This window comes from Somniosus microcephalus, chromosome 4 (assembly GCF_052327205.1).
Source record: "Somniosus microcephalus isolate GS21.2 chromosome 4, FLI_Smic_1.0, whole genome shotgun sequence".
NCBI lineage: Eukaryota > Metazoa > Chordata > Chondrichthyes > Squaliformes > Somniosidae > Somniosus > Somniosus microcephalus.
In genome coordinates this window covers 346,638,487-346,696,411 of record NC_140990.1, presented here as the reverse complement: position 1 = coordinate 346,696,411, position 57,925 = coordinate 346,638,487, and the positions used below count along the sequence as shown (strand labels likewise).

General features: G+C 50.1%; 1 protein-coding gene across 1 annotated transcript; it reads left to right on the top strand.

Annotated features, from left to right (window-relative positions):
- The first annotated feature begins 17,477 nt into the window (after nt 1–17,477).
- LOC147120751 (beta-galactosidase-like) lies at nt 17,478–55,590 on the top strand. Its single transcript, XM_085986992.1, has 6 exons — nt 17,478–17,739; nt 23,418–23,587; nt 36,614–36,764; nt 37,312–37,372; nt 51,224–51,318; nt 54,382–55,590. The coding sequence occupies exons 1-6, from the start codon at nt 17,692–17,694 to the stop codon at nt 54,403–54,405; spliced, it is 549 nt and encodes a 182-aa protein (XP_085843118.1). The 5' UTR covers nt 17,478–17,691; the 3' UTR covers nt 54,406–55,590.
- Nucleotides 55,591–57,925: the final 2,335 nt, after the last annotated feature.

Below are 57,925 nucleotides of genomic sequence, written 5' to 3'. Positions count from 1 at the left end.
GGGTGTCCCCGGTGGCCTCCTGGGTCTCTGCCGGGGGTGCCGCCAGGGTTGTTGAAGGGGTAGTTGGTGGGGGTGCCGTTGGTCGATGTTCTTCCGGGGGTGATGAAAGAGTAGTGGGTGGGTAAGAGTTGCTGTGATCGTTGTTGCTGCTATTGTCGTGGTTGTTGTCGTTACCGGCTGGGGCGACGTCTTTTATGGACACGGTGTCCTCCCTTCCGTCGGCGTGCCGGACATACGCGTATTGGGGGTTGGCGTGGAGTAGGTGCACTGGCTCCACGAGAGGGTCCGTCTTGTGGCCCCTCACATGCCTTCGCACGAATACCGGACCTGGGGTGGAGAGCCATGACGGCATGGATACGCCTGAGGTGGATTTCCAGGGAAAGACAAACATTCGTTCATGAGGCGTGGCATTAGTGGCAGTACACAATAGCGACCGTATCGAATGGAGCACATCTGGGAGGACTTCCTGCCAGCGGGAGATAGGGAGGCCCTTGGTCCTTAGAGCTAGAGTGACTGCTTTCCATACTGTCCCGTTCTCTCGCTCCACTTGACCGTTACCCCGGGGGTTGTAGCTGGTGGTACGGCTCGTGGCGATCGCCCTGGACAGCATGTACTGGCGTAGCTCTTCACTCATGAAGGACGCCCCCCTATCCGTATGGATGTAGCTCGGCATACCGAACAGGCAGAACAGGCTGTTGAGGCATTTAATGACCGTGGTGCTGGTCATGTCTGGGCAGGGGAAGGCGAATGGGAACCGGGAGTATTCGTCCACAATGTTCAGGAAGTAAACATTGCGGTCGACGGACGGGAGGGGGCCCTTGAAATCTAAGCTGAGCCGCTCAAAGGGCCGTGTAGCTTTGATTAAGTGGGCTCTATCTGGGCGGTAGAACCGAGGCTTGCACTCAGCGCAAGTGCGGCAGTTCCTGGTCAGAGACCGAACTTCCTCAATCGAGTAGGGTAAGTTGCGGGACTTTATGAAGTGGAACAGCTGCGTGACCCCTGGGTGGCAGAGGTCGTTGTGGAGGGTCTGTAGCCGATCCCCGGTGGCGCTGGCACACATCCCTCGTGAGAGGGCGTCAGGGGATTCGTTAAGGGCCCCTGGCTGGTAAATGATGTCATACTCGAAGGTGGAGAGCTCGATCCGCCACCTAAGAATCTTATCATTTTTGATCTTCCCCCTCTGTTTATTATTGAACATAAACGCTACCGACCGCTGGTTGGTAAGTAGGGTGAAGCGTTTGCCGGCTAGGTAGTGGCGCCAGTGGCGCACTGCCTCCACGATGGCTTGGGCCTCCTTTTCCACGGAGGAGTGTCTGATCTCGGGCCCTTGGAGGGTCCTCGAGAAGAAAGCTACGGGCCGCCCTGCCTGGTTGAGGGTGGCCGCCAAGGCAAAGTCAGACGCATCACTTTCCACTTGAAATGGAGTGTTCTCGTCCACTGCCTGTAGCGTGGCCCGCTCAATATCCTGCTTAATGCTTTTGAAGGCGGCGTGGGCCTCAGCAGAGAGCGGAAAAGAGGATGCTTTCAAGAGGGGGCGGGCTTTGTCGGAGTAGTTGGGGACCCATTGGGAATAATAAGAAAATAACCCCAGGCACCTTTTCAGGGCTTTGGGAGTGTTGGGCAGGGGCAGCTCCCGTAGGGGGCGCAATCGGTCGGGGTCTGGTCCGATTTCCCCATTCTCCACCACGCTGCCTAGTATGCAGAGGCGCGTGGTGTTGAAAACGCACTTGTCCTCGTTGTAGGTGAGGTTGAGTTTTTGTGCGGTTTTCAGGAACCTCTCGAGGTTCGAGTCGTGATCCTGCTGGTTGTGACCGCAGATGGTGACGTTGTCGAGGTAGGGGAAGGTTGCCTGCAAGTGGTGGTCATCGACCATGCAGTCCATCTCCCTCTGGAAGACCGAGACCCCATTCGTCACCCCAAAGGGGACTCTGAGGAATTGGTAGAGGCGTCCGTTCGCCTCGAAGGCGGTGTACGGGCGGTCCTCTGGTCTGATAGGGAGCTGGTGGTACGCTGACTTGAGGTCGATGGTGGAGAACACCCGGTATTGGGCGATTTGGTTCACCATTTCTGATATGCGGGGTAGCGGGTAGGCGTCTAGTTTGGTGTACCTGTTGATCGTTTGGCTATAGTCGATCACCATCCGTTTCTTCTCGCTACCCCTTACCACTACCACTTGGGCGCGCCACGGGCTGTTGCTGCGTTCAATAATGCGCTCTTTCAGGAGCCTATCTACCTCGGTCGCGATAAACCGCCTGTCCTCCCAGCTGTACCTCCTGCTTTTGGTCGCTATTGGCTGGCAGTTAGGGGTAAGGTTCGCGAATAGCGAAGGCGGCTTTACCTTCAGGGTAGCCAGACCGCACACTATGAGGGGCGGCTGGGACCCACCGTACTTGAGCGTGATGCTTTGGTGGTTGCACTGGAAATCCAGGCCCAAGATCACGCTCGCACATAGATTCTTCATGATTAATACTTTAAAATGATCGTATACAGTTCCGTTAACGGACAATTGTACCGTGCAGTAACCCATAATGGTCGATGTCTGGGTTTTATCAGCCATAGCGATGGTACCCCGAGTCGGGACCACCTTTAGGGAGAGTTGTTGTGCCAGTTCAGGGTGGATAAAACTCTCCGTGCTTCCACTGTCAATTAGACATTTAACCCTGCACCCGTTTACCTCGATGTCCACCATTGATTTGGATAGCGGGTGCGGCCTGGTCTGGTCCACTGTGACCGATGCCACTGTAGGGCCCTGATCGAGACAAGATGGCATCCACGCTGTCTGCTCATAAGATGGCGGACCCCACGAGGTCGGGCAAGATGGCGTCCAAGATGGCCGCTTCCACGGCGCACACGCGGCGGTGGCGGGTTTTCCGGCGGGGTTCCCTCTGCACACCTTCCCGAAGTGCCCCTTCTTACCGCACTTAAAGCAGGTGGTGCCTTTCACCGGGCACAGGTTTCTGGTGTGCTTCGGCTGCCCGCAGAAGTAGCAGTTGGGTCCCCGACGCGTCGCGGCTGTCGTAGGGCTTCTGGGGGGAGAGCGGGGCCCCGACGGTGTCGGGCTGCCGGGCGGGGAAGATGCCTTCCAAGATGGCGGCGCCCTTGGTGCGCACGTGGCGGCGTGGGCTGAAGAGTAGGCGTCCGAGTTTCTCTGGGCCACATCCAGGGATCGCGCTGTGTCCGCAGCCTGTTTCAGGTCCAATCCTGTTTTTTCCAGCAGTCTCTGCCGGATGTAAGTGGAGCTGAGGCCTGTGATAAAGGCATCGCGAACAAGCTCGTCAGTGTACACTGCGACTTTTACATCTTGGCACTTGCAGTCTTTGCCAAGCGTTTTCAGGGTGCCTAGGAACTCCTCCACCGATTCCCCAGGTCGCTGTGCGCGAGTAGCGAGCAGATGCCTAGCATACACCTCATTCGTAGGCTGCTGGTAATGCGCCTTTAAGATGTCGCAGGCGGCCGGGTACGTGTCGGCGTCTTGGATGAGGGGGTAAACCCGGTGGCTTACCCAATTCCGCAGAATTCCGAGTTTCATACTCGCAGCGTCCGTAGCGCCTTTGACGGCTGCGGAATTGTCCAGGAAGAATTCCATACACATAAACCAGTGTCCGAAGCGTGCCGATGCGTCCGAAGCATGCTGGTCCAAATCCAAACGTTCGGGTTTCAAGAGTTGATCCATTGTGTTGAAAATTAAGTCAATAAAATTGATGTGCCTCAATAAATCCGAGACTCGATGTTAGCAAAACAAAACAAGGCTTTTATTGACTTAGAAGGTAACACACAGGAGAGAGGTATCTTCCATCCAGAGCTCTGCTGTACTGGATGTGCTGCAGGCTGGGCCAGCTTACATAGGGGCCAGGTATGGGCGGAGCCCTACACATAGTACAATACAATGGGCCAGGTATGGGTGGAGCCCTACACATAGTACAATACAATGGTGAGGAAACGGAACAGAGGTAAGGGAAATGAAACAAACCAACCACAGTCACAGGCAGTGATGAATGGAATATTTCATCACAGAGCCCACACACACAGAGCAGGAAAGGCCCAGGCTCCAGACCCGGCCTGTGGTACTGAGCCCCACACACAGAGCAGGAAAGGCCCAGGCTCCATCCCTGGCCTGTGGTACTGAGCCCCACACACAGAGCAGGAAAGGCCCAGGCTCCATCCCTGGCCTGTGGTACTGAGCCCCACACACAGAGCAGGAAAGGCCCAGGCTCCATCCCCGGCCTGTGGCACTGAGCCCCATACACAGAGCAGGAAAGGCCCAGGCTCCATCCCCGGCCTGTGGTACTGAGCCCCCCACACAGAGCAGGAAGGCAGCACAAGAGACAGAGCACAGGAGTTAAACACTAATTGGAGGCCAATCACCAGAGCCCCAGGGCCTCGCTGCAGGAGTTCCTCAAGGCAGTGTCTTAGGTCCAACTATCTTCAGCTGCTTCATCAATGACTTTCCCTCTGTCGTAAGCTCTGGAGTTGGGAATGTTCGCTGATGACTGCAAAGTGTTCAGTTCCATTCACAACCCCTCTGATATTAAAGCAGTCCGTGCCCGCATGCAGCACGACTTGGACAACATCCATACTTGGGTTGATAAAAGGCTGGTAACATACGCCAGGCAATGACCATCTCCAACAAGAGAAAGCCCAGCTGCTTCCCTTCGATATTCAATGGCAACACCATCAACATCCTGGGGTCAGCATTCACCAGAAGCTGAACTGGCCCAGTCACATCAACTCCAAGGGCAGGTCAGAGACTGGGCGCTCTGTGACAAGGAGAGGGGTGGTGGCAGTATTGATCAAAGATACTGTTCCAGCACTAGAAAGGGAGATGCATTTGAGGGTTCAAAGACAGAATCTATTTGGTTAGAATTAAGGAACAACAGAGGAGCTGTGACCCTGCTGGGTGTCTATTACAGGCCACCAAATAGTGGGAAGGAGATTGAGGAGCAAATTTGCAGGTAAATTACAGAAAGATGCAAGAACGTTAAAGTAGTGATAATGGGGGACTTCAATTATCCTAATATAGACTGGGATAGTAACAGTGTAAAGGGCAAAGAAGGGGAGGAATCCCTGAAATGTGTACAGGGGAACTTTTTTGATCAGTATGTTTCCAGCCCAACGAGGAAGGAAGCAATGCTGGATCTAGTTCTGGGGAATGAAGTGGCGCGTGTTTCAGTGGAAGAGCATTTGGGGAACAGTGATTATAATATCATCAGGTTTAGAATAGTTACGGAAATTGACAAGGAACAATCAAACGTAAAAATACTTAGCTGGAGGAGGGGCTAATTTCAGTGAGTTGAAATAGGATTTGGCCCAGGTGGATTGGAATCAAAAATTGGTGGGCAAAACAGTAATTGAACAATGGGAGGCCTTCAAAGAGGCGATGGTTCAGGTACGGAGTAGACACAGTTCCATGAGGGGGAAAGGAAGGGCATCCAAAGCTAGAGCTCCCTGGATATCTAAAGATATAGAGGTTAAAATGAAACAGAAAAGGAGGCTTATGACAATTGTAAGGTTCATAATACAGTGGAGAACCAAGCTGAATAGAGAAAGTACAGAGGAGAACTGAAAAAGGCAATAAGGGGCAAAGAGAGAGTATGAGAATAGATTAGCGACTAACATAAAAGGGAACCATGAAGTATTTTATAAACATATAAATAGCAAAAGGATAGTCAAAGGAAGGATGGGGCTGATTAGAGACCAAAAAGGAGATGATCTTGTGGAGGCAGAGGGCGTGGCTGAGGCACTCAATGAGGACTTTGCTTCTGTCTTCACTGGAGAAGAGGGTGCAGCCAATGTAGCAGTAAAGGAGGAGGCGGGAGTGATATTGGAGAGGATAAAAACAGATAAAGAGGAGGTACTTAAAAAGTTGGCCACACTCAAAGAATGTGCCAACATGTAGAAAGTCCAACAAGAGAGGGGGCGGTACTGGACCTAATTCTGGGGAATGTAGCCGGGCAAGTGGTGGAAGTGTCAGTAGGAGAGCATTTTGGCGACAGTGACCATAACTCGGTGAGATTTAAGGTGGTCATGGAAAAAGACAAAGACGGCCCGGAAATAAGGGTTCTAAATTGGGGGAAGGCCGATTTTAATATGATAAGGCAGGATCTGGCCAAAGTGGACTGGGAGCAGCTGCTTATAGGAAAATCCACATCAAAACAGTGGGAGACTTTCAGAAGGGAAATAGAGAGAGTACAACGCCAACATGTTCCTGTAAAGGTCAAGGGTGGGACCAACAAGCAAAGGGAACCTTGGATGACAAGGGATATACAAAAATGCATTAGAAATAAAAGGGGGGCTTTTGGCAGTTACAAAAGACTAAAGACAGAAGAAGCCCTAGAGGAGTATAAAAAGTGCAGGGGCATACTTAAAAAAGAAATTAGGAGGGCGAGGAGGGGCCATGAAATAACATTGGCGAGCAAAATAAAGGAAAATCCTAAGATGTTTTATAAGTATATTAAGGGCAAGAGGATAACCAGGGAAAGGGTAGGGCCCATTAGGGACCAAAGTGGCAATCTGTGTGTAGAGCCAGAGGATGTAGGCGGGGTTTTAAATGAATTTTTTGCATCTGTGTTCACTATGGAGAAAGACGATGCAGACATAGAAATCGGGCAAGGGGACTGTGACATACTTGAACATATTAGCATCGAGAGGGAGGAGGTGCTAGCGGTTTTAGCGGGCCAAAAAGTGGATAAATCCCCAGGCCCGGACGAGATGTATCCCAGGCTGCTGTGGGAGGCAAGGGAGGAGATTGCAGGGGCTCTGACACTAATTTTCAGAACCTCTCTGGCCACAGGGGATGTACCAAAGGACTGGAGAACAGCTAACGTAGTACCATTATTCAAGAAGGGTAGCAGGGATAAACCAGGGAATTACAGGCCAGTGAGTCTAACATCTGTGGTGGGGAAATTATTGGAAAAAATTCTGAGGGACAAAATTAATCTCCACTTGGAGAGGCAAGGATTAATCGGGGATAGTCAGCATGGCTTTGTCAAGGGTAAATCATGTGTAACAAATCTGATCGAATTTTTCGAGGGGGTGACTTGTGGGGTGGATGAGGGAAATGCTGTGGATGTGGTTTACATGGACTTCAGTAAAGCTTTTGACAAAGTCCCGCATAGGAGACTGGTCAAGAAGGTAAGAGCCCATGGGATCCAGGGTGCCTTGGCGCGTTGGATCCTAAACTGGCTGAGTGGCAGGAGGCAGAGGGTGATGGTCGAAGGTTGCTTTTGTGACTGGAAGCCTGTGTCCAGTGGGGTACCTCAGGGATCGGTGCTGGGTCCCTTATTGTTTGTGATCTACATAAATGATTTGGATGAGAATGTAAAAAGTATGATCAGTAAGTTCGCAGATGACACGAAAATTGGTGGGGTGGTAAATTGCGAGGAGGAAAGCCTCCGGCTACAGGACGATATAAACGGGTTGGTCAGATGGGCGGAAAAGTGGCAAATGGAATTTAACCCTGAAAAGTGCGAGGTGATGCATTTTGGACGGACAAATAAGGCAAGGGAATACACAATGAGTGGTAGGACCCTAGGAAGTACAGAGGGTCAGAGGGACCTTGGTGTACATGTACATAGATCCCTGAAGGCAGCGGAGCAGGTAGATAAGGTGGTTAAAAAGGCATATGGGATACTTGCCTTCATTAGCCGAGGCATAGAATATAAGAGCAGGGAGGTTATGATGGAGCTGTACAAAACGCTGGTGAGGCCACAGCTGGAGTACTGTGTGCAGTTCTGGTCGCCTCACTATAGGAAGGATGTGATTGCTTTGGAGAGGGTGCAGAGAAGATTCACCAGGATGTTACCTGGGATGGAGCGCCTCAGCTATGAAGAGAGGCTGGACAGGCTGGAGTTGTTTTCCTTGGAGCAGAGAAGGCTGAGGGGGGACCTGATTGAGGTGTACAAAATAATGAGGGGCATAGATAGGGTAGATAAAGAGGAACTTTTCCCCTTAGTGGGGGGGTCAATAACAAGGGGGCATAGATTCAGGGTAAGGGGCAGGAGATTTAGAGGGGATTTGAGGAGGAACTTTTTCACCCAGAGGGTGGTTGGAATGTGGAACTCACTGCCTGAAAGGGTGGTAGAGGCAGGAACCCTCACAACATTCAAGAAGCATTTGGATGAGCACTTGAAATGCCATTGCATACAAGGCTATGGACCAAATGCTGGAAAATGGGATTAGACTGGACAGGGAGGGATGGGCGGCGCAGACACGATGGGCCGAAGGGCCTCTTTCTGTGCTGTAAAACTCTATGACTCTATGACAAGTCATGTGGTCCACATGAGATGTATCCCAGGTTACTGAGGGAAGTAAGGGTGGAAATTGCAGAGGCTCGGGCCACGATCTTCCAATCCTCCTTGGATATGGGGGTGGTGCCAGGGGACTGGAGGATTGCAAATGTTACATCCTTGCTCAAAAAAGGGGAGGGATAAACCCGGCAATTACAGGCCAGCCAACCTAACGACGGTGATGGAGAAACTTTTAGAGACAATAATCCGGGACAAAATTAATTGGAATTTGGAAAAGTATGTGCTAATAAATGAAAGCACAGATTTGTTAAAGGCACATCATGTTTGACTAATTTGATTGAATTCTCTGATGAAATAACGGAGAGTCATAGAGTCATAGTCATAGAGTTTTACAGCACAGAAAGAGGCCCTTCGGCCCATCGTGTCTGCGCCGCCCATCCATCCCTGTCCAGTCTAATCCCATTTTCCAGCATTTGGTCCATAGCCTTGTATGCAATGGCATTTCAAGTGCTCATCCAAATGCTTCTTGAATGTTGTGAGGGTTCCTGCCTCCACCACCCTTTTAGGCATTGAGTTCCACATTCCAACCACCCTCTGGGTGAAAAAGTTCCTCCTCAAATCCCCTCTAAATCTCCTGCCCCTTACCCTGAATCTATGCCCCCTTGTTATTGACCCCCCTACTAAGGGGAAAAGTTCCTCTTTGTCTACCCTATCTATGCCCCTCATCATTTTGTACACCTCAATCAGGTCCCCCCTCAGCCTTCTTTGCTCCAAGGAAAACAACCCCAGCCTGTTCAGTCTTTCTTCATAGCTGAGGCGCTCCATCCCAGGTAACATCCTGGTGAATCTTCTCTGCACCCTCTCCAAAGCAATCACATCCTTCCTATAGTGAGGTGACCAGAACTGCACACAGTACTCCAGCTGTGGCCTCACCAGCGTTTTGTACAGCTCCATCATAACCTCCCTGCTCTTATATTCTATGCCTCGGCTAATGAAGGCAAGTATCCCATATGCCTTTTTAACCACCTTATCTACCTGCTCCGCTGCCTTCAGGGATCTATGTACATGTACACCAAGGTCCCTCTGACCCTCTGTACTTCCTAGGGTCCTACCACTCATTGTGTATTCCCTTGCCTTATTTGTCCGTCCAAAATGCATCACCTCGCACTTTTCAGGGTTAAATTCCATTTGCCACTTTTCCGCCCATCTGACCAACCCGTTTATATCGTCCTGTAGCCTGAGGCTTTCCTCCTCGCAATTTACCACCCCACCAATTTTCGTGTCATCTGCGAACTTACTGATCATACCTTTTACATTCTCATCCAAATCATTGGATTGATGGGTTGATGTTCTGTATATGGACTTTCAAAAGGCGTTTGATAAAGTTCCACATAATACCAAATAAAAGCCCATGGGATTAAAGGGACAGTGGCAGCATAGATACAAAATTGGATAAGGGACAGAAAGCAGAGAGTAGTGGTGAACGGTTGTTTTTCAGACTGAGGGAAGTGTACAGTGGTGTCCCCAGGGGTCGGTATGAGGACCGCTGCTCTTTTTGATATATTAATGACCTGGACTTGGGTATACAGGGCATAATTTCAAAGTTTGCAGATGACAAAGCTTGGAAATATAGTGAGAAGGATAACAACAGACATCGACAGACTGGTGAAATGGGCAGACACATGGCAGATGGACTTTAACTCAGAGAAGTGATTAATTTTGTTAGGAAGAATGAGGAGAGACAATAAAAACAATTTTAAAGGGGGTGCAGGAAGAGAGAGACCTGGGGGTGAATGTACACAAATCTTTGAAGGTGAGAAGGCTGTTAATAAAGCACACGGCATCCTGGGCTTTACAATCAGAGGAATAGAGAACAAAAGCAAGAAAGTGATGCTGAACCTTAGAAAACACTGGTTCGGCCCCAGCTGGAGAATTGTGTCCAATTCTGGGCACCGCACTTTAGGAAGGATGTCGAGACCTTGGAGAGGGTGCGGAGGAGATTTACTGGAATGGTTCCAGGGATGAGGGACTTCAGTTATGTGGAGAGACTGGAGAAGCTGGGATTGTTCTCCTTAAAGCAGAGAAGGTTAAGAGGAGATTTAATAGAGGTGTTCAAAATCATGAGGGGTTTTGATGGAGTAAATAAGGAGAAACTGTTTCCAGTGACAGGAGGGTCGGTAACCAGAGGACACAGAGTGAAGGGAATCGGCAAAATGCCAAAGGGGAGATGAGAATTTTTTTTACACAGCGAGTTGTTGTGATCTGGAATGCGCTGCCTGAAAGGGCGGTGGGAGCAGATTCAATAGTAACTTTAAAAAGGGAATTGGATAAATACTTGAAGGTGAAAAATTTATAGGGCTCTGGGGAAAGAGCAGGGGGGTGTGGGAGTAATTGGAGAGCTCGACCAAAGAGTCGGCACAGACACGATGGGCCAAATGGCCTCCTTCTGTGCTGTATCATTCTATGATTCTAAGTGTCTCACCTCCTGACCCCTCAAAGCCTCTCCACAATCAACAAGGCTCAAGCCAGGAGTGTAATGGAATACTCTCCACTTGCCTGGATGGTGCAGCTCCCAACAAGAAACCGAACACCAACCAGAGAGAGTGGATCATCACCGGCGCACCGTGGTTGCAGTGTGTACCATCTACGCGATGCACTGCAGCAACTCGCCAAGGCTTCTTCGGCAGCACCTCCCAAACCCGCGACCTCTCCCACCTAGAAGGACAAGGGCAGCAGGCGCATGGGAACATCACCACCTCCAAGTTCCCCTCCAAGTCACACACCATCCTGACTTGGAACTTTATCACCGATCCTTCATCGTCGCTGGGTCAAAATCCTGGAACTCCCTCCCTAACAGCACTGTGGGAGCACCTTCACCACACGGACTGCAGCGGTTCAAGAAGGCGGCTCACCACCTTCTCAAGGGCAACTAGGGATGGGCAATAAATCATGGCCTTGCCAGTGACACATCCCATGAATTAATAAAAAAATCACCTTCTCCCCATACCCCTTGATGCGCTATCAATTACTCATAAAAGACTGAGAGTTAAGAGAGTAACTAAAGGCTTTTATTAACAAAAGAATGAAGGTCTGCCTCGAGTGGTCGACCGGTCCAGAAATACAAAGGGCTGGGGAGCAGTCACCTTTATACTAGGACTTGTGGGAGGAGTCAGCCGAGGCATGTCCAGGCATGTACACAGTGGAATACAAACAGTGGTCTACCACATTCACCCCTTGTTTAAAATTGAGTCCGGCGGGGTGAAGTGTATTAAAAGTTAGTGTATTGGAGTCTCTCCGGAGGTCTTGTCTGCCGCTGTGATCGGCGTGGCGACGGCAGGGGTAGTGGCGCTTCCGGCGTCGAGTCCTGCTAAGGCTGTGGCACAGGCGTGTCGTCCTCGTAGATGTCGAGCGGGTCGCGGGGCCCAGGCCTGCCGTCTGCTGGGGCTGGATATCGGATCGTGGGGGGGGGGTGGTAGTGAGTAGTGGGTTACTGCGGCCCCCGAGGGTGCAAGGTCTCTTATGGAGACTGTGTCCTCCCGCCCGTCCGGGTATGCAATGTAAGCATACTGGGGGTTGGCGTGGAGGAGGTCGACCCTCTCGACCAGGGGGTCCATTTTATGGGTCCTCACGTGCCTTCTCAGTAGGACCGGCCCTGGGGACGTCAGCCATGGCGGTAGCGATGTCCCCGATGTGGACTTCCTTGGGAAGACAAACATTTTCTCATGAGGGGTGGCGTTAGTGGCAGTGCAGAGCAGTGACCGAATAGAGTGGAGCGCATCGGGGAGCACATCCTGCCAGCGGGAGGTTGGAAGGCCCCTAGACTTTAAGGCTAGCAGGGCGGCCTTCCAAACTGTCGCATTTTCTCTTTCCACCTGTCCGTTCCCCCGGGGGTTGTAACTGGTGGTCCTGCTTGTGGCAATACCCCTAGTTAGCAGGTACTGACGGAGTTCATCGCTCATAAACGATGAGCCCCGGTCGCTATGGATATAGCTGGGGAAACCGAACAGGGTGAAGAGGTCATTCAGACATTTAATGACCGTGGCACTGGTCATGTCCGGGCAGGGGATGGCGAACGGGAAACGGGAGTACTCATCAATAATATTGAGGAAGTACACATTGCGGTCGGAGGAGGGGAGAGGCCCTTTAAAATCAACGCTCAGGCGCTCGAAGGGGCGAGTGGCTTTTATCAGGTGGGCCCTGTCTGGTCTATAAAAGTGCGGTTTGCACTCAGCGCAGACTTGGCAGTTCCTGGTCATGGTCCTGACCTCCTCAATAGAGTAAGGCAGGTTGCGGGCCTTGATGAAGTGGAAGAACCTGGTGACGCCCGGGTGGCAGAGGTCATTGTGGAGGGCCCGCAGTCTATCGATCTGCGCGCTGGCGCAGGTGCCACGCGATAGCGCATCCGGGGGTTCATTGAGCTTCCCGGGCCGGTACAGGATCTCGTAATTGTAGGTGGAAAGTTCGATTCTCCACCTCAAGATCTTGTCATTTTTGATTTTGCCCCTCTGCTTGTTGTTAAACATGAAAGCAACTGAACGTTGGTCAGTGAGCAGGGTAAATCGTTTTCCGGCCAGGTAGTGCCTCCAATGACGCACAGCCTCCACAATCGCCTGGGCCTCCTTCTCAACAGCGGAGTGTCTGGTCTCCGGGCCTTGGAGGGTTCGTGAAAAGAAGGCCACGGGTCTCCCCGCCTGATTGAGGGTAGCGGCCAGGGCAAAGTCGGACGCGTCGCTTTCCACCTGGAAGGGGATGGATTCGTCCACTGCGTGCATGGTGGCTTTGGCAATGTCTTCCTTGATACGGTGGAAGGCTAAGCGGGCCTCTGCCGTCAAGGGAAAAGAGGTGGACTTGATCAGCGGATGGGCCTTGTCCGCATAGTAGGGGACCCACTGGGCATAATAGGAGAAAAACCCTAGGCACCTCTTCAGGGCCTTGAGGCAGTGGGAGTTCCATAAGGGGACGCATCCGGTCGGGGTCGGGGCCGATGACTCCGTGTTCCACAACACAGCCAAGGATGGCGAGGCGGTTTGTGCGGAATATGCACTTCTCCTTATATGTCAGGTTCAGGAGTTGGGCGGTGCGGAGGAATTTTTAGAGGTTTGCGTCATGGTCCTGCAAGTCACGGCCGCAGATGGTCACATTGTCCAGATATGGGAAAGTGGCCTGCAACGCATTTTGATCTACCATCCGGTCCATCTCCCTTTGGAAGACGGAGACCCCGTTGGTGACGCCAAAGGGAACCTGAAGGAAGTGGTAGAGGCGGCCGTTTGCCTCAAAGGCAGTATACTGGCGGTCCTCAGGGCGGATAGGGAGCTGGTGGTACGCTGATTTCAGGTCAATGGTCGAGAAGACGCGGTACTGCGCGATCTGGTTGACCATATCAACTATGCGGGGGAGTGGGTAGGCGTCCAGCAGGGTGTAGCGATTTATTGTCTGGCTGTAGTCGATGACCAGGCGCTGCTTCTCGCCGGTCTTAACGACCACAACCTGGGCTCGCCAGGGGCTGGTGCTGCCCTCAATAATCCCTTCCTTCAGGAGCCGCTCCACTTCGGTTTTAATGAAAACCCTGTGTGATGAAATATTCCATTCATCACTGCCTGTGACTGTGGTCGGTTTCAGTGTCATTTCCCTTCCCCCAGTCCTCATTGTATTGTTTATTGGAATGTGCTGGAATGTGCTGTGTGTGTAGGGCTCCGCCCATACCTGGCCCCTTTTGTAAGCTAGCTCAGTCTGGCCTCAGTCTCCAGAAGGAAGATACCTCTCTCTCTTACGTGTTACTTTCTAAGTTAATAAAAGCCTTGTTTTGTTTCGCTAACATCGAGTCTCGGAATTATTGAGGCACATCACCCTGTCCCCGGCACTGTATCGCCTGCTCTTTGTGGCGATGGGCTTACAGTCGGGGGTGAGGTTAGCAAACAGTGGGGGGGGGGTGACTCTGAGTGTGGAGAGGTTGCACCTGGTGCGCGGCGGGCAATTTGGGAGCTGCTGGCTGCGGACTGTGAGTGGGGGTAGGGGTCCACCGTACGCCATCGTAACACTTTTAAGGTGGCACTGAAAATCTAACCCCAGCAGGACGGCAGCGCAGAGGTCAGGCAGGACCAGAAGTTTAAAATGATCGTACACGTCCCGTCTACTACGAGTGTCACCACGCAGTAGCCGCCGATGTCCGCCGACTGGGACTCGGAGGCCATAGAAATCCGCTGTTGCGCAGGCAGGACTGGGAGAGAGCAACGCCGCACCGTGTCGGGGTGGATGAAGCTCTCCGTGCTCCCAGAGTCAAAAAGGCAGATTGTATCGTGACCATTTACCTTAATGTCCATTGTGGAACTGGCCAGCTGGTGCGGTCTCGCTTGGTCCAGTGTAACGGATGCCAGCGTAGGGGTCGGTGTGTCGCTGCGGGTATCAGATGAGGCGGTGTTGGGGGCCTGCTGCGTTCCGGCTGTCGTCCAAGATGGCGGCGTCCATGATCCCCATGTGGCTGGAGGCATCCAAAATGGCTGCTGTACCGGTGGTTCGCACATGGCTGGGGAGGCCCAAGATGGCGGCCCGCGCGGCCCACACGCGGCGCTGCTGGGGTTCGGGGTGGCTTTGGCCCTGCAGACGTTAGCGTAGTGTCCCTTCTTCCGCAGCCCGAGCAGATCGCGTTTTTCGCCGGGCAGCGCGCTCTGGGGTGTTTTGCCTGGCCACAGAAGTAGCATTTCTGGCCTTGGGGCACTGCTGTCTGGCCTTGGGACACTGCTGCGGTAGTTGGGCCGTTGCTGGGGTGTGGCTGGGGTGGCACGGCGCTATGAGGCGGTCCTACCGTGTCCCAGGCTGTCATTCCCCGCGGCATCCACGGTGCAGAGGAGTAGGCATCCATGCCCCGGTAGGCTGCATCCAGTGATAGTGCGAGTTCAGAGGCCTTGTTGAGGTCGAGGTCACTCTGCTCCAACAGTCGCTGTTGGGTGTAATTGGATCTGTGGCCCGCTACAAAAGCGTCCCGGATAAGTTCCTCTGTGTACACGGCGGCCTTTACATCCTTACAACCACAGGCCCGGCCAAGCACAGACAGTGCCTGAAGGTATTCCACGGTCGATTCCCCAGGTTGTTGTTTACGACTCCCCAGAAGGTGCCTGGCGTACACTTCGTTCACTGGGCGCGTGTACTGGTCCTTGAGGAGCTTGATAGCGTCCGCGTACGAGGTCGCGTCTTGGATGACCGAGTACACTCGGTGGTTCACTTTGGAGGTCAGGACATCCAGTTTGTCCTCGTCCGATTTGATTGCTGCGGAGGCGGTCAGGAATTTTTCGAAACACTTAAGCCAGTGAGTAAACTTGGTGGATGAGTCCGCCTCCCGATGATCTAAGTCCAGGCATGCTGGTGTGAGGATCTTCTCCATTATAAAAATTTTGTTAATAAAATTGATGCGCTATCAATTACTCATAAAAGACTGAGAGTTAAGAGAGTAACTAAAGGCTTTTATTAACAAAAGAATGAAGGTCTGCCTCGAGTGGTCGACCGGTCCAGAAATACAAAGGGCTGGGGAGCAGTCACCTTTATACTAGGACTTGTGGGAGGAGTCAGCCGAGGCATGTCCAGGCATGTACACAGTGGAATACAAACAGTGGTTTACCACATTCACCCCTCAAACCCACTGTTGTGGAAAGAAACCACTCGGAGTCACGGGCCGGCTGCGATATGAGAGAAACTTTATTACAAGCAGGCAGGGGAGAGCCTTCAGCGCACCGAAGTCTCTCAAATTTACAATGGTCGTGGCAGTTTATTTATACACAATGAAGCTACTACCGATAATTGCTCAACCGTTAATTACCGGTTACGTAGGCTTTGGCAGATGCTTCCCGCTATCTCAACTGTCCCGGACCCAAGGTCCTTACTTCTGCCTTTCTGTAGTTTTGTTTATCTTATCCGGCCTCCAGTTAAAATTATCTTTGTTCATTGTTCCTGATTCAAGGTTTCGTGGAGAAACTTTATTACAACTACTGCCACTGTTAAATGCTGCCACTGTGCTTTGGTCTGGTTTTGGTCATGCTTCCCATCATGCCTTGCAGTTACAATAACATTTTAATAGCATAGCTTCTAACGCAACTATAATACACATTTAAAGGTTATCCAAACCGACAGGTTACCCTATCCCATGAATAAAAAAAACACCTTCTCCCCCTATCCCTCAACCCCACCTACCCAGCTTCTCCCCCTATCCCTCAACCCCACCTTCTCCCCCTATCCCTCAACCCCACCTACCCACCTTCTCCCCCTATCCCTCAACCCCACCTACCCCCCCTCAACCCCACCTACCCACCTTCTCCCCCTATCCCTCAACCCCACCTACCCACCTTCTCCCCCTATCCCTCAACCCCACCTACCCACCTTCTCCCCCTATCCCTCAACCCCACCTACCCACCTTCTCCCCCTATCCCTCAACCCCACCTTCTCCCCCTATCCCTCAACCCCACCTTCTCCCCCTATCCCTCAACCCCACCTACCCACCTTCTCCCCCCTATCCCTCAACCCCACCTACCCACCTTCTCCCCCTATCCCTCAACCCCACCTACCCACCTTCTCCCCCTATCCCTCAACCCCACCCACCTTCTCCCCAATCCCTCAACCCCACCCACCCACCTTCTCCCCAATCCCTCAACCCCACCCACCCACCTTCTCCCCAATCCCTCAACCCCACCTACCCACCTGCTCCCCTTATCCCTCAACCCCACCCACCCACCTTCTCCCCCTATCCCTCAACCCCACCCACCCACCTTCTCCCCCTATCCCTCAACCCCACCCACCTTCTCCCCAATCCCTCAACCCCACCCACCCACCTTCTCCCCAATCCCTCAACCCCACCCACCCACCTTCTCCCCCATCCCTCAACCCCACCTACCCACCTTCTCCCCCTATCCCTCAACCCCACCTACCCACCTCCTCCCCAATCCCTCAACCCCACCCACCTCCTCCCCCTATCCCTCAACCCCACCTACCCACCTCCTCCCCAATCCCTCAACCCCACCCACCTCCTCCCCATATCCCCTACCCCACCCTCTCCCCATATCCCCAACCCCACCCACTCACCTTCTCCCCAATCCCCCACCCAGAGGCGGGGCTGAAGGATGGAACAGTTCAGATTCTCAATGGGATGATCCGGCAGTGTGGAGAGGGGGGATTAAAGGGCAATTGCCAGAGTTGGGGGAGGGAGGGAAGATGAAGCATGAAGAAACTTGCTGCCTGATGATGTGGTTTTGCTGTTATTTGGCAGTGACTGTCTTTGGCCGACTCTGGCGGCCCTCGCCTTTAAGGGGCGGGGATTCCATTCCACAATGACTTGTTTATATTTAATGCGCCTCAACGGCCGGCAGTCCCGCCCCAACTTCCTGCCCCGAGCCAGGCAGCGCAGAGTCGGCGGATCGCCGCCGGACTGGGCGGAGTGTTGGCGCAGGCTCGGCGGGCCGGTATGGCTCCCGTGCTCTGGCTGCTCCTGCTCCTGTACCGGGAGGTGGCGGTGAGTGAACCGGGGCTCGGCGACTGGCAGCGGGGGGGCGGGAGGGGTTCAACCCAACTTCATCCCCTGTGTAAACTGACCCAGCCCGCTTCAGGGGGACAGTGTAGAGGGAGCTTTACTCTGTGTCTAACCCGTGCTGTACCTGCCCTGGGAGTGTTTGATGGGACAGTGTAGAGGGAGCTTTACTCTGTGTCTAACCCGTGCTGTACCTGCCCTGGGAGTGTTTGATGGGACAGTGTAGAGGGAGCTTTACTGTGTATCTAACCCGTGCTGTACCTGCCCTGGGAGTGTTTGATGGGACAGTGTAGAGGGAGCTTTACTCTGTATCTAACCCGTGCTGTCCCTGCCCTGGGAGTGTTTGATGGGACAGTGTAGAGGGAGCTTTACTCTGTATCTAACCCGTGCTGTCCCTGCCCTGGGAGTGTTTGATGGGACAGTGTAGAGGGAGCTTTACTGTGTATCTAACCCGTGCTGTACCTGCCCTGGGAGTGTTTGATGGGACAGTGTAGAGGGAGCTTTACTCTGTATCTAACCCGTGCTGTCCCTGCCCTGGGAGTGTTTGATGGGACAGTGTAGAGGGAGCTTTACTCTGTATCTAACCCGTGCTGTACCTGCCCTGGGAGTGTTTGATGGGACAGTGTAGAGGGAGCTTTACTCTGTATCTAACCCGTGCTGTACCTGCCCTGGGAGTGTTTGATGGGACAGTGTAGAGGGAGCTTTACTCTGTATCTAACCCGTGCTGTACCTGCCCTGGGAGTGTTTGATGGGACAGTGTAGAGGGAGCTTTACTCTGTATCTAACCCGTGCTGCACCTGCCCTGGGAGTGTTTGATGGGACAGTGTAGAGGGAGCTTTACTCTGTATCTAACCCGTGCTGTACCTGCCCTGGGAGTGTCTGATGGGACAGTGTAGAGGGAGCTTTACTCTGTATCTAACCCGTGCTGTACCTGCTCTGGGAGTGTTTGATGGGACAGTGTAGAGGGGGCTTTACTCTGTATCTAATCCGTGCTGCACCTGCCGTGGGAGTGTTTGATGGGGCAGTGTAGAGGGAGCTTTACTCTGTATCTAACCCTGCTGTACCTGCCCTGGGAGTGTTTCATGGGACAGTGTAGAGGGTGGGAGTGTTTGATGGGACAGTGTAGCGGGAGCATTACTCTGTATCTAACCTGTGCTGTACCTGTCCTGGCAGTGTTTGATGGGACATGGTAGGGGGAGCTTTACTCTGTATCTAACCCCCTGTACCTGCACTGGGGGTGTTTGATGGGACAGCGTAGAGGGAGCATTTTTTTCTGCATCTAACCCATGCTGTACCTGCCCTGGGAGTGTTGAATGGGACAGTGTAGAGGGGGCTTTACTCTGTATCTAACCTGTGCTGTACCAGCCCTGGAAGCGTTTGATGGGACAGTGTAGAGGGAGCTTTACTCTGTATCTAACCCGTGCTGTAGCTGCCCTGGGAGTGTTGGATGGGACAGTGCAGAGGGCGCTTTAGTCTGTATTTAACCCGTGCTGTACCTGCCCCGGGAGTGTTTGATGGGACAGTGTAGAGGGAGCTTTACTCTGTATCTAACCCGTGCTGTACCTGCCCTGGGAGTGATTGATGGGACAGTGCAGAGGGAGGTTTACTCTGTATCTAACCCATGCTGTACCTGCGCTGGGAGTGTTTGATGGGACAGTGTAGAGGGAGCTTTACTCTGTATCTAACCCGTGCTGTACCTGCCCTGGGAGTGGTTCATGGGACAGTGTAGAGGGTGGGAGTGTTTGATGGGACAGTGTAGAGGGAGCTTTACTCTTTATCTAACCCGTGCTGTACCTGCCCTGGGAGTGTTTGATGGGACAGTGTAGAAACATAGAAGCTAGGAGCAGGAGTAGGCCATTCGGCCCCTCGAGCCTGCTCCGCCATTCGATGAGATCATGGCTGATCATCCAAACTCAGTACCCTGCACCTGCCTTCTCCCCATATCCCTTGATACCTTTAGCTCGAAAAAATAGATTTAACTCCTTGAACATATTTCAAGACTTCGCCTCAACTACCTTCTGTGGTAGAGAATTCCACAGGTTCACCACTCTCTGGGTGAAGAAATTCCTCCTCATCTCTGTCCTAAATGGCTTACCCCTTATCCTTAGACTATGACCCCTGGTTCTGGACTCCCTGACCATCGGGAACATCCTTCCTGCATCTAGTTTGTCCAGACCTGGCAGAATTTTATAAGTTTCGATGAGATCCCCTCTCATTCTTCTAAACTCCAGCGACTATTAGCCCAGTTGACCCAATCTCCTCTTATACGCCATTCCTGCCATCCCAGGGATCAGCCTGGTGAATCTTCGCTGAACTCCTTCCATGGCAAGAACATCCTTCCTCAGATAAAGCGACCAAAACTGCACACAATACTCAAGGTGTGGTCTCACCAAGGCCCTGTACAACTGCAGCAAGACATCCTTGTTCCTGTACTCGAATCCTCTCGCTACAAAGGCCAACATACTATTTGCCTTCTTCACCACCTGCTGCACCTGCATGCTTACCTTCAGCGACTGGTGCACAAGGACACCCAGGTCTCGTTGCACTTCCCCTTCTCCCAATCTATTGCCATTCAGATAATCTGCCTTTCTGTTTTTGATACCAAAGTGGATAACCTCACATTTATCCACGTTATATTGCATCTGCCACGCTTCTGCCCAATCACCCAACCTGTCCAAATCATCCTGGAGTTTCTCGGTATCCTCCTCACAGCACACACGCCCACCCAGCTTTGTGTCGTCTGCAAACTTGGAGATATTACATCTAGTTCCCTTATCTAGATCATTAATGTATATTGTGAATAGCTGGGGTCCAAGGACCGATCCCTGCGGTACCCCACTAGTCACTGCCTGCCACTCGGAAAAAGAGCCGTTTATTCCTACTCTCTGCTTTCTGCCTGCCAACCAGTTCTCTATCCAAGTCAATACCTTGCCCCCAATCCCATGTGCCTTAACTTTACACACTAATCTCTTATGCGGGACCTTATCGAAAGCCTTTTGAAAGTCCAGATACACCACATCTACTGGTTCTCCCATATCTATTTTCCCAGTTACATCCTCAAAAAATTCCAGTAGATTAGTCGAGCACGATTTACCTTTTGTAAATCCATGTTGACTTTGTCCGATACTGTCACTGTTTTCCAAGTGCTCTGCTATTACATCTTTTATAATGGACTCTAGCATTTTCCCCACTACCGATGTCAGGCTTACCGGTCTGTAATTCCCCGTTTTCTCTCTACCACCCTTTTTGAATAGTGGGGTAACATTAGCTACCCGCCAATCCATGGGAACTGTTCCAGATTCCAGCGAATTTTGGAAGATGATCAGCAATGCATCTACTGTTTCTAGGGTCACCTCCTTAAGTACCCTAGGATGTAGATTATCAGGCCCTGGGGATTTATCGGCCTTCAATCCCGTCAGTTTCCCTAACACCATTTCCCTACAAATACTGATTTCTTTCAGTTCCTCCCTCTCATCAGGCCCTATGTTCTCCAACATCTCTGGGAGGTTATTTGTGCCCTCCTTTGTGAACACAGAACCAAAATATGCATTTAATTGGGCTGCCATTTTGTTCCCCATTATAACTTCCCCTGCTTCTGACTGCAAGGGACCTACACTTGATTTCACTAATCTTTTTCTCTTCACATATCTATAAAAGCTCTGTCAGTTTTTATGTTCCATGCAAGCTTACTTTCATATTCTATTTTCCCCTTAATTAATCCCTTTGTCCTCCTTTGTTGAATCCTAAACTGCTCCCAATCCTCAGGGTTACCGCTTTTTCTGGCCAGTTTATATGCCCTCTCCTTGGCTCTTATGCTATCCCTAATTTCCCTTGTTAGCCACGGTTGAGTCACCCTTTTTGTTTTATTCTTATCCCAAACTGGGATGAACAACTTCTGTAGTTCATCCATGCGGTCTTTGAATGTTTGCCATTGCCTATCCACTGTCAACCCTTTGAGTGACATTCCCCAATCAATCCTACCCAATTCGCGCCTCATACCATCGTAGTTTCCTTTATTTAAATTCAGGACCCTAGTCTCTGAGTCAACTACTTCACTCTCCATCCTAATGAAGAATTATATCATATTATGATCGCTCTGACCCAAGGGGCCTCGTACAACAAGATTGCTAATTAATCCCCTCTCATTACATAATACCCAGTCTAAGATGGCCTGATCTCTGGTTGGTTCCTCGACATATTGTTCCAGAAAACCATCCCGTAAACATTCTAGGAATTCCTCCTCCACAGTATTTTTACTAATTTGGTTGGCCCAATCTATATGTAAATTAAAGTCACCCGTGATGACTGCTGTGCCCTTATTGCACGCGTCTCTAATTTCCCGTTTAATGCCATCCCCAACCTCCGTATTACTGTTTGGAGGTCTATACACCACTCCCACTAACGTTTTCTGCCCCTTGATATTTCTCAGTTCTACCCATACAGATTCCGCATCATCAGAGTTAATATCCTTCCTTTCAATTGTGTTAATCCCCTCTTTAACCAGCAATGCTACCCCACCTCCTTTTCCTTTTTGCCTATCCTTCCTAAATATTGAATACCCCTGGATGTTGAGTTCCCAGCCTTGGTCACCCTGGAGCCATGTTTCTGTAATCCCAATCATATCATATTCGTTTACCTCTATTTGCGCAGCTAATTCATCCACCTTGTTTCGAATGCTCCTTGCATTAAGACACAAAGCCTTCAGGCTTGTTTTTTTAACGCTCTCAGACCTATATGAATTATTATTTACTGTGACCATGTTTGATTTAAACTGTTGAGTTCTCTGTATCTAACCCGTGCTGTACCTGCCCTGGGAGTGTTTGATGGGACAGTTTAGAGGAAGCTTTACTCTGTATCTAACCCGTGCTGTACCTGCCCTGGGAGTGTTTGATGGGACAGTTTAGAGGAAGCTTTACTCTGTATCTAACCCGTGCTGTATCTGCCCTGGGAGTGTTTGATGGGAAGTGTAGAGGGAGCATTATTCTGTACCTGCCCTGGGAGTTTTTGATGGGACAGTGTAGAGGGAGCTTTACTCTGTATCTAACCCGTGCTATACCTGCCCTGTGAGTGTTTGATGGGACAGTTTAGAGGAAGCTTTATTCTGTATCTAAACCGTGCTGTACCTGCCCTGGGAGTGTTTGATGGGACAGTTTAGAGGAAGCTTTACTCTGTATCTAACCCGTGCTGTACCTGCCCCGGGAGGGTTTGATGGGACAGTGCAGTGGGAGCTTTATTCTGTATCTAACCCGTGCTGTACCTGCCCTGGGAATGTTTGATGGACAGTGCAGAGGGAACTTTACTCTGTATCTAAGCCCCTGTACCTGCCCTGGGAGTGTTTGATGGGACAGCGTGGAGGGAGCTTTACTCTGTATCTAACCCGCGCCGTACCTGCCCTGGGAGTATTTGATGGGACAATGTAGAGGAAGCTTTACACTGTATCTAACCCGTGTTGTACCTGCCCTGGGAGTATTTGATGGGACAGTGTAGAGGGAGCTTTACTCTGTATTTAACCCGTGCTGTACCTGCCCTGGGAGTGTTTGATGGGACAGTGTAGAGGGAGCTTTACTCTGTATCTAACCCGTGCTGTACCTGCCCTGGGAGTGTTTGGTGGGACAGTGCAGAGGGAACTGTACTCTGTATCTAACCCGTGCTATCCTTTTCAGAGTTCGAAATCTGGTACTTTCACCATTGATTACTCGAAGAATTGCTTCAGTAAAGATGGCTCCTGTTTCCGGTACATCTCTGGGAGTATCCACTACTTCCGCGTTCCTCAGATCTACTGGAAGGACAGGCTGCAGAAAATGTACATGGCTGGGCTCAACGCGATTCAGGTGTAAGTGGAACAATTGTCCTTGATGGACAGGAACCCATGGGGTCGGTGGACAGGCCCAGTCCCACTGTACTACATTGTCACAGAGGCAGTACTGAGGGAGTGCTGCCCTGTCGGAGGGACAGTACTGAAGGAGTGCTGCACTGTCGGAGGGTCAGTACTAGGGAGTGCTACATTGTCGGAGGGTCAGTACTGAGGGAGTGCTGCACTGTCGGAGGGGCTGTACTGAGGGAGCGCCGCACTGTCGGAGAGGCAGTACTGAGGGAGTGCTGCACTGTCGGAGGTGCCGTCTTTTGGATGAGGCGTTAAGCTCCGGTCCAGTCTGCCCCCCTCAGGTGGATGTGAAAGATCCCACGGCATTATTGGATGAAGCGCAGGGGAGCTCTCCCTGGTGTTCTGGCCAATATTTGTCCCTCAACCAACACCATTGAACAGATTACTGGTCATTTATTTCATTGCTGTTTTTGCGAGCTTGCTGTGCCTACATATCAAAAAGTACTTCATTGGCTGCAAAGCCCTTTGGGACGCCCTGGGCAGTGGAAGCTGCTGTAGAAATGCTCGTGTTTTTTTCTTTCTTTTGAGGACCTCCCATTGCTCATTGACTGTTTTACCTGATTCCAATCCCCCTGGGCCAGATCCCTTTTCAACTCCGAGATTAGCCTAGTTCAGTATCTTCACATTTGGTTCTTCATTGTCGTTTTCCATAAAGCCAATGGTATTATGATCACTGTTTCCCAAACACTCGCCACTGAAACATCCCACCCCAGCCTGTTATAAGAACATAAGAATTAGGAGCAGGAGTCGGCCATTCGGCCCCTCGAGCCTGCTCCGCCATTCAATAAGATCACGGCTGATCATCGACCTCAACTCCACTGTCCCGCCCGATCTCCATATCGCTCGATTCCCCTAGAGTCCAAAAATCATTGAATATACTCAACGACTGAGCCTCCACAGCCCTCTGGGGCAGAAAATTCCAAAGATTCACCACCCTCTGAGTGAAGAAATTCCTCCTTATCTCAGTCCTAAATGGCCGACCCCTTATCCTGAGACTGTGACCCCTAGTTCTAGACACTCCAGCCTCGGGAAACAACCTCTCGGCATCTACCCCGTCAATCCCCTTCAGAATCTTGTGTTTCAATGAGATCATAGAGTCAGAGGGGGAAAATTGAGTCGCGCCCCTTTGGGTGCTACCTTCGCCCCCGCGGCCGATTTTCCCAGGTAGCGTCCGAGAGGGCGCTGCGAGGCAATATCGTGGGCACTGTGGTAAACCACTGTTTGTATTCCTGTTTGTCCTGTTTGTATTCCACTGGGTACATGCCTGGACATGCCTCGGCTGACTCCTCCCACAGGTCCTAGTATAAAGGTGACTGCTCCCCAGCCCTTGTATCCTGGACCGGTCGACCACTCGAGGCAGACCTCCATTCTGTTGTTAATAAAAGCCTTTGGTTACTCTTCTAACTCTCAGTCTTTTATGAGTAATTGATAGCGCATCAATTTTATTAACAACATTTTTATAATGGAGAAGATCCTCACACCAGCATGCCTGGACTTAGATCATCGGGAGGCGGACTCATCCACCAAGTTTACTCACTGGCTTAAGTGTTTCGAAAAATTCCTGACCGCCTCCGAAGCAATCAAATCGGACGAGGACAAACTGGATGTCCTGACCTCCAAAGTGAACCACCGAGTGTACTCGGTCATCCAAGACGCGACCTCGTACGCGGACGCTATCAAGCTCCTCAAGGACCAGTACACGCGCCCAGTGAACGAAGTGTACGCCAGGCACCTCCTGGGGAGTCGTAAACAACAACCTGGGGAATCGACCGTGGAATACCTTCAGGCACTGTCTGTGCTTGGCCGGGCCTGTGGTTGTAAGGATGTAAAGGCCGCCGTGTACACAGAGGAACTTATCCGGGACGCTTTTGTAGCGGGCCACAGATCCAATTACACCCGACAGCGACTGTTGGAGCAGAGTAACCTCGACCTTAACAAGGCCTCTGAACTCGCACTATCGTTGGATGCAGCCTACCAGGGCATGGATGCCTACTCCTCTGCACCGTGGACGCCGCGGGGAATGACAGCCTGGGACACGGTAGGACCGCCTCATAGCGCCGTGCCACCCCAGCCACACCCCAGCAACGGCCCAACTACCGCAGCAGTGTCCCAAGGCCAGACAGCAGTGCCCCAAGGCCAGAAATGCTACTTCTGTGGCCAGGCAAAACACCCCAGAGCGCGCTGCCCGGCGAAAAACGCGATCTGCTCGGGCTGCGGGAAGAAGGGACACTACGCTAGCGTCTGCAGGGCCAAAGCCACCCCGAACCCCAGCAGCGCCGCGTGTGGGCCATGCGGGCCGCCATCTTGGACCTCCCCGGCCATGTGCGAATCACCGGTACAGCAGCCATTTTGGACGCCTCCAGCCACATGGGGATCATGGACGCCACCATCTTGGACGACAGCCGGGACGCAGCAGGCCCCCGACACCGCCTCATCTGATACCCGCAGCGACACACCGACCCCTACGCTGGCATCCGTTACACTGGACCAAGCGAGACCGCACCAACTGGCCAGTTCCACAATGGACATTAAGGTAAATGGTCACGATACAATCTGCCTTTTTGACTCTGGGAGCACAGAGAGCTTCATCCACCCCGACACGGTGCGGCGTTGCTCTCTCCCAGTCCTGCCTGCGCAACAGCGGATTTCTATGGCCTCCGAGTCCCAGTCGGCAGACATCGGCGGCTACTGCGTGGTGACACTCGTAGTAGACGGGACCGTGTACGATCATTTTAAACTTCTGGTCCTGCCTGACCTCTGCGCTGCCGTCCTGCTGGGGTTAGATTTTCAGTGCCACCTTAAAAGTGTTACGATGGCGTACGGTGGACCCCTACCCCCACTCACAGTCCGCAGCCAGCAGCTTCCAAACTGCCCGCCGCGCACCAGGTGCAACCTCTCCACACTCAGAGTCACCCCCCCCCCCGCAACTGTTTGCTAACCTCACCCCCGACTGTAAGCCCATCGCCACAAAGAGCAGGCGATACAGTGCCGGGGACAGGGTTTTCATTAAAACCGAAGTGGAGCGGCTCCTGAAAGAAGGAATTATTGAGGGCAGCACCAGCCCCTGGCGAGCCCAGGTTGTGGTCGTTAAGACCGGCGAGAAGCAGCGCCTGGTCATCGACTACAGCCAGACAATAAATCGCTACACCCTGCTGGACGCCTACCCACTCCCCCGTATAGCTGATATGGTCAACCAGATCGCGCAGTACCGCGTCTTCTCGACCATTGACCTGAAATCAGCGTACCACCAGCTCCCCATCTGCCCTGAGGACCGCCAGTACACTGCCTTTGAGGCAAACGGCCGCCTCTATCACTTCCTTAGGGTTCCCTTTGGCGTCACCAACGGGGTCTCCGTCTTCCAAAGGGAGATGGACCGGATGGTAGATCAAAATGCGTTGCAGGCCACTTTCCCATATCTGGACAATGTGACCATCTGCGGCCGTGACTTGCAGGACCATGACGCAAACCTCGAAAAATTCCTCCGCACCGCCCAACTCCTAAACCTGACATATAACAAGGAGAAGTGCATATTCCGCACAAACCGCCTCGCCATCCTTGGCTGTGTTGTGGAACACGGAGTCATCGGCCCCGACCCCGACCGGATGCGTCCCCTTATGGAACTTCCACTGCCCCACTGCCTCAAGGCCCTGAAGAGGTGCCTAGGGTTTTTCTCCTATTACGCCCAATGGGTCCCCTACTATGCGGACAAGGCCCGTCCGCTGATCAAGTCCACCTCTTTTCCCTTGACGGCAGAGGCCCGCTTAGCCTTCCACCGTATCAAGGAGGACATTGCCAAAGCCACCATGCACGCAGTGGACGAATCCATCCCCTTCCAGGTGGAAAGCGACGCGTCTGACTTTGCCCTGGCCGCTACCCTCAATCAGGCGGGGAGACCCGTGGCCTTCTTTTCACGAACCCTCCAAGGCCCGGAGACCAGACACTCCGCTGTTGAGAAGGAGGCCCAGGCGATTGTGGAGGCTGTGCGTCATTGGAGGCACTACCTGGCCGGAAAACGATTTACCCTGCTCACTGACCAGCGTTCAGTTGCTTTTATGTTTAACAACAAGCAGAGGGGCAAAATCAAAAATGACAAGATCTTGAGGTGGAGAATCGAACTTTCCACCTACAACTACGAGATCTTGTACCGGCCCGGGAAGCTAAATGAACCCCCGGATGCGCTATCGCGTGGCACCTGCGCCAGCGCGCAGATCGATAGACTGCGGGCCCTCCACAATGACCTCTGCCACCCGGGGGTCACCAGGTTCTTCCACTTCATCAAGGCCCGCAACCTGCCTTTATTGAGGAGGTCAGGACCATGACCAGGAACTGCCAAGTCTGCGCTGAGTGCAAACCGCACTTTTATAGACCAGACAGGGCCCACCTGATAAAAGCCACTCGCCCCTTCGAGCGCCTGAGCGTCGATTTTAAAGGGCCTCTCCCCTCCTCCGACCGCAATGTGTACTTCCTCAATATTATTGATGAGTACTCCCGTTTCCCGTTCGCCTTCCCCTGCCCGGACATGACCAGTGCCACGGTCATTAAATGTCTGAACAACCTCTTCACCCTGTTCGGCTTCCCCAGCTATATCCATAGCGACCGGGGCTCATCGTTTATGAGCGACGAACTCCGTCAGTACCTGCGAACTAGGGGTATTGCCACAAGCAGGACCACCAGTTACAACCCCCGGGGGAACGGACAGGTGGAAAGAGAAAATGCGACAGTTTGGAAGGCCGTCCTGCTAGCCTTAAAGTCTAGGGGCCTTCCAACCTCCCGCTGGCAGGATGTGCTCCCCGATGCGCTCCACTCTATTCGGTCACTGCTCTGCACTGCCACTAACGCCACCCCTCATGAGAAAATGTTTGTCTTCCCAAGGAAGTCCACATCGGGGACATCGCTACCGCCATGGCTGACGTCCCCAGGGCCGGTCCTACTGAGAAGACACGTGAGGACCCATAAAACGGACCCCCTGGTCGAGAGGGTCGACCTCCTCCACGCCAACCCCCAGTATGCTTACATCGCATACCCGGACGGGCGGGAGGACACAGTCTCCATAAGAGACCTTGCACCCTCGGGGACCACAGTAACCCACTACCCACTACCACCCCCCCCCAACGATCCGATATCCAGCCCCAGCAGACGGCAGGCCTGGGCCCCGCGACCCGCTCGACATCTACGAGGACGACACGCCTGTGCCACAGCCTACGCTGGACTCGACGCCGGAAACTTCACTACCCCTGCCGTCGCCACGCCGATCACAGCGGCAGACAAGACCTCCGGAGAGACTCCAATACACTAACTTTTAATACACTTCACCCCGCCGGACTCAATTTTAAACAAGGGGTGAATGTGGTAAACCACTGTTTGTATTCCTGTTTGTCCTGTTTGTATTCCACTGGGTACATGCCTGAACATGCCTCGGCTGACTCCTCCCACAGGTCCTAGTATAAAGGTGACTGCTCCCCAGCCCTTGTATCCTGGACCGGTCGAACACTCGAGGCAGACCTCCATTCTGTTGTTAATAAAAGCCTTTGGTTACTCTTCTAACTCTCAGTCTTTTATGAGTAATTGATAGCGCATCAGGCACGTCGTGCCGCAGTACTGTAGGCCTTCCTCCTGGCACAGCGCGACCTGGGGCCCAGTTCGAGGAGTGCCGGGCTCACAGAGAGCAGCCGGCACCCTGCAGTGGGGGGGTGGCCGGGGGCAGGAGCTGGCAAGCGGCCAGCAACAAAAACGGCCGCCCGCCACCTCCCCTTTACCTAGTGCCACCCCGGCCGCAGGAAGGCCCCCCTGACCCCGGTGGACATAGCGTCCGGCGGTAATTTCGGGGGTGCTACCGAAGATCGCATGCTGGGCGCGAGCGGGGCGCTGTGCACGGCAGTGACGTCATCACCGGCAACGCTAATGGTTAGGGCTGCCACCAACCTCCCGCTGAATTTGGCGGGGCGTGTTAGCGGCGCCGTGCCCAGGTGCTAGTTAGTCATAGAGTCATAGTCATAGAGTTATACAGCACAGAAAGAGGCCCATCGCGTCTGCGCCGGCCATCAAGCCCTGTCTAATCTAATCCCATTTTCCAGCATTTGGTCCGTAGCCTTGTATGCTATGGCATTTCAAGTGCTCATCCAAATGCTTCTTGAATGTTGTGAGGGTTCCTGCCTCTACCACCCTTTCAGGCAGTGAGTTCCAGATTCCAACCACCCTCTGGGTGAAAAAGTTCTTCCTCAAATCCCCTCTAAACCTCCTGCCCCTTACCTTGAATCTATGCCCCCTTGTTATTGACCCCTCTACTAAGGGAAAAAGTTCCTTTCTATCTACCCTATCTATGCCCCTCATAATTTTGTACGCCTCAATCAGGTCCCCCCTCAGCCTTCTCTGCTCCCAGGAAAACAACCCCAGCCTGTCCAGTCTTTCTTCATAGCTGAAGCGCTCCAGCCCAGGTAACATCCTGGTGAATCTCCTCTGCACCCTCTCCAAAGCAATCACATCCTTCCTATAGTGTGGCGACCAGAACTGCACACAGTATTCCAGCTGTGGCCTCACCAGCGTTTTGTACAGCTCCATCATAACCTCCCTGCTCTTATATTCTATGCCTCGGCTAATGAAGGTAAGTATCCCATATGCCTTTTTAACCACCTTAGATCCCTGAAGGCAGCAGAACAGGTAGATATGTACATGCACACCAAGGTCCCTCTGATCCTCTGTCTTTCCTAGGGTCCTACCATTCATTGTGTATTCCCTTGCCTTGTTAGTCCCTCCAAAATGCATCACCTCACACTTTTCAGGGTTAAATTCCATTTGCCACTGTTTCGCCCATCTGACCAACCCATCTATATCGTCCTGTAGCCTGAGGCTTCCCTCCTCGCAATTTACCACTCCACCAATTTTCGTGTCATCTGCGAACTTACTGATCATACCTTTTACATTCACATCCAAATCACTTATGTAGACCACAAACAGCAAGGGACCCAGCACCGATCCCTGCGGTACCCCACTGGACACAGGCTTCCAGTCACAAAAACAACCTTCGACCATCACCCTCTGCCTTTTGCCACTAAGCCAGTTTTGGATCCAACGCGCCAAGGCACCCTGGATCCCATGGGCTCTTACCTTCTTGACCAGTCTCCTATGCAGGACTTTATCGAAAGCCTTACTGAAATCCATGTATACCACATCCACTGCACTACCCTCATGCACACACCTAGTCACCCCCTTGAAAAATTCAATCAAATTGGTCAGACATGATATTCCCTTGACAAAGCCATGCTGACTATCCCTGATTAATCCTTGCCTCTCCAAGTGGAGACTAATTCTGTCCCTCAGAATTTTTTCCAATAATTTCCCTACCACTGATGTTAGGCTCACTGGCCTGTAATTCCCTGGTTTATCCCTACTACCCTTCTTGAATAATGGTACTACATTAGCTGTTCTCCAGTCCTCTGGTACATCCCCTGTGGCCAGAGAGGTTCTGAAAATTTGTCAGAGCCCCTGCAATCTCCTCCTTTGCCTCACACAGCAGCCTGGGATACATCTCGTCTGGGCCTGGGGATTTATCCACTTTTAAGCCTGCTAAAACCGCTAGTACCTCCTCCCTCTCGATGCTAATATGTTCAAGTATATCACAGTCCCCTTGCCCGATTTCTATGTCTACATCGTCCTTCTCCATAGTGAACACAGATGCAAGAAATTCATTTAAAACCCCACCTACATCTTCTGGCTCCACACACAGATTGCCACTTTGGTCCCTAATGGGCCCTACTCTTTCCCTAGTTATCCTCTTGCCCTCAATATACTGTACTTATAAAACACTTTAGGATTTTCCTTTATTTTGCTCGCCAGTGTTATTTCATGGCCCCTCCTCGCTCTCCTAATTTCTTTTTTAAGTATCCCCCTGCACTTTTTATACTCCTCTAGGGCTTCCTCTGTCTTTAGTCCTTTTGTATCTGCCAAAAGCCCCCCTTTTTTTCCTAATCCATTCTCGTATATCCCTTGACATCCAAGGTTCCCTGGGCTTGTTGGTCCCACCCTTGACCTTTACGGGAACATGTTGCCATTGTACTCTCTCAATTTCCTTTCTGAAAGACTTCCATTGCTCCAATGTGAATTTTCCTACAAGTAGCTGATCCCAGTCCACTTTGGCCAGATCCTGCCTTATCATAGTAAAATCGGCCTTCCCCCAATTTAGAACCTTTATTTCCGGTCCAACTCTGTCCTTTTCCATGACTACCTTAAATCTCACCGAATTATGGTCACTGTCACCAAAATGCTCTCCTACTGACACATCCACCACTTGCCCAGCTACATTCCCTAGAATTAAGTCCAGTACCGCCCCCTCTCTTGTAGGACTTTCTACATGCTGGCTCAAAAAGCTCTCCTGGATGCACTTTAAGAATTCCGCACCCTCTATAAGCCTTTCACACTCTGACTATCCCAGTTAATATTGGGGAAGTTGAAATCCCCCACTATTATTACCCTATTATTTCTACACTTCTGAGATTTGCCTACATATCTGTTCCTCTATCTCCCCCCTGACTGTTTGGGGGCCTATAGTACACTCCCAGCAAAGTGCTTGCCCCCTTTTTGTTTTTAAGTTCTACCCATATGGCCTCATTAGAGGAACATGTTAACATACCATCCCTCCTTTGCACCCCCCCATTAGCACCCTCTTAGGGCGCGAATCAACCGAATTTAGCCCCCATAGAGTCATAACAGCACAGAAGGAGGCCATTCGGCCCATCGAGTCCGTGCCAGCTCTCTGTCGAGCAATCCAGTCAGTCCCATTCCCCCGCTCTATCCCCTAGCCCTGCAAGTTTATTCCCCTCAAGTGCCTATCCAGTCTCCCCTTGAAAACATTGCGTGTCTCCGCTTCCACCACTTCCGTCGGCAGCGAGTTCCAGGTCCTCACCACTCGCTGTGTAAAAAAGTTTTCCTCACGTCCCCCCTGTATCTCTTGCCCAAAACCTTAAATCTGTGTCCCCTAGTCCTTGTACCATCAACTAGTGGGAACAGCCTTTCCCCGTCTAGCCTATCCAAACCCGTCATAATCTTGTACACCTCTATCAAATCACCCCGCAACCTCCTTTGCTCTAATGAAAACAAATCCAGCTTCTCCAACCTGTCCTTGTAAGCCAAGATACCCCATTCTTGGAACCATTCTGGTAAATCTCCTCTGCACCCTCTCAAGTGCCTTCACACCCTTCCTAAAGTGTGGTGACCAGAACTGGACGCAATACTCCAGTTGTGGCCTAACCAGCGCTTTATAAAGGTTCAGCATAACTTCTCTACTTCTGTACTTAATACCTCTATTTATGAAGCCCAAGATCCCATATGCTTTGCTAAGCACTCTCTCTCTCTCGTATAAATATAAATTGGCCAGAAAAAGCAGTAAACCTGAGGATTGGGAGCAGTTTAGGATTCAGCAAAGGAGGACAAAGGGATTAATTAAGAGGGGGGAAATAGAATATGAGAGTAAGCTTTCAGGGAACATAAAAACTGACTGTAAAAGCTTTTATAGATATGTGAAGAGAAAAAGATTAGTGAATTCAAGCGTAGGTCCCTTGCAGACAGAATCAGGGGAATTTATAATGGGGAACAAAGAAATGGCAGACCAATTAAATACATACTTTGGTTCTGTCTTCACAAAGGAGGACACAAATAACCTCCCAGAGATGTCGGGGAACACCGCGTCTAATGAGAGGGAGGAACTGAAAGAAATCAGTATTTGTAAGGAAACGGTGTTGGGGAAATTGATGGGATTGAAGGCCGATAAATCCCCAGGGCCTGATAATCTACATCCTAGGGTACTTAAGGAAGTGGCCCTAGAAATAGTAGATGCATTGCTGGTCATCTTCCAGAATTCAATAGACTCTGGAACAGTACCCATGGATTCTTCTTCTTCTTCTTCTTGGAGGGTAGCTAATGTTACTCCACCATTCAAAAAAGGTGGTAGAGCGAAAACAGGGAATTATAGACCGGTAAACCTGACCTCAGTAGTGGGGAAAATGCTAGAGTCCATTATAAAGGATGTAATAGCAGAGCACTTGGAAAACAGTGACCGGATCGGACAAAGTCAACATGGATTTACAAAAGGTAAATCGTGCTTGACCAATCTACTGGAATTTTTTGAGGATGTAACTGGTGAAATAGATAAGGGAGAACCAGTGGATGTGGTGTATTTGGATTTTCAGAAGGCTTTCGATAAGGTCCCGCATAAGAGATTAGCGTGTAAAATTAAGGCACATGAGATTGGGGGCAAGGTATTGACTTGGATAGAGAACTGGTTGGCAGACAGAAAGCAGAGTTGGAATAAACGGGTCTTTCTCTGAGTGGCAGTCTAGTGGGGTACTGCAGGGATCGGTCCTAGGATCTCAGCTATTCACAATATATATTAATGATCTGGACGAGGGAACTAGATGTAATATCTCCAAGTTTGCAGACGACACAAAGCTGGGTGGGCATGTGTGCTGCGAGGAGGATGCCGAGAAACTCCAGTATGATTTGGACAGGTTGGGTGATTGGGCAGAAGCATGGCAGATGCAATATAATGTGGATAAATGCGAGGTTATCCACTTTGGTGTCAAAAACAGGAAGGCAGATTATTATTTGAATGGTAATAGATTGGGAGAAGGGGACGTGCAATGAGACCTGGGTGTCCTTGTGCACCAGTCGCTGAAGGTAAGCATGCAAGTGCAGCAGGCGGTTAAGAAGGCAAATGGTATGTTGGCCTTCGTAGCGAGAGGGTTCGAGTACAGGAACAAGGATGTCTTGCTGCAGTTGTACAGGGCCTTGGTAAGACCACACCTTGAGTATTGTGTGCAGTTTTGGTCGCCTTATCTAAGGAAGGATGTTCTTGCCATGGAGGGAGTGCAGCGAAGATTCACCAGGCTGATACCTGGGATGGCAGGAATGACGTATGAGGAGAGATTGGGTCAATTGGGCTTATACTCACTGGAGTTTAGAAGAATGAGAGGGGATCTCATTGAAACTTATAAAATTCTAACAGGACTAGACAGATTAGATGGAGGAAGGATGTTCCCGATGGCCGGGGAGTCCAGAACCAGGGGTCACAGTCTAAGGATAAGTGGTAAACCACTTAGGACAGAGATGAGGAGGAATTTTTTCACCCAGAGAGTGGTGAACCTGTGGAATTCTCTACCACAGAAGGCAGTAGAGGTCAATTCATTAAATATATTCAAGGAGGAGTTAGATATATTTCTTAAGGCTAAAGGGATCAAGAGATATGGAGAGAAGGCAGGGACAGGGTACTGAATTTGGATGATCAGCCATGATCGCATTGAATGGCGGAGCAGGCACGAGGGGCCGAATGTCCTGCTCCTATCTTCTATGTTTCTATATGTTTCTCTCAATATGTCCTGTCACCTTCAGGGACCTATGCACATTAACTCCCAGGTCCCTCTGTCCCTGCACACTCTTTAAAACTGTGCCATTAAGTGTATATTGCCTCTCCCTGTTCCTTCTGCCAAAATGCATCACCTCACACTTCTCTGTATTAAATTCCATCTGCCACTTGTCTGCCCATTCTGCTAGCCTTTCTGTGTCCTGTTAGTCGATTGGTATCATCCTCACTGTTTGCCACACCCCTAAATTTGATGTCATCGGCAAATTTAGAAATTCTGCTCTGTATTCCACTATCCACGTCATTTATTTATATATCAGTGGCCCCAGCACTGACCCTTGGGGAACACCACTGTCTACCATCCTCCAGTCTGAAAAACAGCCATTTACCACAACTCGCTGTTTTCTGTCCTTAAGCCAATTCCTTATCCAAGCTGCCACTGACCCACCTATTCCATGAGCCTCAATTTTGTTAACCAGCCTTCTATGTGGTACTTTGTCAAACGCCTTCCTAAAATCCATGTAGACAACATCCATTGCATTCCCTTCATCAATCCTCTCTGTTACTTCATCAAAAATTCAATTAGATTAGTCAAACACGATCTGCCTTTTACAAATCCGTGTTGGCTCGCCTTAATTAGCTTAAACCTCTCCAAGTGCCTGTTAATTTTTTCCTTGATTATTGTTTCTAAAACTTTACCCACCACTGATGTTAAACTGACCGGCCTGTAGTTACTAGGATTGTCCTTACACCCTTTCTTGAACGATGGTGTCACATTTGCCACTTTCCAATCCTCAGGCACCTCCCCCGCATCTAGGGAAGATTGGAAAATTATGGCAAGCCCTTCCGCTATCTCCTCCCCCAATTCTCTTAGCAATCTGGGATAAAAGCCATCTGGACCAGGTGACTAATCCACTCTAAGCATACCCATTCTTCTAAACTCCAGAGAGTATCGGCCCATTCTACACAATCTCTCCTCATAGGACAATCCTCTCATCCCAGGAATCAATCCAGTGAACCTTCGCTGAACTGCCTCCAAGGCAAGTATATCCTTCCTCTGATAAGGAGACCAAACCTGTGCACAGTACTCCAGCTGTGGTCTCACCAAGGGCCTGTACAGTTTTAACAATAAAAGCTATTTGCCTTCCGTATTGCTTGCTGTACCTGCACGCTAACTCTCTGTGTTTCCTGAACAAGGACCCCTAAATCTCCCTGAACACCAACATTTCGTAGTTGCTCACCATTTAAAAATATTCTGTTTTTCTATTCTTCCTACCAAAGTGAATAACCTCATTTCCCCACATTATACTCCATCTGCCACCTTACTGCCCACTCACTTAACCTGCCTATATCCCTTTGCAGACTCTGTGTCCTCCTTGCATATAAAACCCCTCGATTAGATTCCAGCCTGTAACTCACTCCCGGGTATCTGTTATTCTATATATAAACCCCCCGAACCCCTCGATTAGATTCCAGTCTGTAACTCACTCCTGGTGGTGAATTAACTGTTGAGTCTGTGGCTGTGAAATTGTTTAGAGGTGAGATACGAGGCGCTGTGAATATTATTTCTCGACGGTAACTGATGCGGAGTCTGATACCCTTTTCCCCCCCTCTCTCCTCCCCAGGTATGTTCCCTGGAATTACCACGAAATGACGCCTGGGAATTTTGACTTCACCAAGTCCCGAGATGTGGAGTATTTCCTGAGTCTTGCCCAGGAGATGGGTCTCTTGGTCATTCTCCGCCCTGGACCATATATCTGTGCCGAGTGGGAACTGGTGAGAACTGTTTAAATACTGTGGACACAGCCTCCCTGGGAGCTGTGGGGACTGAGCCCCGGGGAGCGGGAGGGTGTGGGACTGAGCCCCGGGGAGCCCCGCCCGGTGTGGGACTGAGCCCCGGGGAGCCCCGCCCGGTGTGGGACTGAGCCCCGGGGAGCCCCGCCCGGTGTGGGACTTAGCCCCGGGGAGCCCCGCCCGGTGTGGGACTGAGCCCCGGGGAGCCCAGCCCGGTGTGGGACTGAGCCCCGGGGAGCCCCGCCCGGTGTGGGACTGAGCCCCGGGGAGCCCCGCCCGGTGTGGGACTGAGCCCCGGCCGGTGTGGGACTGAGCCCCGGAGAGCACCGCCCGGTGTGGGACTGAGCCCCGGAGAGCACCGCCCGGTGCGGGACTGACCCTTTCTACGACACTGGGTGAGATCAGCTCACTCAGCATAGCCCGGGGATGGAGCCTGGGCCTTTCCTGCTCAGTGTGTGTGTGGGGCTTAGTCCCACCCTGGATAGCAATTGAATTGCAATTTCATGTTTTATAATTTGTTTGTTTTCAGGGCGGACTCCCAGCCTGGCTGCTTCAGAATTCAACGATGAATTTACGATCATCTGATAAAGGTAAACCAGGGAGTGTCTGCTATAAACTGGGGAACCCAAGGAGAAATAGTTTGGCGTACATAAGAACATCAGAAATTGGAGCAGAAGTCAGCCATTCGGCCCCTCGAGCCTGCCCCCCGATTCAATGAGATCATGGCTGATCTGATCTTGGCCTCAACTCCACTTCCCAGCCCGCTCCCCATAACCCATCACTCCCTTATCGTTCAAAAATCTGTCTGTCTCTCTCCACCTTAAATGTATTTAATGACCCAGCCTCCACGGCTCTCTGGGGCAGAGAATTCCACAGATTTACGGCCCTCTGAGAGAAGAAATTCCTCCTCATCTCAGTTCTAAAAGGGCGACCCTTTATTCTGAAACTATGCCCCCGATTTCTAGATTCCCCCACGAGGGGAAACATCCTCCCGACATCTACCCTGTCGAGCCCCCCCAGTATCTTATATGTTTCAATAAGATCCCCTCTCATTCTTCTAATCTCCAATGAATATAAGCCCAACCTGCTCAACCTTTCTTCATAAGTCAACCCCTTCATCTCTAGAATTAACCTTGTGAACCTTCTCTGAACTGCCTCCAATGCAAGTATATCCTTCCTTAAATAAGGAGACCAAAACTGTACGCAGTACTCCAGGTGTGGTCTCACCAACACCCTGTACAGTTGTAGCAGGACTTCCCTGCTTTTATACTCCAACCCCCTTCCAATAAAGGCCAACATTCCATTTGCCTTTTTGATTACTTGCTGTACTTGCATGCTAACTTTTTGTGTTTCATGCACAAGGACCCCAGGTCCCTCTGAACTGTAGCATTTTGTAATCTCTCTCCATTTAAATAATTTGCTTTTTTATTTTTCTTACCAAAGTGGATAACCTCGCACTTTCCCACATTATACTCCATCTCCCAAATGTTTGCCCACTCACTTAGCCTGTCTATATCCCTCTGCAGATTCTTTGAGTCCTCTGCACAACTTGCTTTCCCACCCATCTTTGTATCATCCGCAAACTTGGCTACATTACACTCGGTCCCTTCAGCCAAGTCATTAATGTAGATTGTAAATAGTTGAGGCCCCAGCACCGATCCCTGTGGCCCCCCACTAGTTACCATTTGCCAACCGGACAGGGTACTGAATTTCAATGATCAGCCATGATCTCATTGAATGGCGGAGCAGGCTCGAAGGGCTGAATGGCCTAATCCTGCTCCTATCTTCTTTGTTTCTATGAAAATGACCCATTTATCCCGACTCTGCTTTCTGTTAATTTGCCAATCCTCTATCCATGCTAATATATTACCCCCAACCCTGTGAGCTCTTATCTTGTGCAGTAAACTATTATGTGGCACCTTATCGAATGCCTTCTGGAAATCCAAATACACCACATCCACTGGCTCACCCTTATCCACCCTGCTCGTTACATCCTCCAAGAACTCCAGCAAATTTGGCAGTGGGAGGGGCACCGGGATGAAGCATTCGAAAGGAGAAACAAGGTGCAGAGAGGACTGGGAGAGGCAAATAGCACTAGAGTAAAGAATAGTTCAGAAATAGGAGGATCAGACAGGGGCAAATGCGAGGAAGACAAAGATGGGCTTGGAGTTTACATGCGTAAATGCACGGAGCCTGGTGAATAAGGTTGGTGAGCTGCAGGCACAAGTCACCACATGGGACTATGATATAGTGGTAATAACAGAGACCTGGCTCAAACAAGGGAGGATTGAGAATTTAATATTCCTGGCTATAAGGTATTCAGGAAAGAAAGGGAAAGAAAAAAGTAGGTGGGTGGTGTGGTAAACCACTGTTTGTATTCCACTGTGTACATGCCTGGACATGCCTCGGCTGACTCCTCCCACAAGTCCTAGTATAAAGGTGACTGCTCCCCAGCCCCCTTTGTATTCTGGACCGGTCGACCACTCGAGGCAGACCTTCATTCTTTTGTTAATAAAAGCCTTTAGTTACTCTCTTAACTCTCAGTCTTTTATGAGTAATTGATAGTGCATCAATTTTATTAACAAATTTTTATAATGGAGAAGATCCTCACACCAGCATGCCTGGACTTAGATCATCGGGAGGCGGACTCATCCACCAAGTTTACTCACTGGCTTAAGTGTTTCGAAAAATTCCTGACCGCCTCCGCAGCAATCAAATCGGACGAGGACAAACTGGATGTCCTGACCTCCAAAGTGAACCACCGAGTGTACTCGGTCATCCAAGACGCGACCTCGTACGCGGACGCTATCAAGCTCCTCAAGGACCAGTACACGCGCCCAGTGAACGAAGTGTACGCCAGGCACCTTCTGGGGAGTCGTAAACAAAAACCTGGGGAATCGACCGTGGAATACCTTCAGGCACTGTCTGTGCTTGGCCGGGCCTGTGGTTGTAAGGATGTAAAGGCCGCCGTGTACACAGAGGAACTTATCCGGGACGCTTTTGTAGCAGGCCACAGATCCAATTACACCCGACAGCGACTGTTGGAGCAGAGTGACCTCGACCTCAACAAGGCCTCTGAACTCGCACTATCACTGGATGCAGCCTACCGGGGCATGGATGCCTACTCCTCTGCACCGTGGACGCCGCGGGGAATGACAGCCTGGGACACGGTAGGACCGCCTCATAGCGCCGTGCCACCCCAGCCACACCCCAGCAACGGCCCAACTACCGCAGCAGTGTCCCAAGGCCAGACAGCAGTGCCCCAAGGCCAGAAATGCTACTTCTGTGGCCAGGCAAAACACCGCAGAGCACGCTGCCCGGCGAAAAACGCGATCTGCTCGGGCTGCGGGAAGAAGGGACACTACGCTAACGTCTGCAGGGCCAAAGCCACCCCGAACCCCAGCAGCGCCGCGTGTGGGCCATGCGGGCCGCCATCTTGGGCCTCCCCGGCCATGTGCGAACCACCGGTACAGCAGCCATTTTGGATGCCTCCAGCCACATGGGGATCATGGACGCCGCCATCTTGGACGACAGCCGGAACGCAGCAGGCCCCCAACACCGCCTCATCTGATACCCGCAGCGACACACCGACCCCTACGCTGGCATCCGTTACACTGGACCAAGCGAGACCGCACCAGCTGGCCAGCTCCACAACGGACATTAAGGTAAATGGTCACGATACAATCTGCCTTTTTGACTCTGGGAGCACGGAGAGCTTCATCCACCCCGACACGGTGCGGCGTTGCTCTCTCCCAGTCCTGCCTGCGCACCAGCGGATTTCTATGGCCTCCGAGTCCCAGTCGGCGGACATCGGCGGCTACTGCGTAGTGACACTCGTAGTAGACGGGACCGTGTACGATCATTTTAAACTTCTGGTCCTGCCCGACCTCTGCGCTGCCGTCCTGCTGGGGTTAGATTTTCAGTGCCACCTTAAAAGTGTTACGATGGCGTACGGTGGACCCCTACCCCCACTCACAGTCCGCAGCCAGCAGCTTCCAAATTGCCCGCCGCGCACCAGGTGCAACCTCTCCACACTCAGAGTCACCCCCCCCCCCCAACTGTTTGCTAACCTCACCCCCGACTGTAAGCCCATCGCCACAAAGAGCAGGCGATACAGTGCCGGGGACAGGGTTTTCATTAAAACCGAAGTGGAGCGGCTCCTGAAGGAAGGGATTATTGAGGGCAGCACCAGCCCCTGGCGAGCCCAGGTTGTGGTCGTTAAGACCGGCGAGAAGCAGCGCCTGGTCATCGACTACAGCCAGACAATAAATCGCTACACACTGCTGGACGCCTACCCACTCCCCCGCATAGCTGATATGGTCAACCAGATCGCACAGTACCGCGTCTTCTCGACCATTGACCTGAAATCAGTGTACCACCAGCTCCCTATCCGCCCTGAGGACCGCCAGTATACTGCCTTTGAGGCAAACGGCCGCCTCTATCACTTCCTTAGGGTTCCCTTTGGCGTCACCAACGGGGTCTCCGTCTTCCAAAGGGAGATGGACCGGATGGTAGATCAAAATGCGTTGCAGGCCACTTTCTCATATCTGGACAATGTGACCATCTGCGGCCGTGACTTGCAGGACCATGACGCAAACCTCGAAAAATTCCTCCGCACCGTCCAACTCCTGAACCTGACATATAACAAGGAGAAGTGCATATTCCGCACAAACCGCCTCGCCATCCTTGGCTGTGTTGTGGAACACTGAGTCATCGGCCCCGACCCCGACCGGATGCGTCCCCTTATGGAACTCCCACTGCCCCACTGCCTCAAGGCCCTGAAGAGGTGCCTAGGGTTTTTCTCCTATTATGCCCAGTGGGTCCCCTACTATGCGGACAAGGCCCATCCGCTGATCAAGTCCACCTCTTTTCCCTTGACGGCAGAGGCCCGCTTAGCCTTCCACCGTATCAAGGAAGACATTGCCAAAGCCACCATGCACGCAGTGGACGAATCCATCCCCTTCCAGGTGGAAAGCGACGCGTCCGACTTTGCCCTGGCCGCTACCCTCAATCAGGCGGGGAGACCCGTGGCCTTCTTTTCACGAACCCTCCGAGGCCCGGAGACCAGACACTCCGCTGTTGAGAAGGAGGCCCAGGCGATTGTGGAGGCTGTGCGTCATTGGAGGCACTACCTGGCCGGAAAACGATTTACCCTGCTCACTGACCAACGTTCAGTTGCTTTCATGTTTAACAACAAGCAGAGGGGCAAAATCAAAAATGACAAGATCTTGAGGTGGAGAATCGAACTTTCCACCTACAATTACGAGATCTTGTACCAGCCCGGGAAGCTCAATGAACCCCCGGATGCGCTATCGCGTGGCACCTGCGCCAGCGCGCAGATCGATAGACTGCGGGCCCTCCACAATGACCTCTGCCACCCGGGCGTCACCAGGTTCTTCCACTTCATCAAGGCCCGCAACCTGCCTTACTCTATTGAGGAGGTCAGGACCATGACCAGGAACTGCCAAGTCTGCGCTGAGTGCAAACCGCACTTTTATAGACCAGACAGGGCCCACCTGATAAAAGCCACTCGCCCCTTCGAGCGCCTGAGCGTTGATTTTAAAGGGCCTCTCCCCTCCTCCGACCGCAATGTGTACTTCCTCAATATTATTGATGAGTACTCCCGTTTCCCGTTCGCCATCCCCTGCCCGGACATGACCAGTGCCACGGTCATTAAATGTCTGAACGACCTCTTCACCCTGTTCGGTTTCCCCAGCTAGATCCATAGCGACCGGGGCTCATCGTTTATGAGCGACGAACTCCGTCAGTACCTGCTAACTAGGGGTATTGCCACAAGCAGGACCACCAGTTACAACCCCCGGGGGAACGGACAGGTGGAAAGAGAAAATGCGACAGTTTGGAAGGCCGCCCTGCTAGCCTTAAAGTCTAGGGGCCTTCCAACCTCCCGCTGGCAGGATGTGCTCCCCGATGCGCTCCACTCTATTCGGTCACTGCTCTGCACTGCCACTAACGCCACCCCTCATGAGAAAATGTTTGTCTTCCCAAGGAAGTCCACATCGGGGACATCGCTACCGCCATGGCTGACGTTCCCAGGGCCGGTCCTACTGAGAAGGCACGTGAGGACCTATAAAACAGACCCCCTGGTCGAGAGGGTCGACCTCCTCCACGCCAACCCCCAGTATGCTTACATTGCATACCCGGACGGGCGGGAGGACACAGTCTCCATAAGAGACCTTGCACCCTCGGGGGCCGCAGTAACCCACTACTCACTACCACCCCCCCCCCCCCCCCCCCCCCCACGATCCGATATCCAGCCCCAGCAGACGGCAGGCCTGGGCCCAGCGACCCGCTCGACACCTACGAGGACGATACGCCTGTGCCACAGCCTACGCGGGACTCGATGCCGGAAGCTCCACTACCCCTGCCGTCGCCACGCCGATCACAGCGGCAGACAAGACCTCCGGAGAGACTCCAATACACTAACTTTTAATACACTTTACCCCGCCGGACTCAATTTTAAACAAGGGGTGAATGTGGTAAACCACTGTTTGTATTCCACTGTGTACATGCCTGGACATGCCTCGGCTGACTCCTCCCACAAGTCCTAGTATAAAGGTGACTGCTCCCCAGCCCCCTTTGTATTCTGGACCGGTCGACCACTCGAGGCAGACCTTCATTCTTTTGTTAATAAAAGCCTTTAGTTACTCTCTTAACTCTCAGTCTTTTATGAGTAATTGATAGCGCATCAGGTGGCACTATTGATCAGTGAAACTATGATCGCACTGGAGAGGGATGATGTCGTTGACGGTTCAAAGGCTGAATCGATTTGATTTGAATTAAGGAACAATAGAGGAGCTATTACACTGCTGGGTGTCTACTATAGGTCACCAAATAGTGGGACGGAGATAGAGGAGCAAATTCTCAGGTAAATTACAGAGCGGTGTAAGAACTATAGAGTAGTGATAATGGGGGACTTCAATTATCCTAATATAGACTGGGATATTAACAGTGTAAAGAGGGGGAGGAATTCCTGAAATCTGTACAAGAGAACTTTGTTGATCAGTGTGTTTCCAGCCCAACGAGGAAGGAAGCAATGCTGGATCTAGTTCTGGGGAATCAAGTGGAGCGTGTTTCAGTGGAAGAGCATTTGGGGAACAGTGATCATAATATCATCAGGTTTAGAATACTTATGGAAATTGACGAGGAACAATCGAGCGTAAAAGTACTCAACTGGAGGAAGGTTACGAATGTTACATCCCTGTTCAAAAAAGGAGGGATAAACCCGGCAAGTACAGGCCAGTCAGCCGATCGCTGGGGAACTTTTGGAGACAATAATCCAGGACAAAATTAATTCTTATTTGGAAAAGTATGGGCTAATAAATGAAAGTCAGCCCGGATTTGTTAAAGGCAAATCATATTTGACTAACTTGATCGAGCTCCTTGATGAATTAACGGAGAGGGTTGATGTTGTGTATATGGATTTTCAAAAAGCGTTTGACAAAGTTCCACAGAATAGACTTGTTCTCAAAATTGAAGCCCATGGGATTAAAGGGACAGTGGCAGCATGGATACAGGATTGGCTGTGGGACAGAAAGCAGAGAGTAGTGGTGAACGGTTGTTTTTCAGACTGAGGGAAGTGTACAGTGGTGTCCCCAGGGGTCGGTATGAGGACCGCTGCTTTTTGATGTATATTAATGACTGGACTTTGGTATACAGGGCATAATTTCAAAGTTTGCAGATGACACAAAACTGAGAAATGTAGTAAACAGAGAGAAGGATAGTAACAGACTTCAGGAGGACATGGACGGACTGGTGAATCATAGAATCTTAGAAATTTACAGCATAGAAGGAGGCCATTCAGCCCATCGTGTCCGTACCGGCCAAAATGGAGTGCTCCAGCCTAATCCTACTGTCCAGCTCTCGGTCCGTTGCCCTGTAGGTTACGGCACTTCAAGGGCGTATCCAAGTACTTTTTAAATGTGATGAGGGTTTCTGCCTCTCCCACCCTTTCAGGCAGTGAGTTCCAGACCCCCACTACCCTCTGGGTGAAAAACGTTCTCAACTCCCTGCTAATCCTTCTACCAATTACTCTACCACAGTGCATGGCACCGGGGGGAAGGGCCCGGTCCCGCGGGGCACCGGGGGGAAGGGCACGGTCCCGCGGGGCACCGGGGGGGGGGGGAAAGGGCCCGGTCCCGCGGGGCACCGTGGGGGGGGGGGGGAAGGGCCCGGTCCCGCGGGGCACCGGGGGGGGGAGGGCCCGGTCCCGCGGGGCACCGGGGGGGGGGGGGGGGAAGGGCCCGGTCCCGCGGTGCAGGGCACGGGGGGGGGGGGAAGGGCCCGGTCCCGCGGGGCACGACACTTGTGTGGGCCCAGAACGGAGAGAAACAAAGCTGGAAGTGCAAGTTCGAAAAGTAGTCAGCAAAACTAGTCGGGAGCAGAAACAAAGGCCAACAGTAAAAAGGGTCAAAATGCAGAAAAATATAAAACCGGCAAAGTTGAAGGCAGTTTATCTAAATGCACGTAGCATTCGCAACAAGGTGGATGAATTAATGGCACTAATAGAAGTAAATGGGTATGATGTAATTGCCATTACAGAGACATGGTTGCAGGGTAACCAAAGCTGGGAACGGAATGTTCCAGGGTACTCAACATTTAGGAAGGACAGACCAAAAGGAAAAGGAGGTGACTTAACGCTGTTAATAAGGGATGAGATCAGTACGGTAGAGATAAAAGATCTTGGCTCGGCAGATCGTGATGTAGAACTGGAATCAGTTTGGGTGGAGCTGAGAAACAGCAAAGGGCGGAAAACATTGGTGGGAGTTGTGTATAGGCCACCAAACAGTAGTGGTAATGTAGGGCACAGTATCAATCAAGAAATTAGAAGTGCATGTAACAAGGGCAATACGGTAATCATGGGGGACTTTAATCTACATATTGACTGGGCAAATCAAATTACCTCATGGTGTGGAGGACGAATTCTTGGAATGCATGCGAGATGGTTTCCTGGATCAGTATGTGGAGGAACCAACCAGGGAACAGGCGATTCTAGATCTGGCACTGTGTAGTGAGAATGGGCTAATCAATAATCTTGTGGTAAAGGGGCCTTTAGGGACAAGTGACCATAATATGATTGAATTTTACATTAAGTTTGAGAGTGATGTAGTCCAATCTGAAACTAAGGTCTTCAATCTAAACAGGGGAAACTACAAGGGTATGAGGGACAAGTTGGCCATGGTAGATTGGGAGACTACACTAAAAGGTATGAACATAAGAACATAAGAAGTAGGAGCAGGAGTAGGCCATACGGCCCCTCGGGCCTGCTCCGCCATTCAATAGGATCATGGCTGATCCAAATCTAGACTCGCGTCCACTTCTCTGCCCTCTCCCCGTAACCCCTAATTCCCTTATCTGCTAGGAAACTGTCTATCTCCATTTTAAATTTATTTAATGTTGCAGCTTCCGCAGCTCTCTGGGGTGGCAAATTCCATAGATTTACTACCCTCTGAGTGAAGAAGTTTCTCCTCATCTCAGTTTTGAAAGGGCAGCCCCTAGTTCTAGTCTCACCCATCAGTGGAAACATCCTCACTGCATCCACCCGATCAAGCCCCCTCACAATCTTAATGTTTCGATAAGATCGCCTCTCATTCTTCTGAACTCCAATGAGTAGAGTCCCAACCTACTCAACCTTTCCTCATACGTCAACCCCCTCATCTCCGGAATCAACCGAGTGAACCTTCTCTGAACCGCCTCGAGAGCAAGTATATCTTTTCTTAAATATGGAAACCAAAACTGTACGCAGTATTCCAGGTGTAGCCTCACCAATACCCTGTATAACTGCAGCAAGACTTCCCTGTTTTTATACTCCATCCCCCTTGCAATAAAAGCCAAGATTCCATTGGCCTTCCTGATCAACTACATACTAACTTTTTGTGTTTCATGCACCAGGACCCCCAGATCCCTTTGTACTGTAGCACTTTTCAGTTTCTCTCCATTTAGATAATAACTTGCTCTTTGATTTTTTTCTGCCAAAGTGCATAACCTCACACTTTCCAACAATATATTGCATCTGCCAAATCTCTGCCCACTCACTTAGCCTGTCTATGTCCTTTTGCAGGTTTTTTTATGTCCTCCTCACTCACTGCTTTCCCTCCCATCTTTGTATCGTCGGCAAACTTGGATATGTTGCACTCGGTCCCTTCCTCCAAATCGTTAATATAGATTGTAAAGAGTTGGGGTTCCAGCACTGACCCCTGCGGAACACCACTAGTTACTGATTGCCAGCCCGAGAACGAACCATTTATCCCAACTCTTTGTTTTCTGTTAGATAGCCAATCTTCCACCCATGCCAGTATATTACCCCCAATCCCGTGATTTTTTTATCTTGATCAGTAATCTTTTGTGTGGAACCTTGTCAAATGCCTTTTGGAAGTCCAAATACACTACATCCACTGGTTCCCCTTTATCCACCCTGTATGTTACATCCTCAAAGAATTCGAGCAAATTTGTCAAACATGACTTCCCCTTCATAAAACCATGCTGACTCTGTCCTATTAAATTATGTTTATCCAAATGCTCTGTTACTGTTTCCTTAATAATGGACTCCAACATTTTGCCAACCACAGATGTTAGGCTAACTGGTCTATAGTTTCCAGCTTTTTGTCTACTTCCCTTCTTAAATAAGGGTGTTACGTTAGCAGTTTTCCAATCTGCCGGGACCTTTCCTGAGTCCAGGGAGTTCTGGAAAATAATCACCAATGCATCCACAATCCCTACCGCCACTTCTCTCAAGATCCTAGGATGTAGGCCATCAGGTCCGGGGGATTTATCCGCCTTAAGTCCCATTATTTTACTGAGTACCATCTCCTTAGTGATTTTAATCGTGTTTAGCTCCTCCCCCTCCCCCCCCCCCCCCCCATTGCCCCCTGTTTGTCCAGTGTTGGGATATTTTTAGTGTCCTCTACTGTAAAGACTGATACAAAATATTTGTTCAGCGTCTTTGCCATCTCCATGTTCCCCACCACTAGTTTCCCAGTCCCATCCTCTAAGGGACCAACGTTCACTTTAGCCACCCTTTTTATTTTTATATAGCTGTAGAAACTCTTGCTATCTGTTTTTATATTTTTTGCTAGTTTACTTTCATAATCTATCTTCCCTTTCTTAATTAATCTTTTAGTTATTGTTTGCTGGCTTTTAAATGCTTCCCAATCTTCTATCCTCCCACTAGATTTGGCTACTTTATATGCCCTTGTTTTCAGTTGGATACTATCCTTTATTACTTTACTAAGCCACGGATGGCTGTCTTTTCTTTTATTCCCCTTTTTCCTCAGTGGAATATATTTATCTTGAAAGATGTGAAATATCTCCTTGAATGTAGACCACTGCTCTTGTACCGTCTTACACTTTAATCTGTTTTCCCAGTCCACTTTAGTCAATTCTACTCTCATACCTTCATAGTCTCCTTTATTTAAGCTCAGTACGCTGGTTTGAGATCCAACTCTCTCATCCTCAAACTGAATTTGGAATTCAACCATATTATGGTCACTCATTCCAAGGGGATCCTTTACTAGGACATTTTTTTATTAATCCTGTCTCATTACACAGGACCAGATCTAAGATTGCCTGCCCCCTGGTTGGTTCAGTTACATACTGCTCAAGGAACCCGTCCCTAATACACTCTATGAACTCTTCCTTAAGGCTGCCATGCCCAATTTGATTAGTCCAGTCAATATGAAAGTTAAAATCCCCCATGATTATAGCTGTTTCCTTATTACAAGCCCCAACTATTTCCTGATTTATACTCCGACCAACAGAGTTGCAACTGTTAGGGGGCCTAGAGACTACGCCCACTTGTGACTTTTTCCCCTTATTATTCCTTATCTCCACCCAAACTATTTCACTATCCTGATCCTTTGACCCAATATCATTTCTCACTATTGCAGTGATTCCATCCTTGATTAACATAGCAACCCCACCTCCCTTTCCTTCCTGTCTGTCCTTCCTAATTGTCAAATACCCTTGTATGTTTAGTTCCCAGTCATGATTATCTTGCAGCCATGTTTCCGTAATGGCCACCAGATCATACCCATGTGTAGTTATTTGTACCGTCAATTTTTTTACGAATGCTGCGTGCATTCAGATAAAGAACTTTCAAACATGTTTTCTGACAATTTATTCCTGCTTTTACTACTTTACCTTTATCATTATACATTCTGTCCCTTCCTGACACGCTCTGGTTTTTAATTCCCCCACTGCTACCGCGGGCATACAATGGCTAACATTCAAGGAAATAATGCATAATTTACAACAAACACATATTCCTCTAGGGCATAAAAACCCAAAAGGAAAAGTGATCCAACCATGGCTAACAAAAGAAATTAAAGCTAGTATTAAGTCAAAGGAGGAAGCTTATAAAGTTGCCAGAAAAAGCAGTCAGCCTGAGGATTGGGATCTTTTTAGAAATCAGCAAAGGGGGACCAAGAAATTGATAAAGAAAGGGAAAATGGAATATGAGCACAAACTAGCGAAAAATATAAAAACGGATTGTAAAAGCTTCTATAGGTATGTGAAAAGGAAAAGACTGGCGAAGCTAAATGTAGATCCTTTACAGTCAGAGACGGGAGAATTTATAATGGGGAATGAGGAAATGGCTGAGAAATTAAATAAATACTTTGTTTCTGTCTTCACGGAGGAAGACACAAAAAACCTCCCAGAAATACGAGAAAACCAAGGGTGTGGCGAGAATGAGGAACTTAAAGTAATTATTATTAGTAAAAAAACAGTACTAGCAAAATTAATGGGACTAAAAGTTGATAAATCCCAAGGACCGGATGACCTACATCCTAGGGTTTTGAAAGAGGTGGCCATTGGGATAGTGGACACATTGGTTGTCATCTTCCAAAATTCTATAGATTCTGGAATGGTTCCTGCAGATTGGCGGATAGCAAATGTAACCCCGCTATTTAAGAAAGGAGGGAGAGAGAAAACGGGGAACTACAAACCTGTTAGCCTCACATCAGTAGTTGGGAAAATGCTGGAATCTATTGTAAAGGATGCAATAACTGAGCACTTAGAAACTAATAGTGAGATTGGGCAGAGTCAACATGGATTTATGAAAGGGAAATTCTGTTCAACAAACCTATTGGAGTTCTTTGAGGATGTAACTAGTGGAGTAGACAAAGGGGAACTGGTAGATGTGGTGTATTTGGATTTTCAGAAGGCCTTCGATAAGATCCCACACAAGAGGTTGGTGAACAAAATTAGGGCACATGGAATTGGGGGTAATATACTACCATGGACTGAAAATTGGTTAACAGACAGAAAACAAAGAGTAGGAATAAACGGGTCTTTTTCAGGATGGCAGGCTGTGACTAGTGGGGTACCACAAGGATTGGTGCTTGGGCCCCAGCTATTCACAATCGATATCAATGATTTGGATGAGGGGACTAAATATAACATTTCCAAATTTGCTGATGATACAAAGCTAGGTGGCAGTGTCAGTTGTGAAGAGGATGTGAAGAGTCTTCAGGGGGATCTCGACAGGCTCAGTGAGTGGGTGAGAACATGGCAGATGGAATATAATGTGGATAAATGTGAAGTTATCCACTTTGGTAGAAAAAACAAAGGCAGAGTATTTCCTAAATGGTGAAAGATTGGGGAATGCAGATGCTCAAAGGGACCTGGGTGTCCTTGTACATGAGTCACTGAAAGTGAATGTGCAGGTGCAGCAAGCCATTAGGAAGGCAAATGGTATGCTGGCCTTCATTACAAGAGGATTTGAGTAAAGGAGTCTTACTCCAATTATATAGGGCCTTGGTGAGACCACACCTGGAGTACTGTGTACAATTTTGGTCTCCTTACCTAAGGAAGGATATACTTGCCATAGAGGGAGTGCAACGAAGGTTCATGAGATTGATTCCTGGGATGGTGAGACTGTTGTATGAGAAGTGATTGAGTAAACTAGGCCTGTATTCTCTTGAATTCAGATGAATGAGAGGGGATCTCATTGAAGCATACAAAATTATTACAGGGCTTGATAGGCTGGATGCTGGGAAAATGTTTCCCTTGGCTGGGGGATCTAGAACCAGGGGCCACAGCCTCAGGATAAAGGGTCGGCCATTCAGGACTGAGATGAGAAGAAATTTCTTCAGAGGGTGGTGAATCTTTGGAATTCTCTACCCCAGAGGGCTGTGGAGGCTCAGTCATTGGGTATATTCAAAACAGAAGTTGATAGATTTCTGACTAGTAAGGGCATCAAGGGATATGGCGATAGGGCCGGTGAATGGAGTTGAGGCAGAAGATCAGCCATGATCTCATTGAATGGTGGAGCAGGCTCGAAGGGCCGAATGGCCGACTCCTGCTCCTATTTCTTATGTTATGTACCAGGGGAAGGGCCCAGTCCCACAGGACAGGACACCAGGGGAAGGGCCGGGTGAGCTCAGACTGCTGATCCTGTGATGATAAATTCTTCTTCCCCTCAGATTATCTGGCGGCTGTGGATAAATGGTTTGCGGTTCTGTTGCCAAAGATGAAACCCTTAATGTACCAGAACGGCGGGCCCATCATCAGCGTCCAGGTGAGAGGATCTGGCTCTCGCCCTAGCTCTCTCTCATAGAAACAGGAGTAGGCCATTTGACCCCTTGAGCCTGCGCCGCCATTCAATGAGATCATGGCTGATCATCCAAATTCAGTACCCTGTCCCTGCTTTCTCCCCATACCCCTTGATCCCTTTAGCCTTAAGAAATATATCCAACTCCTTCTTGAATATATTTAATGAATTGGCCTCTACTGCCTTCTGTAGTAGAGAATTCCACAGTTTCACCACTCTCTGGGTGAAGAAATTCCTCCTCATTTCTGCCCGAAATGGCTTACCCCTTATCTTTAGACTGTGACCCCTGGTTCTGGACTCCCCGATCATCGGGAACATCCTTCCTGCATCTAGTCTGTCCAGTCCTGTCAGAATTTTATAAGTTTCAGTGAGATCCCCTCTCATTCTTCTAAACTCCAGCGAGTATAAGCCCAATCGACCCAATCTCTCCTCATACGTCATTCCTGCCATCCCAGGTATCAGCCTGGTGAATCTTTGCTGAACTCCTTCCATGGCAAGAACATCCTTCCTCAGATAAGGCGACCAAAACTGTACACAATACTTGAGATGTGGTCTCGCCAAGGCCCTGTATAACTGCAGCAAGACATCCTTGTTCCTGTACTCAAACCCTCTCGCTACGATGGCCAACATACCATTTGCCGCCTTAACTGCCTGCTGCACCTGCATGCTTACCTTCAACGACTGGTGCACAAGGATGCCCAGGTCGCGTTGCACTTCCCCTTCTCCCAACCTATTGCCATTCAGATAATAATCTGCCTCCCTGTTTTTGCCACCAAAGTGGATAACCTCGCATTTATCCACGTTATGTTGCATTTGCCATGCTTCTGCCCAATCACCCAACCTGTCCAAATCATCCTGGAGTTTCTCGGCATCCTCCTCACAGCACACGCCCACCCAGCTTTGTGTCGTCTGCAAACTTGGAGAAATTACATCTAGTTCCCTTGTCTACATCATTAATATATATGTGAATAGCTGGGGTCCAAGGACCGATCCCTGCGGTACCCCACTAGTCACTGCCTGCCACTCGGAAAAAGAGCCGTTCATTCCAACTCTGCTTTCTGTCTGCCAACCAGTTCTCCATCCAAGTCAATACCTTGCCCCCAATCCCATGTGCCTTAACTTTACACGCTAATCTTATGCGGGACCTTATCGAGAGCCTTCTGAAAGTCCAAATACGCCACATCCACTGGTTCTCCCTTATCTATTTTACCAGTTACATACTCAAAAAATTCCAGTAGATTGGTCAAGCACGATTTACCTTTCGTAAATCCATGTTGACTTTGCCCCATCCTGCCACTGTTTTCCAAGTGCTCTGCTATTACATCTTTTATTATGGACTCTAGCATTTTCCCCACTACCGATGTCAGGCTTACCGGTCTGTAATTCCCCATTTTCTCCCTACCACCTTTTTTGAATAGTGGGGTAACATTAGCTACCCTCCAATCCATGGGTACTGTTCCGGATTCCATTGAATGTTGGAAGATGATCAGCAATGCATCTACGATTTCTAGGGCTACTTCCTTAAGTACCCTAGGATGTAGATTATCAGGCCCTGGGGATTTATCGGCTTTCAATCCCGTCAATTTCCCTAACACCATTTCCCTACAAATAATGATTACTTTCAGTTCCTCCCTTTCAGCAGACCCGATGTTCCCTGACATCTCTGGGAGGTTTTTTGTGTCCTCCTTTGTGAAGACAGAACCAAAATATGTATTTAATTGGTCTGCCATTTCTTTGTTTCCCATTATAAATTCCCCTGATTCTGACTGCAAGGGACCTACGCTTGACTTCACCAATCTTTTTCTCTTCACACATCTATAAAAGCTTTTACTGTCAGTTTTTATGTTCCCTGCAAGCTTACTCTCATTCTATTTTCCCCTTCTTAATTAATCCCTTTGTCCTCCTTTGTTGAATCCTAAACTCCCAATCCTCAGGTTTACTGCTTTTTCTGGCCAATTTATATGCCCTCTCCTTGGATCTTATGCTATCCCTAATTTCCCTTGTTAACCACGGTTGAGTCACCTTTTTTGTTTTATTTTTATGCCAAACTGGGATGAACAAATTCTGTAGTTCATCCATGCGGTCTTTGAATGTTTGCCATTGCCTATCCACCGTCAACCCTTTGAGTGACATTCCCCAAACAATCCCATCCAACTCGCGCCTCAGACCATTGTAGTTTCCTTTATTTAAATTCAGGACCCTAGTCTCTGAGTCAACTACTTCATTCTCCATTTTAATGAAGAATTGTATCATATTATGATCGCTCCGACCCAAGGGGCCTCGTACAACAAGATTGCTAATTAATCCTTTCTCATTACATAATACCCAGTCTAAGATGGCCTGATCTCTGATTGGTTCCTCGACATATTGGTCCAGGAAACCATCCCGTAAACACTCCAGGAATTCCCCCTGCACAGTATTGTTACTAATTTGGTTGGCCCAATCTATATTTAGATTAAAGTCACCCATGATGACTGCTGTGCCCTTATTGCACGCTTCTCTAATTTCCCTTTTAATGCCATCCCCAACCTCTGCATTACTGTTTGGAGGTCTATATACCGCTCGTGGTAACGTTTTCTGCCCCATGGTATTTCTCAGTTCTACCCATACAGATTCCACATCATCAGAGCTAATATCCTTCCTTACAATTGTGTTAATCCCTTCTTTTACCAGCAATGCTACCCCACCTCCCTTTCCTTTTTGCCTATCTTTCCTGAATATTGAATACCCCTGGATGTTGAGTTCCGAGCCTTGGCTACCCTGGACCCATGTTTCCGTAATCCCAATCAAATCATATTCGTTTACCTCTATTTGCGCAGCTAATTCATCCACCTTATTACGAATGCTCCTCGCATTAAGACACAAAGCCTTCAGGCTTGTTTTTTTAATGCTCTTAGACCTATTAGAATTATTATTTACTGTGGCCATGTTTGATTTAAACTGTTGATTTCTCTGACTGCCACTTTTGTTTTTCTCCTTCCTATGTTTTGCTTTTATCCTTGTTTCCCTTTCCTCTGTCTCCCTGCTCAGGTTCCCAACCCCCTGCCATTTTAGTTTAAACCCTCCCCCAGAGCACTAGCAAACATTCCCCCTAGGACATCGGTCCCGGCCCTGCCCAGGTGCAAACCGTCCGGTTTGTGCTGGTCCCACCTCCCCCAGAACCGGTTCCAATGTCCCAGGAACTTGAATCCTTCCCCCTGGCACCATTCCTCTAGCCACGTATTCATCTGAAATATCCTCCTATTTCTACTCTGACTAGCACATGGCACTGGTAGCAATCCTGAGATTACTACCTTTTGAGGTCCTATTTTATATTTTACCTCCTAACTCCCTATATTCAGCTTTTAGGACCTCATCCTGGTTTTTACCTATATCGTTGGTACCTATATGCACCACGACAACTGGCTGTTCACCCTCCCCTTCCAAAATGTTCTGCAGCCGCTCTGAGACATCCTTGACCCTTGCACCAGGGAGGCAACACACCATCCTGGAGTCTCGTTTGCGGCCGCAGAAATGCCTATCTATTCCCCTTACAATGGAATCCCCTATTACTATAGCTCTACCCCTCTTTTTCCTCCCGTCTTGTGCAGCAGGACCACCCCTGGTGCCAGGAAGTTGGCTGCTGCTGCCTTCCTCTGATAAGCCATCCCCCTCAACAGTATTCAAAGTGGTATATCTGTTTGAGATGGGGATGTCCACAGGGGACTCTTGCACTACATAGAAACATAGAAGATAGGAGCAGGAGTAGGCCATTCGGCCCTTTGAGCCTGCTCCGCCATTCAATGAGATCATGGCTGATCATCCAAATTCAGTACCCTGTCCCTGCCTTTTCCCCATATCCCTTGATCCCTTTAGCCTCAAGAAATATATCCAACTCTTTTTTGAATATATTTAATGAACTGGCCTCCACCGCCCTCTGTGGCAGAGAATTCCACAGGTTCACCACTCTCTGGGTGAAGAAGTTCCTCCTCATTTCAGTCCTAAATGGCTTACCCCTTATCCTTAGACTATGACCCCTGGTTCTGGACTCCCCGGCCATCCGAAACATCCTTCCTGCATCGAGTCTGTTCAGACCTGACAGAATTTTATAGGTTTCGATGAGATCCCCTCTCAATCTTCTAAACTCCAGTGAGTATACGCCCAATCGACACAATCTCTCCTCCTACGTCATTCCTGCCATCCCAGGTATCAGCCTGGTGAATCTTCGCTGCACTCCCTCCATGGCAAGAACGTCCTACCTCAGGTAAGGTGACCAAAACTGCACACAATACTCAAGGTGCGGTCTCACCAAGGCCCTGTACAATTGTAGCAAGACATCCTTGTTCCTGTACTCGAACCCTCTTGCTACGAAGGCCAGCATACCATTTGCCTTCTTAACCGCCTGCTGCACCTGCATGCTTACCTTCAGTGACTGGTGCACAATAACACCAAGGTCTCTTTGCACTTACCCTTCTCCCAATCTATTGCCATTCAAATAATAATCTGCCTTCCTGTTTTTGCCACCAAAGTGGATAACCTCACATTTATCCACATTATAGTGCATTTGCCATGTTTCTGCCCAATCACCCAACCTGTCCAAATCATACTGGAGTTTCACGACATCCTCCTCACAGCTTACCCTCCCACCCAGCTTTGTGTCGTCTGCAAATTTGGAGATATTACATCCAATTCCCTCGTCCAGATCATTAATATATATTGTGAACAGCTGGGGTCCTAGGACCGATCCTTGCGGTACCCCACTAGTCACTGCCTGCCACTCGGAAAACAACCCGTTTATTCCAACTCCTTGCTTTCTGTCCGCCAACCAGTTCTCTATCCAAGTCAATACCTTGCCCCCAATCCCATGTGCCTTAATTTTGCACGCTAATCTCTTATGTGGGACCTTATCGAAAGCCTTCTGAAAGTCCAAATACACCACATCCACTGGTTCTCCCTTATCTATTTTACCAGTTACATCCTCAAAAAATTCCAGTAGATTAGTCAAGCATGATTTACCTTTTGTAAATCCATGTTGACTTTGTCCGATCCTGTCACTGCTTTCCAAGTGCTCTGCTATTATATCTTTTATAATAGACTCTAGCATTTTCCCCACTACCGATGTCAGGCTTACCGGTCTATAATTCCCCGCTTTTTCTCTACCACCTTTTTTGAATAGCGGGGTAACATTAGCTATCCTCCAATCCATGGGTACCATTCCAGAGTCTATAGAGTTCTGGAAGATGACCAGCAATGCATCTACTATCTCTAGGGCCACTTCCTTAAGTACCCTGGGATATAGATTATCAGGCCATGGGGATTTATCAGCCTTCAGTCCCATCAATTTTCCTAACACCATTTCCCTACAAATACTGATTTCTTTCAGTTCCTCCCTTTCATCAGACCCTATGTTCCCCGGCATCTCTGGGAGGTTATTTGTGTCCTCCTTTGTGAAGACAGAACCAAAATATGTATTTAGTTGGGCTGCCATTTCCTTGTTTCCCATTATAAATTCCCCTGATTCTGACTGCAAGGGACCTACGCTTGACTTCACCAATCTTTTTCTCTTCACATATCTATAGAAGCTTTTACAGTCAGTTTTTATGTTCCCTGCTAGCTTACTCTCATATTCTATTTTCCCTTTCTTAATTAATCCCTTTGTCCTCCTTTGTTGAATCCTAAACTGCTCCCAATCCTCAGGATTATTGCTTTTTCTAGCCAATTCATATGTCCTCTCCTTGGATCTTGTGCTATCCCTAATTTCCCTTGTTAGTTACGGTTGAGTCACCTTTTTTGTTTTATTTTTATGCCAAACTGGGATGAACAAATTCTATACCCCCATTTGGTCTTGAATTTTCCATTGCCTATCCACTGTCAACCCTTTGAGTGCCATTCCCCACTCCAATCCTACCCAACTCGCCTCCAAATACCAACCCACAACATCCTTATTACCAAATGAGGACCCTTGTCCTCTGAGTCAACAACTTCATCCACAACCCCCCCTTCTCTTCACCCCCTTCTCTTCCCCCCCCCCTTCTCTTCCCCCCCCCCTTCTCTTCCCCCCCCCTTCTCTTCCCCCCCCTTCTCTTCCCCCCCCCTTCTCTTCCCCCCCCCTTCTCTTCCCCCCCCTCTCTTCCCCCCCCTTCTCTTCCCCCCCCTTCTCTTCCCCCCCCCCTTCTCTTCCCCCCCCCTTCTCTTCCCCCCCCTTCTTCCCCCCCCCCTTCTCTTCCCCCCCCTTCCTTCTCTTCCCCCCCCCTTCTCTTCCCCCCCCCCTTCTCTTCCCCCCCCCTTCTCTCCCCCCTTCTCTTCCCCCCCCCTTCTCTCCCCCCCCCTTCTCTTCCCCCCCCTCTCTCTTCCCCCCCCCTTCTCTTCCCCCCCCCTTCCTCTTCCCCCCTACCTCTCTTTCCCCCCTCTTCTCTTTCCCCCCCTCTTCTCTTTCCCCCCCTCTTCTCTTTCCCCCCCTCTTCTCTTTCCCCCCTCTTCTCTTCTCTTTCCCCCCCTCTTCTCTTTCCCCCCCTCTTCTCTTTCCCCCCCTCTTCTCTTTCCCCCCCTCTTCTCTTTCCCCCCCTCTTCTCTTTCCCCCCCTCTTCTCTTTCCC

Excerpts from the sequence above, each read along its gene's own strand:
- LOC147120751 (XM_085986992.1), top strand. The coding sequence starts at position 17,692 with ATGGCTCCCGTGCTCTGGCTGCTCCTGCTCCTGTACCGGGAGGTGGCG. Across the intron at positions 23,588-36,613 it reads GGGCTCAACGCGATTCAGGT|GTATGTTCCCTGGAATTACC; the intron begins GTAAGTGGAACA and ends TCTCCTCCCCAG. Across the intron at positions 37,373-51,223 it reads TTTACGATCATCTGATAAAG|ATTATCTGGCGGCTGTGGAT; the intron begins GTAAACCAGGGA and ends TCTTCCCCTCAG.